Raw genomic sequence first — 70755 nt, 5'->3', positions numbered from 1 at the left:
GTTCTCCAGGAAATCGCTAAGTTCTCCAGTGAAACGCTAAGTGCTCCAGCGAAATACTAAGTTCTTCAGTGAAACGCTAAGTTCTCCAGTGAAACACTAAGTTCTCCAGCAAAACGCTAAGATCTCCAACGAAATGATAAGTTCTGCATTACCGAACTAATTTCTCAATTGAAACGCTAAGGTCTCCAGCAAAACACTAATTTTTAGAGCGAAATCCTAAGTTCTCCACCGAAACACTAAGTTGTCCAGCGAAACGTTAAGTTCTCCAACAAAATCGTAAGTTCTGCATTACCGAACTAATTTCCCAATTGAAACACAAAGTTCTCCAGCAAAACGCTAACTTCTCCAGCGAAACGCTAAGTTCACCAGCAAAACATTAAGTTCTCCAGCAAAACGCTAAGTTCTCCAGCAAAACGCTAAGTTCTCCAGCAAAACGCTAAGTTCTCCAGCAAAACGCTTAGTTCTCCAGTGAAACGCTATGTTCTCCAGCAAAACGCTAAGTTCTCCACCGAAACGCTAAGTTCACCAGCAAAACACTAAGTATTAAAGCAAAACGCTATGTTCTCCGGTGAAACGCTAAGTGCTCCACGGAAACACTAAGTTGTCCAGCGAAACATTAAGTTCTCCAGCGAAACGCTAAGTTCTCCAGCAAAACGCTTACTTCTCCAGCAAAACGGTAAGTTCTGCATTACCGAACCAATTTCTCAATTGAAACACAAAGTTCTCCAGCAAAACACTAAGTTCTCCAGCAAAACGCTAAGTTCTCCAGCAAAACGCTAAGTTCTCCAGCAAAACGCTAAGTTCTCCATTGAAACAGTAAGTTTTACAGCAAAACGCTAAGTTCTCCAGCGAAACGCTTAGTTCTCCAGTGAAACGCTATGTTCTCCAGCAAAACGCTAAGTTCTCCAGCAAAACGCTAAGTTCTACAGCAAAACGCTTTGTTATCCAGCGAAAGGCTAAGTTCTCCAGCAAAACGCTATGTTATCCAGCAAAACGCTAAGTTCTCCAGTGAAACGCTAAGTTCTGCATTACCGAACTAATTTCTCAATTGAAACGCAAAGTTCTCCAGCAAAACGCGAAGTTCTTCAGCAAATCGCTAAGTTCTCCAGTGAAACGCTAAGTGCTCCAGCGAAATACTAAGTTCTTCAGTGAAACGCTAAGTTCTCCAGCGAAACACTAAGTTGTCCAGCGAAACGTTAAGTTCTCCAGTGAAACGCTAAGTGCTGCATTACCGAACTAATTTCTCAATTGAAACGCTATGTTCTCCAGCAAAACGCTAAGTTTTACAGTGAAACGCGAAGTTCACCAGCAAAACGCTAAGTTCTCCAGCAAAACGCTATATTCTCCAGAGACACACTAAGTTGTCCAGCAAAACACTATGTTCTCCAGCGAAACGCTAAGTTTTCCACCAAAACGCTAAGTTCTCCAGTGAAACGCTAAATTCTCTATCAAAACACTAAGTTTTACAGCAAAACGCTAAGTTCTGCAGCGAAACGCTATGTTCTCCAGCAAAATGCTAAGTTGTCCATCGAAACACTATGTTATCCAGTGATAAGCTAAGTTCTCCAGCAAAACGCTATGTCCTCCAGCGAAACGCTAAGTTCTCCAGCGAAACGCTAAGTTCTCCAGCGAAACACTAAGTTCTCCAGCGAAACACTAAGTTCTCCAGCGAAACACTAAGTTCTCCAGTGGAACGATAAGTTCTGCATTACCAAACTAATTTCTCAATTGAAACGCTATGTTCTCCAGCAAAACGCTAAGTTCTACAGCGAAACGCTATGTTCTCCAGCAAAATGCTAAGTTCTCCTGCGAAACACTAAGTTCACCAGCAAAACGCTAAGTTCTCCACAGAAACGATAAGTTCTGCATTACTGAACTAATTTCTCAATTGAAACGCAAAGTTCTCCAGTAAAACGCTAAGTTCTCCAGCGAAACGCTAAGTGCTCCAGCAAAACCCTAAGTTCTCCAGTGAAACGCTAAGTTCTCCAGTGAAACGCTAAGTTCTGAAGCTAAACGCTAAGTTGTCCAGCGAAACATTAAGTTCTCCAGTGAAATGCTAAGTTCTCCAGCAAAACACTAAGTTTTCGTCCAGCGAAACAATATGTTCTGCATTATCGAACTTATTTCTCAATTGAAACACAAAGTTCTACAGCAAAACGCTAAGTTCTCCAGCAAAACACTATGTTCTCCAGCGAAACGCTAAGTTTTCCGCCAAAACGCTAAGTTCTCCAGTGAAATGCTAAATTCTCTATCGAAACACTAAGTTTTACAGCAAAACGCTATGTTCTGCAGCGAAACGCTAAGTTCTCCAGCAAAACGCTAAGTTCTCCAGCGAAACGCTAAGTTCTCCAGCAAAACGCTAACTTCTCCAGCAAAACGCTAACTTCTCCAGCAAAACGCTAACTTCTCCAGCAAAACGCTAACTTCTCCAGCAAAACGCTAACTTCTCCAGCAAAACGCTAACTTCTCCAGCAAAACGCTAACTTCTCCATTACAAAACTAATTTCTCACTTGAAATGCTAAGTTCTCCAGCGAAACTCTAAGTTCTGCATTATGAAAGTAAGTTCTCACTTGAAACGTTGGCTTTTCCAGCGAAACCCCAAGTTCTCCAGCAAAACAGTAAGTTCTGCATTACAAAACTAGCATCTCAATTGAAACCCTAAGATCTCGAGGAAAACACTGACTTCTCCAGCAAAACACTAAGTTCTCCAGGAAAATGCCAAGTTCTCCAGTGAAACGCTAAGTTCTGCATTACGAAAGTCTTTTCTCACTTGAAATGCTAACTTCTCCAGTGAAACGCTCACTTCTCCAGCGAAAACGCTATGTTTTGCATTACGAAACTAAATTCTCATTTGAAATGGGAAGTTCTCCCACAAAACACTAAGTACCGCAGTACGAAGCTAAGTTCTCCATGACAACGGTAAGTTCACCAGTGAAACACTAAGTTCTCCATCGAAACGCTATGTTCTGCATTACGGAACTACTTTCTCAACTGAAACGCTAAGTTCTCCAGGGAAACAAGAACTTCTGTTTTAGAAAGCAAAGTTCTCCAGGAAAACATTAGCATTTCTCCAGTGAAATGCTAAATTCTCCAGTGATAAGCTAAGTTCTGCATTACAAAAGTAATTTCTCTCCTGAAACGCTACGTTCTCCAGGATATCGCCAACTTCACCAGCAAAATGCTAAGTTCTCCAGCGAAACACTAAGTTCTGCATGACAAAACTTACATCTCGATTCAAACGCTACGTTCTCCAGGAAAATACAAAGTTCTGCATTACGAACCCAAGTTCGCCAGGAAAACGCTAAGTTCTCCAGCGAAACGCTAAGTTCTGCATTACGAAACTAGTAACTCAATTGAAACGCTAATTCTCCAGGAAAACGCCGACTTCTCCAGTGAAACGCTATGTTCTCCTGCGAAACACCAAGTTCTGCATTACGGAACTACTTTCTGAATTGAAACGCTAACCTCCCCAGCGAAACGCTAAGTTCTCCAGCAAAACGCTAAGTTCTGGATTACGGAATTAATTTCTCACTTGAAACACTAAGTTCTACAGGGATACAAGAAGTTCTGCATTATGAAGCTAAGTTCTGCAGCAAAATGCCAAGTTCTCCAGCGAAACGCTAAGTTCCGCATTACGAAACTAATATCTCAATTGAAACGTTATGTTCTCTAGAAAAACGCTGACTTCTCCAGCGACACAATAAGTTCTCCAGCAAAACGCTAAGTTCTGCATTACGAAACTAATTTCTCCCTTGAAATGCTAAGTTCTTCAGTGAAACGCCAAGTTCTCCAGCGGAACACTAAATTCCCCAGCGAAACGCTAAGTTCTCCAGCAAAAGGCTAATTTCTATATTCAGAAATTAAGTTCTGCATTATGAAATGCTAAGTTCTGCATTACGAAACTAATTTCTCACTTGAAATGCCAAGTTCTTCAGCGAAACGCTAAGTTCTGTATTACGAAACGCTAAGGTCTGCATTACAAAACGTTAAGTTCTGCATTACGAAACGCTAAGCTCTCCATTACAAAAGGCTGAGTTCTCCAGCAAAACTCTTAAGTTCTCCAGTGAAACACTAAGTTCTTCAGCAAAATGCTAAGTTCTCCAGGAAAAAGCTATGTTTTATATTATGAAACGCTACGTTCTGCATTATGAAATGCTACGTTCTGCATTATGAAATGCTACGCTCTGCATTACGAAACGCTACGTTCTGTATTACGAAAGTCTGAGTTCGGCATTATGAAACTAATTTCTCACTTCAAATGCTGAGTTCTCCAGGAAAACACAAAGTTCTGCATTAGGAAACTAAGTTCTTGTCGTGGTTTAAACCTATTCACACAGTTCGTCCACTCACCCCGTCCACCCCCCACCCCGGACCCAACCTTCTCCCGGAGGGATTGGGAGGAGAATCGAGAGAAAGTAACTCCCATGGGTTGAGATCAAAAGTCCAGTAAGTAAGGTATAATACACATCACCACTGCTACCACCAATCATAATATTGATACGAGAAAGTAACAAGAGAATACGATACCACCTCCGAACGAGTTTAACCCCCCCCCAAGAGAGAGTGTGCCGTTCCGGGTAATTCCCAGTTACCTCCCTGGGCATGACATGCTGTGGTATGGAATACGTCTTTGGTCAGTTTGGGTCAGGTGTCCTGTCTCTGCTTCCTCCCGGCCTCCTCTCGTCCCCAGCAGAGCATGAGACTCACAAAGTCCTTGGCCAGAATAAACATTACTTAACAACAATTACTAACAACTGGTGTTATCACCTCTCTGCCCAGGCTGGAAGTCAAAACACAGAGCTTACACCACTTACTAAGAAGGAGAAAAAAAAATGAACTGTTACTGCTGAACCCAGGACAGTATCCACCCCTTAGTCCATGCCATTCACGTCATGCTCAGATCCCACATTTTTGCACCTCGTGGTGCGTAAATGTTTTTTTCCTTTGGGTACCTCTGGGACATGCCTGCTGATTGTGATGGGGATCAGCATGTTGGCACACACACACAGAGTGTGTTCTGCCCGCAACCATTTTGTCTGATCTCAGAAGTTAAGCAGAGTCAAGTTTGCTTCTTGTCTGGGGTTAGACGACAATATGGGAGGACCAAGAGATCTTCCTCAAGGCTGGACAGTCATGAGTGGCAGTGTATGTGGGACAGCATGAGCAAGTATCTGGTCCACTGGACCCCTCCAGTGCTTTGGAAGCGTCGGAGATGGAAGGCAGCTGTATGGAGTCCCCAGCAACAAGCTGTAGAAACTGCTGAAGGGAACGGTGAATTATTTTGAGCCTCGTGGTCCCATGACACTTCAGGCCATCAGGGTAGAGATGCAACATAGAGATGGACTCATGATCCAGGAGTGGACTTAGCGATGGACGCTATTGCTTACGTTATTCACTAGTGTGAACAGTGCATGCAGCCTCTCCTGCTCTGAGATACTGTTACAAGAGATGGAACTTGATATCATGGACTTGATGGACTCAACAGCTTTATAGGGACTGGGCCATGCACTAAGATAAGAGTGCACTGAGATAAGAGTGATGGTATATTGAAAATGTGGGATCTGAGCATGACTTGAATGGCATAGGATACTGTCCTGGGTTCAGCAGTAGCAGTTATTTTTTCTCCTTCTTAGTAACTACTGTAGTGCTGTGTTTTGATTTTTTGGCCTGGGAACAGTGTTGGTAAGGCTGATGTTTTCAGTTGGTGCTCAAAAGTTTGGTCTGGCCAAGGACTTTCTGAGCCACATGCTCTGCCAGGAAGGAGGGAAAGCTGGGAGGAAGCAGAGACAGGACACCTGACCCAAACTGACAAAAGAGGTATTCCATACCACAGCACATCATGCCTGGGATGTAACAGAGTTACCCGGAAGAGCTGGGGGACTGCAGGGTTGGAAGAGGTATCCGTTGGTGCTCGGCTGGGGGGAGTGGGGCGAATTATTGGTCAGCTAGTGTTGAGGTGTAGTTTTCTTTCCTCTTGTTATTTCCTTTATTATTATTGGTGGTAGCGGTAGTGATTTGTGTTATACCTTAGTTACTAAACTGTTCTTATCTCAACCGGTGGCAGTTGTATTCCTTTTGATTCTTCTCTCCGTCCCTCCAGGAGCAGGGGGGGGCAAGAAGGGGGGGAGTGAGCAAACGAGGTTTATGGCTGGGTTTGAACCACGACAGTTCTCCAGCAAAACGCAGAGTTCTCTAGCAAAACGCAGAGTTCTCCAGCAAAATGCAGAGTTCTGCAATCCTAAACGTCGAGTTCTGCATTCCAAAACGTCGAGTTCTGCATTCCAAAACGCCGAGTTCGACATTATGAAAATAAGGTATGCATTACGAAATGCTCAGTTCTCCAGCAAAACTGTATGTTTTCCAGCGAAACCGTAAGTTCTGCATGACGAAAGTAAATTCTCACTTTAAACGCTAAGTTCTCCGGGGAAACACTAAGTTCTGCATTAGGAAAGGCTGAGTTCTGCATTAGGAAAGGCTGAGTTCTGCATTAGGAAAGGCTGACTACTCCAGCGAAACACTGAGTTCTCCAGCAACAAGCTGAGTTCTTCAGAAAAACACCAAGTTCTCTAGCAAAACACAAATTTCTGCATTACAAAGCTAAGTTCTCCAGGAAAACGCTAAGTTCTCCAGCAGAGCACTAAGTTCTTCAGCGAAGCACTAAGTTCTGCATTACAAAAGTAATTTCTCAATTGAAATGCTATGTTCTCCAGGGAAACGTTAAGTTCTCCAGCAAAACGCTAAGTTCTGCATTACAAAACAAATTTCTCAACTGAAACACTAAGTTCTCCTGGAAAACACTAAGTTCTGCATTATGGAACTTGTTTCTCAATTGAAGTGCTAAGTACTCCAGCAAAACACTCAGTTCTGCATGACGAAAGTAATTTCTCAATTGAAACGCAAAGTTCTTCAGGAAAACGCTAAGTTTTCCAGCAAAACGCTAGAGTTCTCCAGTGAAATGTTAAGATCTGCATTACGAAACTAATTTCTCAATTGAAATGCTAAGTTCTCCAGGAAAACACTAAGTTCTGCATTATGAAACTAACTTCTCACTTGAAACACTAATTTTCCAGGAAAACGTTACTTTCTCCAGTGAAACGCTAAAGTTCTCCAGCAAAACGCTAAGTTCTGCATTACGAAACTATGTTCTCAATTGAAGTGTTAAGTTCTGCATTACGCAACGCTCAGGTCTGCATTACGCAACGCTCAGGTCTGCATTACAAAAGGCTGAGTTCTCCAGCGAAACAATGAGTTCTCCAGCAGAACGCTGAGTTCTACATCACGAAACAGTAAGTTCTGCATTACGAAAGGCTGAGTTCTGCATTATGCATCTTATTTCTCAATTGAAACGCTGAGTTTTGCATTGTGAAAGGCTGAGTTGTACATTCCGAAACTAAGTTCCCCAGGGAGACGCCACGTTCTGCACTACGAAACACCACCGTCTGCATTATGAAACACCACGGTCTGTGGCGAAACACCACCGTCTTCGGCGAAATGCTACGTCCTGCATTACCAAACTAAGTTACCTATCGAAACGCTATGCTCTTCATCGAAACGCTATGCTCTCCTAACAGCAGCATTCTAAGCCTAACACCTGCATTCTAAGCCTAACACCAATAACTTTTACCTTACATAAACTTAGGAAATTAGTAACATCACACATTTCTTTTAAATACATTTACATACATAAATGACATTGTTCACATTTTAAAATTCAATCCTTAGAAATTCAACAACACTTTAGTACTTACACAAGACGCTCAACACGTAGCATGCTTTGTCACATAACGATCATCAGACGTCCCTTTACAAACGGCAATGCAGCCTTCCATTTGTCATGGAAAACTTTCATACCTTTAACTGAAATCTTCTATATGCTGCGAATCTCCATCCAAGAACAAACAGAGCTGCTTTTAAATCTATAGGTTCTCAACGTGCTTACCTGCAGACAAAAATACATTTCTATCAATATTATTACAATATGTCCTCTAAAAATTCTCCCCTCACTTTACTTTTCTCTATTTCTGCAAAGATAACTATTTGCATGCAACAGACAATACTCACTGCACCTAAACATGCTTAACAACCACCTACACCCACATAGGAGACAGCAACTTAAGGGCTGCCACACCAACTCTCACATGTTCTTTCCCAATACAAAACAACACCCCCACAGAGTGGCTTCATGAATTCTCAGCAACTGAATTTGCTGAAGCCTCAAAATTACCCTGCCTGAATAACCCATAACTGCACCAACCACAACTCAAACATAGGCAGAGATGCACATCAAATCATGGACTGGCTGGAAACAATAAAAAAAAACTCACCTGAGGGAGGGAAAAAAAAGTCCTCTGTCAGTGACTGTTGTTTCTAAACATCCAAAGACCTGAAAAAAAAAATTCAATCTAAAACCCACGTCCCACGCATAGAGACAACCCTTAAGCCTAGAACCGCCCACACATGATTCCACACATCTATACATGCTCTCAGGCATTCCAAATAGATCACCCTGCTGCATGCCACGCAGGTACAAACTCCGCCTCCACTTGTCGCTGCCATGCCTACCCCTGCCTCGTCATAATCAATCTGTGGGAACCGGGTTCTTGGGAACATCCTAAACACCCTTTTGCCAAAACTATATCCCTGCACCTACCGCTGCTCAAACATAGGCTATGACAAATGTTAACTGTCACAGAGATCATTACGGATAAACAGCTACAGTGTGATTATAAAAACCCACCACCTATGTTCCAGAGCTCAAGAACTTCAGGTCAGAGAAAACTAGAGATAAGCATGTAACTGCCAATAGGCTTATTAATATCGGAAAATACAGACATAGGAAGAATACAGTAAAGGGTATGGTTTCATGGTTGCTTAGCTCACCAACCCCAAAGACCCTGTGAAGACCATCAGCAAACCAGGTCCAAGAACTGTCACAGTGGTGCGAGGTGGCAGGCTCAGCGTTAGCGGGTGTCCCCATGTAGGCAACGGTCACCTGGGCAGGATGACCTTCTCCCTCCCTCACATAGCATGAGGCTTGGGCTTTCATACTCACAAAAAAGAATACTCATTGCGACGCAAGGGGCCATCCTACATCAGATGAAGTGGCCAACAATATCTAGGAAGGTCTGCAAGGGTTACACTTCATGCAGTTCTAAAGCAGAACTCTACAGGGAGGAAACAAAGCTGGACTTGTCATGAAACAGCCAAAGCAGCTATCTCTGCTAAGAGCCAAAGACAACAAACAGTACTTTCCCACCCTTGTGTGTTTCACCACAGACCATTGCCTGTTGTCCCTGACACAACAGCACAGACTTAAGCAGCACAAATAGCACCTTTATATCCTTGCTTTTGATTCCAAAGTACTAGCTTCACTACAGCTGTCCATTCCTCTCAAAGGCCCCTCCAAGTGTGTTCTGAGACTTCCAGACATTCTGACTCAGATAGTACATCGGAACACTATATTTCAAAGCCCTTCCTGCCATTCTGACATTGTCCCCCACCCCTGCCCCAAAAAAACAGTACCTTCACTTAGCATGCATTGTACCATGGGTCTTCAGGCAGCCTCCCTGCTCAGAACTCCTGCAGCAGACTTCACCAATGCCACACCCGTTACCAAGTTCCTCTTCATCATCTGCCAGAAGCAAACAAAGAAAGGGGAACACACTATCCTGGCCGTCATCACCACCACACCAGCCGACCAGAGCGACCTGACCTATCATAACCTTCTGCCTCCTCCAAATATTCTCAACATTGTGCTCGCCTTGCCTGTCCCAAACGGACTAGGACTAGGACTCTTATGGATTCCGCAACCTAGGAGTGCAATAGAGAAAAATGACCAGAGTGTTTGCAAAAACGGACTAACCCCACTATCCTCCTGCTTACCTCCCTGACTCACCTCAAGCACTCATCTGACTCCCAAGCTATAGGACAGGCCCTGCAATACCAAATGCAAATACTCAATCCCTTTGCCATGTTCTCCTCATTGCCCAGACATCATACACACACACAAAAACCCCTTAACTCTTTACAACTATCCACGCTTTGTGCCTTCACATCTCCCAAGCTGGCGGCAGCACGTGAAAAAGAAACAAAAGCAGGCATGCTGAGAGAGGACTCAAAGATGCACCTTTAACTTACCAAGTGCCATCTCCTTCTATTGTCATTTTACTGCTCGCACAGTGGACTTTGCAGATCTTTGGTTCCCTGTATGAGACAATGTATTGCTTACAAAGTACAACACAAGAGAAGCTTCAAATTCCTCGTTGTTCTCAACTCTAAGCTCACACACACACACACAAACACACAAACCCCTTAACTCCTCACAGCCCTCCTCAGCTGCCACCTTCACCTCCCCCAGGTTACCTGCAGCACCTGAAACACAAAGGGAAACAGACAAATGCTGAGAGAGGGTTTAAAGATGCACCCTTACCTCAGCAAGTCCCTTCTCGCTCTGCTGTCACTCTGCTGCTCATCTGCTGGCCTTTGCACGTCTTACCTGCTCTTCATTGAGCCCGGGCTCTCCCTGCAGAACACAGCCTTAAGAGATGCTTTTAATTTCACAAAAACTGAAAGACACTATCAGTTGCTGCTTCACCCAGCTAAGCATAGCTCACCCAGTCCAAGTAAGCTGCGGGACACAGAGCCCTACTGCGCTCCTCCATCTGCACCTCCTAATTTAAAACACGCAGCAAATCAAAAGCCCGCCAGGATAATCAACTGGAACTTGCTTCCAAGGAATCTTGGAATTCTTAGGATCTTGCCACAGTTGCCAAGTTCCTTTCCATCATCTGCAACAACAAACAAACGGGAGCACACTGTGCTGGCTGTCACTACCCCCACCCAACCAGCAATGCCAGCCTGTTCCGTAACAAACCCCTGCCTCCTCCAATGCTCCTCAACACGGTGCTCGCAGGCTCCACATTGATTCCGGAGCATGATGACGGGCTGTCTCCTGCAATCCAGAACCTAGGAGTACAAGGGAGACAAATTACCACCGTGCTTGCAAGAAGGGACCAAGCCACAACCCCTATTGTTACCTCCCTGCCTCACCACACACACTCACCTGACTCCAGATGTAAAACACAGGACCTGCAACACCAAACACAAATACTGCACCCCCTTGCCGTGATATTTTCAAATCTGAGCCCATACACACAACCCACTTATCTTCTCACGGCCCTCCTCCATTTGCCTCTTCACCTCTCCTGAGTTGGCCGCAGCACCTGAAAAACAACTAATTGGAAACACACAGAGAAGGTTCAAAGCAGCAACCATGCCTCCGGAAGTCCCGCCTCCCTCTCCCGTCACTTTACTGCTCATCCACTGGCCTTCGCAGGCCTGCGGTTCTATTCTACAAGCCCGTGCACTGTCTACAGAACACAAATACAAGGAATGTTTCCAAGTTCATGACAATTGCAAGACATTCCATCAGTTGAGCTATGTTTAGCGGGCTGAAGCAGCAGGTTGCCCAAGGCAGCTCTGGGTCAGAGGTCTTGCTCAGCTCCTTCTTCTGCACCTCCTAATTGAAAATAAACAGCAAAGCATAAGCCAGACAGGAGATTAAGCTGGAACTTCTTCCTTCTGACATAGCAAGTTCACCCCCCTGGTACCTTCAACTCTGCTCAACCCACCCACAGCAGCCTCTCACACGTGCCTATCCACCTCGCCATCTGCAAGAACAACCTGGTATTAGTCACTGCAACGCCAAGCAAAAGCTTAGTCTGCCTAAAAGCCTCAGGCCACACTCACACCGACACTTAGGTTGACATGCAGTCACACACTGGCATTCAGACACTCTCAGAACAGGCCCTCACACCCTCCGGCTCACACACTAACTCCAGATATATACTATCACACCCACTCCCAAGCAGACTCTCTGCCCCCGACTCATTCATTACAAGCTTATTCCCAGAGCTCTTCTGTCCATTCACACAGATCATCAAGAGTAGACAGCTACACTGTGATTATAAAAACCCACCACCTCCCTTCCAGAGCTCAAGAACTCCAGGTCAGAAAAACCAGAGACAAACAGAACTGCCAACTACTTTATTAACATGGGAAACTACAGAGATACTCAAGGATACTTCTCATGCCTGCCTATCTTCCCAACCCCAAGGACCCTGCCAAGACCACCAGCAAACCAGCTCCGAGAATCATCACGGCCGTGCGAGGTGGCAGGCTCAACCTTAGCGGGCGTCCCCGCGCAGGCAACGGTCGCCTGGGTGGGATGAGCTTCTGCCTCCCTCACACGGCATGAGGCTCGGGCTTCCATACTCACAAACGGGCACGCTCATTGCGACGCAGGGGGCCAGCCCACATCGCAAGAAGTGGCCAACAATATCTGGGAAGGTCTGCAAGGCTCAGGACTTTTCCAGGCAGTTCTAAAGCACAACTTCCTGGGTAGGAAACAAAGCTGGACTCGTCTTGAAACAGCCAAAGCACCACTCTCTGCGAGGAGCCAAAGGCGACAAACAGCACTTGCCCACCCTTGTGTGTTTCACCACGGACCATTACCTATTGTCCCGGACGCAACACCCCAGACTTAAGCCCCACAAATGGCACCTTTTCATCCTGGCATTTAAATCTGAGGCACCACCTGCGCTATAGCTGACCATTTACCTCCCAGCCACCTCCGACTGTGTCCTCAGACATTCTGGCTCAAATACTACATTGGAATGCTACATCTCAAACCCCTTCCTGCCATTCTGACGTTGTCCCCCACGCCCTCGCCTCCTACAGGAGGCCCTCTACTTAGCGTGCGTAGTGCCGTGCGTCTCGAGGCGGCCTCACTGCTCAGAACTCCCACAGCAGACGCCAGCCATCTTGCTGCCGTTACCAAGTTCCTCTTCATCATCTGCCAGAAACAAACAAAGAAAGGGGAACACGTTGTGCTGGCCATCATCTCCAGCATCCCAGCCATCCAGCCCGGCCTCTTCCTTACCAACCGTCTGCCTCCTCCCAAGCTCCTCAACACTGTGCTCACCTGTGCCAAAGCCATTCCAGACTCTGACGCCGGGCCTCTCCTCCCCTGCGTGCCCTAGGAGTGCAACAGAAGCCAGTGACCATGGTTCTTGCCAAAGTGACCCACTCCACAATCCTTCCGCTTACCTCCCTGACTCACCTCAAGCACTCATCCGACTCCCAACCTAGAGGGCAACACCTGCAATACCAAACACAAATACTGAACCCCTTTACCACGTTCTTCTCAACTCTAAGCTCACACACACACACACACACACACACACAAACCCCTGAACTCCTCACAGCCCTCCTCCGTTGGCACCTTCACCTCTCCCGAGTTACCTGCGGCACCTGAAACACAAAGGGAAACAGACAAACGCTGAGAGAGGGTTCCAAGATGCACCCTGCCCTCAGCAAGTCCCATCTCCCTCTCCCGTCACTCTGCTGCTCGTCCGCTGGCCTTTGCACGTCTTCCGTTCTCTTCTTTGAGCCCGTGCACCCCCTGCAGAACACAACATTAAGAGCTGGTTTTAATTTCACAAAAACTACAAGGCACTCCATCAGGTGCTGCTTCACTCTGCTAAGCATAGCTCACCTAGTCCAAGTCAGCTCTGGGGCACAGACCTCGCTGCGCTCCTCGCTCCGCACCTCCAAATTCAAAACGCACAGCAAGCCAGAAGACAGCCAGGAGAGTAAGCTGGAACTTCCTTCTGACACCACAATTTTACCCACCTGGTACCATCGCTCCACTCAACCCTCCTCCATCAGCCTCTCACACGCGGCTATCCATCTCGCCATCTGCAAGAACAACCTGGCATTAGTCACCGCAACGCCAAGCAAACCTTAGTCTGCCTCTAAGTCTCAGGCCAGACTCACACCGGCGCTCAGGTTGACATGCATACACAGACTGACATTCACACACTCTCAACACAGACCCTCACACCCTCTGGCTCACACACTAACTCCACATAATACTACCACTCCCACTCCCAAGCAGACTCTCTCGCCCTCACTCATTCATTACAAGCTTATTCCCAGAGCTCTTCTGTCCATTCACACAGATCATCAAGAGTAGACAGCTACACTGTGATTATAAAAACCCACCACCTCCCTTCCAGAGCTCAAGAACTCCAGGTCAGAAAAACCAGAGACAAACAGAACTGCCAACTACTTTATTAACATGGGAAACTACAGAGATACTCAAGGATACTTCTCATGCCTGCCTATCTTCCCAACCCCAAGGACCCTGCCAAGACCACCAGCAAACCAGCTCCGAGAATCATCACGGCCGTGCGAGGTGGCAGGCTCAACCTTAGCGGGCGTCCCCGCGCAGGCAACGGTCGCCTGGGTGGGATGAGCTTCTGCCTCCCTCACACGGCATGAGGCTCGGGCTTCCATACTCACAAACGGGCACGCTCATTGCGACGCAGGGGGCCAGCCCACATCGCAAGAAGTGGCCAACAATATCTGGGAAGGTCTGCAAGGCTCAGGACTTTTCCAGGCAGTTCTAAAGCACAACTTCCTGGGTAGGAAACAAAGCTGGACTCGTCTTGAAACAGCCAAAGCACCACTCTCTGCGAGGAGCCAAAGGCGACAAACAGCACTTGCCCACCCTTGTGTGTTTCACCACGGACCATTACCTATTGTCCCGGACGCAACACCCCAGACTTAAGCCCCACAAATGGCACCTTTTCATCCTGGCATTTAAATCTGAGGCACCACCTGCGCTATAGCTGACCATTTACCTCCCAGCCACCTCCGACTGTGTCCTCAGACATTCTGGCTCAAATACTACATTGGAATGCTACATCTCAAACCCCTTCCTGCCATTCTGACGTTGTCCCCCACGCCCTCGCCTCCTACAGGAGGCCCTCTACTTAGCGTGCGTAGTGCCGTGCGTCTCGAGGCGGCCTCACTGCTCAGAACTCCCACAGCAGACGCCAGCCATCTTGCTGCCGTTACCAAGTTCCTCTTCATCATCTGCCAGAAACAAACAAAGAAAGGGGAACACGTTGTGCTGGCCATCATCTCCAGCATCCCAGCCATCCAGCCCGGCCTCTTCCTTACCAACCGTCTGCCTCCTCCCAAGCTCCTCAACACTGTGCTCACCTGTGCCAAAGCCATTCCAGACTCTGACGCCGGGCCTCTCCTCCCCTGCGTGCCCTAGGAGTGCAACAGAAGCCAGTGACCATGGTTCTTGCCAAAGTGACCCACTCCACAATCCTTCCGCTTACCTCCCTGACTCACCTCAAGCACTCATCCGACTCCCAACCTAGAGGGCAACACCTGCAATACCAAACACAAATACTGAACCCCTTTACCACGTTCTTCTCAACTCTAAGCTCACACACACACACACACACACACACACAAACCCCTGAACTCCTCACAGCCCTCCTCCGTTGGCACCTTCACCTCTCCCGAGTTACCTGCGGCACCTGAAACACAAAGGGAAACAGACAAACGCTGAGAGAGGGTTCCAAGATGCACCCTGCCCTCAGCAAGTCCCATCTCCCTCTCCCGTCACTCTGCTGCTCGTCCGCTGGCCTTTGCACGTCTTCCGTTCTCTTCTTTGAGCCCGTGCACCCCCTGCAGAACACAACATTAAGAGCTGGTTTTAATTTCACAAAAACTACAAGGCACTCCATCAGGTGCTGCTTCACTCTGCTAAGCATAGCTCACCTAGTCCAAGTCAGCTCTGGGGCACAGACCTCGCTGCGCTCCTCGCTCCGCACCTCCAAATTCAAAACGCACAGCAAGCCAGAAGACAGCCAGGAGAGTAAGCTGGAACTTCCTTCTGACACCACAATTTTACCCACCTGGTACCATCGCTCCACTCAACCCTCCTCCATCAGCCTCTCACACGCGGCTATCCATCTCGCCATCTGCAAGAACAACCTGGCATTAGTCACCGCAACGCCAAGCAAACCTTAGTCTGCCTCTAAGTCTCAGGCCAGACTCACACCGGCGCTCAGGTTGACATGCATACACAGACTGACATTCACACACTCTCAACACAGACCCTCACACCCTCTGGCTCACACACTAACTCCACATAATACTACCACTCCCACTCCCAAGCAGACTCTCTCGCCCTCACTCATTCATTACAAGCTTATTCCCAGAGCTCTTCTGTCCATTCACACAGATCATCAAGAGTAGACAGCTACACTGTGATTATAAAAACCCACCACCTACGCTCCAGAGCTCAAGAACTCCAGGTCAGAAAAACCAGAGACAAACAGAACTGCCAACTACTTTATTAACATGGGAAACTACAGAGATACTCAAGGATACTTCTCATGCCTGCCTATCTTCCCAACCCCAAGGACCCTGCCAAGACCACCAGCAAACCAGCTCCGAGAATCATCACGGCCGTGCGAGGTGGCAGGCTCAACCTTAGCGGGCGTCCCCGCGCAGGCAACGGTCGCCTGGGTGGGATGAGCTTCTGCCTCCCTCACACGGCATGAGGCTCGGGCTTCCATACTCACAAACGGGCACGCTCATTGCGACGCAGGGGGCCAGCCCACATCGCAAGAAGTGGCCAACAATATCTGGGAAGGTCTGCAAGGCTCAGGACTTTTCCAGGCAGTTCTAAAGCACAACTTCCTGGGTAGGAAACAAAGCTGGACTCGTCTTGAAACAGCCAAAGCACCACTCTCTGCGAGGAGCCAAAGGCGACAAACAGCACTTGCCCACCCTTGTGTGTTTCACCACGGACCATTACCTATTGTCCCGGACGCAACACCCCAGACTTAAGCCCCACAAATGGCACCTTTTCATCCTGGCATTTAAATCTGAGGCACCACCTGCGCTATAGCTGACCATTTACCTCCCAGCCACCTCCGACTGTGTCCTCAGACATTCTGGCTCAAATACTACATTGGAATGCTACATCTCAAACCCCTTCCTGCCATTCTGACGTTGTCCCCCACGCCCTCGCCTCCTACAGGAGGCCCTCTACTTAGCGTGCGTAGTGCCGTGCGTCTCGAGGCGGCCTCACTGCTCAGAACTCCCACAGCAGACGCCAGCCATCTTGCTGCCGTTACCAAGTTCCTCTTCATCATCTGCCAGAAACAAACAAAGAAAGGGGAACACGTTGTGCTGGCCATCATCTCCAGCATCCCAGCCATCCAGCCCGGCCTCTTCCTTACCAACCGTCTGCCTCCTCCCAAGCTCCTCAACACTGTGCTCACCTGTGCCAAAGCCATTCCAGACTCTGACGCCGGGCCTCTCCTCCCCTGCGTGCCCTAGGAGTGCAACAGAAGCCAGTGACCATGGTTCTTGCCAAAGTGACCCACTCCACAATCCTTCCGCTTACCTCCCTGACTCACCTCAAGCACTCATCCGACTCCCAACCTAGAGGGCAACACCTGCAATACCAAACACAAATACTGAACCCCTTTACCACGTTCTTCTCAACTCTAAGCTCACACACACACACACACACACACACACAAACCCCTGAACTCCTCACAGCCCTCCTCCGTTGGCACCTTCACCTCTCCCGAGTTACCTGCGGCACCTGAAACACAAAGGGAAACAGACAAACGCTGAGAGAGGGTTCCAAGATGCACCCTGCCCTCAGCAAGTCCCATCTCCCTCTCCCGTCACTCTGCTGCTCGTCCGCTGGCCTTTGCACGTCTTCCGTTCTCTTCTTTGAGCCCGTGCACCCCCTGCAGAACACAACATTAAGAGCTGGTTTTAATTTCACAAAAACTACAAGGCACTCCATCAGGTGCTGCTTCACTCTGCTAAGCATAGCTCACCTAGTCCAAGTCAGCTCTGGGGCACAGACCTCGCTGCGCTCCTCGCTCCGCACCTCCAAATTCAAAACGCACAGCAAGCCAGAAGACAGCCAGGAGAGTAAGCTGGAACTTCCTTCTGACACCACAATTTTACCCACCTGGTACCATCGCTCCACTCAACCCTCCTCCATCAGCCTCTCACACGTGGCTATCCATCTCGCCATCTGCAAGAACAACCTGGCATTAGTCACCGCAACGCCAAGCAAACCTTAGTCTGCCTCTAAGTCTCAGGCCAGACTCACACCGGCGCTCAGGTTGACATGCATACACAGACTGACATTCACACACTCTCAACACAGACCCTCACACCCTCTGGCTCACACACTAACTCCACATAATACTACCACTCCCACTCCCAAGCAGACTCTCTCGCCCTCACTCATTCATTACAAGCTTATTCCCAGAGCTCTTCTGTCCATTCACACAGATCATCAAGAGTAGACAGCTACACTGTGATTATAAAAACCCACCACCTCCCTTCCAGAGCTCAAGAACTCCAGGTCAGAAAAACCAGAGACAAACAGAACTGCCAACTACTTTATTAACATGGGAAACTACAGAGATACTCAAGGATACTTCTCATGCCTGCCTATCTTCCCAACCCCAAGGACCCTGCCAAGACCACCAGCAAACCAGCTCCGAGAATCATCACGGCCGTGCGAGGTGGCAGGCTCAACCTTAGCGGGCGTCCCCGCGCAGGCAACGGTCGCCTGGGTGGGATGAGCTTCTGCCTCCCTCACACGGCATGAGGCTCGGGCTTCCATACTCACAAACGGGCACGCTCATTGCGACGCAGGGGGCCAGCCCACATCGCAAGAAGTGGCCAACAATATCTGGGAAGGTCTGCAAGGCTCAGGACTTTTCCAGGCAGTTCTAAAGCACAACTTCCTGGGTAGGAAACAAAGCTGGACTCGTCTTGAAACAGCCAAAGCACCACTCTCTGCGAGGAGCCAAAGGCGACAAACAGCACTTGCCCACCCTTGTGTGTTTCACCACGGACCATTACCTATTGTCCCGGACGCAACACCCCAGACTTAAGCCCCACAAATGGCACCTTTTCATCCTGGCATTTAAATCTGAGGCACCACCTGCGCTATAGCTGACCATTTACCTCCCAGCCACCTCCGACTGTGTCCTCAGACATTCTGGCTCAAATACTACATTGGAATGCTACATCTCAAACCCCTTCCTGCCATTCTGACGTTGTCCCCCACGCCCTCGCCTCCTACAGGAGGCCCTCTACTTAGCGTGCGTAGTGCCGTGCGTCTCGAGGCGGCCTCACTGCTCAGAACTCCCACAGCAGACGCCAGCCATCTTGCTGCCGTTACCAAGTTCCTCTTCATCATCTGCCAGAAACAAACAAAGAAAGGGGAACACGTTGTGCTGGCCATCATCTCCAGCATCCCAGCCATCCAGCCCGGCCTCTTCCTTACCAACCGTCTGCCTCCTCCCAAGCTCCTCAACACTGTGCTCACCTGTGCCAAAGCCATTCCAGACTCTGACGCCGGGCCTCTCCTCCCCTGCGTGCCCTAGGAGTGCAACAGAAGCCAGTGACCATGGTTCTTGCCAAAGTGACCCACTCCACAATCCTTCCGCTTACCTCCCTGACTCACCTCAAGCACTCATCCGACTCCCAACCTAGAGGGCAACACCTGCAATACCAAACACAAATACTGAACCCCTTTACCACGTTCTTCTCAACTCTAAGCTCACACACACACACACACACACACACACAAACCCCTGAACTCCTCACAGCCCTCCTCCGTTGGCACCTTCACCTCTCCCGAGTTACCTGCGGCACCTGAAACACAAAGGGAAACAGACAAACGCTGAGAGAGGGTTCCAAGATGCACCCTGCCCTCAGCAAGTCCCATCTCCCTCTCCCGTCACTCTGCTGCTCGTCCGCTGGCCTTTGCACGTCTTCCGTTCTCTTCTTTGAGCCCGTGCACCCCCTGCAGAACACAACATTAAGAGCTGGTTTTAATTTCACAAAAACTACAAGGCACTCCATCAGGTGCTGCTTCACTCTGCTAAGCATAGCTCACCTAGTCCAAGTCAGCTCTGGGGCACAGACCTCGCTGCGCTCCTCGCTCCGCACCTCCAAATTCAAAACGCACAGCAAGCCAGAAGACAGCCAGGAGAGTAAGCTGGAACTTCCTTCTGACACCACAATTTTACCCACCTGGTACCATCGCTCCACTCAACCCTCCTCCATCAGCCTCTCACACGCGGCTATCCATCTCGCCATCTGCAAGAACAACCTGGCATTAGTCACCGCAACGCCAAGCAAACCTTAGTCTGCCTCTAAGTCTCAGGCCAGACTCACACCGGCGCTCAGGTTGACATGCATACACAGACTGACATTCACACACTCTCAACACAGACCCTCACACCCTCTGGCTCACACACTAACTCCACATAATACTACCACTCCCACTCCCAAGCAGACTCTCTCGCCCTCACTCATTCATTACAAGCTTATTCCCAGAGCTCTTCTGTCCATTCACACAGATCATCAAGAGTAGACAGCTACACTGTGATTATAAAAACCCACCACCTCCCTTCCAGAGCTCAAGAACTCCAGGTCAGAAAAACCAGAGACAAACAGAACTGCCAACTACTTTATTAACATGGGAAACTACAGAGATACTCAAGGATACTTCTCATGCCTGCCTATCTTCCCAACCCCAAGGACCCTGCCAAGACCACCAGCAAACCAGCTCCGAGAATCATCACGGCCGTGCGAGGTGGCAGGCTCAACCTTAGCGGGCGTCCCCGCGCAGGCAACGGTCGCCTGGGTGGGATGAGCTTCTGCCTCCCTCACACGGCATGAGGCTCGGGCTTCCATACTCACAAACGGGCACGCTCATTGCGACGCAGGGGGCCAGCCCACATCGCAAGAAGTGGCCAACAATATCTGGGAAGGTCTGCAAGGCTCAGGACTTTTCCAGGCAGTTCTAAAGCACAACTTCCTGGGTAGGAAACAAAGCTGGACTCGTCTTGAAACAGCCAAAGCACCACTCTCTGCGAGGAGCCAAAGGCGACAAACAGCACTTGCCCACCCTTGTGTGTTTCACCACGGACCATTACCTATTGTCCCGGACGCAACACCCCAGACTTAAGCCCCACAAATGGCACCTTTTCATCCTGGCATTTAAATCTGAGGCACCACCTGCGCTATAGCTGACCATTTACCTCCCAGCCACCTCCGACTGTGTCCTCAGACATTCTGGCTCAAATACTACATTGGAATGCTACATCTCAAACCCCTTCCTGCCATTCTGACGTTGTCCCCCACGCCCTCGCCTCCTACAGGAGGCCCTCTACTTAGCGTGCGTAGTGCCGTGCGTCTCGAGGCGGCCTCACTGCTCAGAACTCCCACAGCAGACGCCAGCCATCTTGCTGCCGTTACCAAGTTCCTCTTCATCATCTGCCAGAAACAAACAAAGAAAGGGGAACACGTTGTGCTGGCCATCATCTCCAGCATCCCAGCCATCCAGCCCGGCCTCTTCCTTACCAACCGTCTGCCTCCTCCCAAGCTCCTCAACACTGTGCTCACCTGTGCCAAAGCCATTCCAGACTCTGACGCCGGGCCTCTCCTCCCCTGCGTGCCCTAGGAGTGCAACAGAAGCCAGTGACCATGGTTCTTGCCAAAGTGACCCACTCCACAATCCTTCCGCTTACCTCCCTGACTCACCTCAAGCACTCATCCGACTCCCAACCTAGAGGGCAACACCTGCAATACCAAACACAAATACTGAACCCCTTTACCACGTTCTTCTCAACTCTAAGCTCACACACACACACACACACACACACAAACCCCTGAACTCCTCACAGCCCTCCTCCGTTGGCACCTTCACCTCTCCCGAGTTACCTGCGGCACCTGAAACACAAAGGGAAACAGACAAACGCTGAGAGAGGGTTCCAAGATGCACCCTGCCCTCAGCAAGTCCCATCTCCCTCTCCCGTCACTCTGCTGCTCGTCCGCTGGCCTTTGCACGTCTTCCGTTCTCTTCTTTGAGCCCGTGCACCCCCTGCAGAACACAACATTAAGAGCTGGTTTTAATTTCACAAAAACTACAAGGCACTCCATCAGGTGCTGCTTCACTCTGCTAAGCATAGCTCACCTAGTCCAAGTCAGCTCTGGGGCACAGACCTCGCTGCGCTCCTCGCTCCGCACCTCCAAATTCAAAACGCACAGCAAGCCAGAAGACAGCCAGGAGAGTAAGCTGGAACTTCCTTCTGACACCACAATTTTACCCACCTGGTACCATCGCTCCACTCAACCCTCCTCCATCAGCCTCTCACACGCGGCTATCCATCTCGCCATCTGCAAGAACAACCTGGCATTAGTCACCGCAACGCCAAGCAAACCTTAGTCTGCCTCTAAGTCTCAGGCCAGACTCACACCGGCGCTCAGGTTGACATGCATACACAGACTGACATTCACACACTCTCAACACAGACCCTCACACCCTCTGGCTCACACACTAACTCCACATAATACTACCACTCCCACTCCCAAGCAGACTCTCTCGCCCTCACTCATTCATTACAAGCTTATTCCCAGAGCTCTTCTGTCCATTCACACAGATCATCAAGAGTAGACAGCTACACTGTGATTATAAAAACCCACCACCTACGCTCCAGAGCTCAAGAACTCCAGGTCAGAGAAAACCAGAGACAAACAGAACTGCCAACTACTTTATTAACATGGGAAACTACAGAGATACTCAAGGATACTTCTCATGCCTGCCTATCTTCCCAACCCCAAGGACCCTGCCAAGACCACCAGCAAACCAGCTCCGAGAATCATCACGGCCGTGCGAGGTGGCAGGCTCAACCTTAGCGGGCGTCCCCGCGCAGGCAACGGTCGCCTGGGTGGGATGAGCTTCTGCCTCCCTCACACGGCATGAGGCTCGGGCTTCCATACTCACAAACGGGCACGCTCATTGCGACGCAGGGGGCCAGCCCACATCGCAAGAAGTGGCCAACAATATCTGGGAAGGTCTGCAAGGCTCAGGACTTTTCCAGGCAGTTCTAAAGCACAACTTCCTGGGTAGGAAACAAAGCTGGACTCGTCTTGAAACAGCCAAAGCACCACTCTCTGCGAGGAGCCAAAGGCGACAAACAGCACTTGCCCACCCTTGTGTGTTTCACCACGGACCATTACCTATTGTCCCGGACGCAACACCCCAGACTTAAGCCCCACAAATGGCACCTTTTCATCCTGGCATTTAAATCTGAGGCACCACCTGCGCTATAGCTGACCATTTACCTCCCAGCCACCTCCGACTGTGTCCTCAGACATTCTGGCTCAAATACTACATTGGAATGCTACATCTCAAACCCCTTCCTGCCATTCTGACGTTGTCCCCCACGCCCTCGCCTCCTACAGGAGGCCCTCTACTTAGCGTGCGTAGTGCCGTGCGTCTCGAGGCGGCCTCACTGCTCAGAACTCCCACAGCAGACGCCAGCCATCTTGCTGCCGTTACCAAGTTCCTCTTCATCATCTGCCAGAAACAAACAAAGAAAGGGGAACACGTTGTGCTGGCCATCATCTCCAGCATCCCAGCCATCCAGCCCGGCCTCTTCCTTACCAACCGTCTGCCTCCTCCCAAGCTCCTCAACACTGTGCTCACCTGTGCCAAAGCCATTCCAGACTCTGACGCCGGGCCTCTCCTCCCCTGCGTGCCCTAGGAGTGCAACAGAAGCCAGTGACCATGGTTCTTGCCAAAGTGACCCACTCCACAATCCTTCCGCTTACCTCCCTGACTCACCTCAAGCACTCATCCGACTCCCAACCTAGAGGGCAACACCTGCAATACCAAACACAAATACTGAACCCCTTTACCACGTTCTTCTCAACTCTAAGCTCACACACACACACACACACACACACACAAACCCCTGAACTCCTCACAGCCCTCCTCCGTTGGCACCTTCACCTCTCCCGAGTTACCTGCGGCACCTGAAACACAAAGGGAAACAGACAAACGCTGAGAGAGGGTTCCAAGATGCACCCTGCCCTCAGCAAGTCCCATCTCCCTCTCCCGTCACTCTGCTGCTCGTCCGCTGGCCTTTGCACGTCTTCCGTTCTCTTCTTTGAGCCCGTGCACCCCCTGCAGAACACAACATTAAGAGCTGGTTTTAATTTCACAAAAACTACAAGGCACTCCATCAGGTGCTGCTTCACTCTGCTAAGCATAGCTCACCTAGTCCAAGTCAGCTCTGGGGCACAGACCTCGCTGCGCTCCTCGCTCCGCACCTCCAAATTCAAAACGCACAGCAAGCCAGAAGACAGCCAGGAGAGTAAGCTGGAACTTCCTTCTGACACCACAATTTTACCCACCTGGTACCATCGCTCCACTCAACCCTCCTCCATCAGCCTCTCACACGCGGCTATCCATCTCGCCATCTGCAAGAACAACCTGGCATTAGTCACCGCAACGCCAAGCAAACCTTAGTCTGCCTCTAAGTCTCAGGCCAGACTCACACCGGCGCTCAGGTTGACATGCATACACAGACTGACATTCACACACTCTCAACACAGACCCTCACACCCTCTGGCTCACACACTAACTCCACATAATACTACCACTCCCACTCCCAAGCAGACTCTCTCGCCCTCACTCATTCATTACAAGCTTATTCCCAGAGCTCTTCTGTCCATTCACACAGATCATCAAGAGTAGACAGCTACACTGTGATTATAAAAACCCACCACCTACGCTCCAGAGCTCAAGAACTCCAGGTCAGAAAAACCAGAGACAAACAGAACTGCCAACTACTTTATTAACATGGGAAACTACAGAGATACTCAAGGATACTTCTCATGCCTGCCTATCTTCCCAACCCCAAGGACCCTGCCAAGACCACCAGCAAACCAGCTCCGAGAATCATCACGGCCGTGCGAGGTGGCAGGCTCAACCTTAGCGGGCGTCCCCGCGCAGGCAACGGTCGCCTGGGTGGGATGAGCTTCTGCCTCCCTCACACGGCATGAGGCTCGGGCTTCCATACTCACAAACGGGCACGCTCATTGCGACGCAGGGGGCCAGCCCACATCGCAAGAAGTGGCCAACAATATCTGGGAAGGTCTGCAAGGCTCAGGACTTTTCCAGGCAGTTCTAAAGCACAACTTCCTGGGTAGGAAACAAAGCTGGACTCGTCTTGAAACAGCCAAAGCACCACTCTCTGCGAGGAGCCAAAGGCGACAAACAGCACTTGCCCACCCTTGTGTGTTTCACCACGGACCATTACCTATTGTCCCGGACGCAACACCCCAGACTTAAGCCCCACAAATGGCACCTTTTCATCCTGGCATTTAAATCTGAGGCACCACCTGCGCTATAGCTGACCATTTACCTCCCAGCCACCTCCGACTGTGTCCTCAGACATTCTGGCTCAAATACTACATTGGAATGCTACATCTCAAACCCCTTCCTGCCATTCTGACGTTGTCCCCCACGCCCTCGCCTCCTACAGGAGGCCCTCTACTTAGCGTGCGTAGTGCCGTGCGTCTCGAGGCGGCCTCACTGCTCAGAACTCCCACAGCAGACGCCAGCCATCTTGCTGCCGTTACCAAGTTCCTCTTCATCATCTGCCAGAAACAAACAAAGAAAGGGGAACACGTTGTGCTGGCCATCATCTCCAGCATCCCAGCCATCCAGCCCGGCCTCTTCCTTACCAACCGTCTGCCTCCTCCCAAGCTCCTCAACACTGTGCTCACCTGTGCCAAAGCCATTCCAGACTCTGACGCCGGGCCTCTCCTCCCCTGCGTGCCCTAGGAGTGCAACAGAAGCCAGTGACCATGGTTCTTGCCAAAGTGACCCACTCCACAATCCTTCCGCTTACCTCCCTGACTCACCTCAAGCACTCATCCGACTCCCAACCTAGAGGGCAACACCTGCAATACCAAACACAAATACTGAACCCCTTTACCACGTTCTTCTCAACTCTAAGCTCACACACACACACACACACACACACAAACCCCTGAACTCCTCACAGCCCTCCTCCGTTGGCACCTTCACCTCTCCCGAGTTACCTGCGGCACCTGAAACACAAAGGGAAACAGACAAACGCTGAGAGAGGGTTCCAAGATGCACCCTGCCCTCAGCAAGTCCCATCTCCCTCTCCCGTCACTCTGCTGCTCGTCCGCTGGCCTTTGCACGTCTTCCGTTCTCTTCTTTGAGCCCGTGCACCCCCTGCAGAACACAACATTAAGAGCTGGTTTTAATTTCACAAAAACTACAAGGCACTCCATCAGGTGCTGCTTCACTCTGCTAAGCATAGCTCACCTAGTCCAAGTCAGCTCTGGGGCACAGACCTCGCTGCGCTCCTCGCTCCGCACCTCCAAATTCAAAACGCACAGCAAGCCAGAAGACAGCCAGGAGAGTAAGCTGGAACTTCCTTCTGACACCACAATTTTACCCACCTGGTACCATCGCTCCACTCAACCCTCCTCCATCAGCCTCTCACACGTGGCTATCCATCTCGCCATCTGCAAGAACAACCTGGCATTAGTCACCGCAACGCCAAGCAAACCTTAGTCTGCCTCTAAGTCTCAGGCCAGACTCACACCGGCGCTCAGGTTGACATGCATACACAGACTGACATTCACACACTCTCAACACAGACCCTCACACCCTCTGGCTCACACACTAACTCCACATAATACTACCACTCCCACTCCCAAGCAGACTCTCTCGCCCTCACTCATTCATTACAAGCTTATTCCCAGAGCTCTTCTGTCCATTCACACAGATCATCAAGAGTAGACAGCTACACTGTGATTATAAAAACCCACCACCTACGCTCCAGAGCTCAAGAACTCCAGGTCAGAGAAAACCAGAGACAAACAGAACTGCCAACTACTTTATTAACATGGGAAACTACAGAGATACTCAAGGATACTTCTCATGCCTGCCTATCTTCCCAACCCCAAGGACCCTGCCAAGACCACCAGCAAACCAGCTCCGAGAATCATCACGGCCGTGCGAGGTGGCAGGCTCAACCTTAGCGGGCGTCCCCGCACAGGCAACGGTCGCCTGGGTGGGATGAGCTTCTGCCTCCCTCACACGGCATGAGGCTCGGGCTTCCATACTCACAAACGGGCACGCTCATTGCGACGCAGGGGGCCAGCCCACATCGCAAGAAGTGGCCAACAATATCTGGGAAGGTCTGCAAGGCTCAGGACTTTTCCAGGCAGTTCTAAAGCACAACTTCCTGGGTAGGAAACAAAGCTGGACTCGTCTTGAAACAGCCAAAGCACCACTCTCTGCGAGGAGCCAAAGGCGACAAACAGCACTTGCCCACCCTTGTGTGTTTCACCACGGACCATTACCTACTGTCCCGGACGCAACACCCCAGACTTAAGCCCCACAAATGGCACCTTTTCATCCTGGCATTTAAATCTGAGGCACCACCTGCGCTATAGCTGACCATTTACCTCCCAGCCACCTCCGACTGTGTCCTCAGACATTCTGGCTCAAATACTACATTGGAATGCTACATCTCAAACCCCTTCCTGCCATTCTGACGTTGTCCCCCACGCCCTCGCCTCCTACAGGAGGCCCTCTACTTAGCGTGCGTAGTGCCGTGCGTCTCGAGGCGGCCTCACTGCTCAGAACTCCCACAGCAGACGCCAGCCATCTTGCTGCCGTTACCAAGTTCCTCTTCATCATCTGCCAGAAACAAACAAAGAAAGGGGAACACGTTGTGCTGGCCATCATCTCCAGCATCCCAGCTATCTATGCCAGCCTTTTCTGTAACTCTACTTCGCCTTTACATTATGCTCACCTACTCCCAATCTATTGCAGAATACAATGCTGGGCTTCTCCTGCACTCTAGGACCTAGGAGTACAATAGAAAGAAATGACCATGGTGCTTGTAAAAAGTGACCAACCCCCACAACCCTTATTGTTACCTCTCCGACTCACCTCAAATACTCATCTGACTGCAGAAGTAGAACGCAAGACCTGCAATAACCAACACTACTACTGAACCCTTTGCCATGTTATTCTCAGCTCTTACTCACCACTCACGCAGACAACCTTCTGACAACCCTCCTCAGCTGGCAGCTTCACCTCTCTTGATTTAAGTGTGGCACCTAAAAAAGAAATGGAAACAGGCACTCATGGAGAGAAAAACAGAAGCTTTGGCCGACCCTGAAATAAGTTGCTACTGGGGTGTTCCAAGCATGGCTCACCTTGACTGAGTCATCTGAATGTTATTTTTCAGCTCGAGTGTGAGGATGAGTTTGAGCCAGGGAGTCTTAGCCAGGTAGTCAGAACCAGGAATTCTGTGTTAGAATCAACTTGAGATTTGTGTGGATGCATGAGCCAGTCAGTGTCAGACTAAGCCTAAGTGAGTGTGAGGAGAAGTCAGCGCCAGAGAACGTCTGTGCAGCTTAAACATGAACATGAGTCTGAGCCAGTCTGTGTGAGAAGGAGCCTGCACTGTCTGCCAGTCTTGAATATGAGTCTAAGCCAATGAAAGCCAGAAAATTAAAGCTGGGGAGCAGGCAATGAACCAGAACCAGACGAAACAAGACCCAGCTGTGGATCGTCAGGGTGCTTTTATCCCAGCTGGGAGTTTGCCCCACCCCTGACCCAGGGCACTGGGGGAAGGGCTGTGGGTGACACCCTCCCTCCCTAACACAGTCAAGCTGTAGCTGCCCTACCCATGTAAGCTCATGCTACAGAGTAACCCCCTGCCTTTCCCTCAGCCCCATGCTACATTTCAAACCCCGGACCTTGTCCCCCACCCTCCAGCCCCAAGCAGCAGTCCCTCTACTTAGCTTCCATAGTGCCATGGGTTTCAAGCTGGCCTTGATGCTCAGAACACCCACATCAGAGTCCTGTGATCTTGCCACAGCTGCCAAGTTTCTCTTTATCACCTGCAGCAAACAAACGAGCAAACAGGAACACACTGTGCTGGCCACCATCATCACCAGCACCCCACCCACCAGTGCTGGCCTGCTCTGTAACAGCCCTCTTTCTCCTTCAAAGCTCATCATGTGCTTGCCTGTTCCAAACCCACAGTGGAGTCCGACATTGAGCCTCTCCTCACCTCCAGGTCCTAGGAGTACAATAGAGACAAATGATCACCCTGCTTGCAAAAAGGGACCGACCCCACTATCCTTCTCCTTACCTGTCTGACTCACTTCAAGCACTCATCCGACTCCAAAGGTAGAGGGCAGCCCTGCAACACCGAGCACAAATACTGAACCCCTTTGCCATGCTCTCCTCAACAATTAAGCACCCCCAACACACACAACCCCCGATCTTCTCACAGCCCTCCTGAGTTTGCAGCTTCACCTCCCTCGAGTTATCTGCAGCACCTAGAAAAGTAAAGGGAACATGCACACACTGACAGAGATACAGAAGCTGCACCCTTCCCTCAGGAAGTCCCATCTCTCTCTCCTGTCACTTTACTACTCATCCACTAGCCCTCAGAGCTTTTCCATCCCTTTATTCTAACGTGTACACCCCCTGGAATACACCACCAACAAAAAGTAATTGCAGCTTTATGAAAATGACAAGACCCTAAAATAAATAGCTGCTTGGGTGGTCTAAGCTTTGCTCACCTTGGCTAAATCACCTGAATGTCTTTGTTTAGTTAGAATGTGAGAGCTAGTCTGAACCAGGAAGCCTATGTTAGTCTCGATGTGAGACTCGTGTGGTTGGGCGAGCCAGTCAATGCCAAATTGAGCCTAAATCTGAACTAGAGTGTCTGTGCTGTTTATGTATATGAGCCTGAGCCAGTCTGTGTGGAAGAAAACCTCTTTGAGACTAAGCCCTAGAATGTGAGACAGAAAACCCCCACCCAGTCTGAAACCAAGTATAGTTTTGAGCCTAACTTCATAAAAGTGAAGCTATGGAATCTGAGAATTTTGAAGAGAAATCTAAGCCCCAAAAAGAAACTTCCTGCCATTCTGACGTTGTCCCCCACGCCCTCGCCTCCTACAGGAGGCCCTCTACTTAGCGTGCGTAGTGCTGTGCGTCTCGAGGCGGCCTCACTGCTCAGAACTCCCACAGCAGACGCCAGCCATGCTGCTGCCGTTACCAAGTTCCTCTTCATCATCTGCCAGAAACAAACAAAGAAAGGGGAACACGTTGTGCTGGCCATCATCTCCAGCATCCCAGCCATCCAGCCCGGCCTCTTCCTTACCAACCGTCTGCCTCCTCCCAAGCTCCTCAACACCGTGCTCACCTGTGCCAAAGCCATTCCAGACTCTGACGCCGGGCCTCTCCTCCCCTGCGTGCCCTAGGAGTGCAACAGAAGCCAGTGACCATGGTTCTTGCCAAAGTGACCCACTCCACAATCCTTCCGCTTACCTCCCTGACTCACCTCAAGCACTCATCCGACTCCCAACCTAGAGGGCAACACCTGCAATACCAAACACAAATACTGAATCTTTTTTCCATGTTTTTCTAAACATGAGGGCATCACACTCAAAATGAAACCCTTTACCTTTTTATAGCTGGAACTGGAAGCTGGATGAAACCCTTAGAAGGCTCCTGCTGATGTGACTGAAAAAAAAGCTGTCCTCTGCTTTATGTTTGTAAGTAATGAACACGAATGCCTGACCAGCTTTTAACCAGCCAACACAAGCACTCAGTACATAAAGGACTAAGTTCCAAGAACAAGCTTAACACTTTCAGTTCTAGCAGTGAGTTGGAAGCACCAAAACAGCTCACAAGCTAATGCACTCATTAAAACAGTCAAGCTGTACTACCCTGCCCACTATAAGATGGTGCTAAAAAAAGTCCCACTTAATTTTTCTCATCCCCATGGTGTATTTCAAATCTCTTTCTGCTATCCTGATGCTGTTTCCCCCATCTGTTCTGTGGAAAACTAATCTTTCTGCTTAGTTTTTATAGTGTCATAAGTCTCAAACTAAAATTGTTGCTCAGATCTCCCACACTGGACACATGGGTGTTTACTGCACCCACCCAATTTATTTTTATCATTTGCAGTAACAGGAGTAAAAGGAAAAAATAAAAGAACTGCCACACAACATTCTGCAGACTAAGACAAGGAAATTCCCTGAAATATTTATTATATGCAGACTGTAATGAACAAGCACTCTGTAATTTACAGTTTTAAAATGAGAAATATACAAGGTGAAAAGCATTCTTTTATCTTTCCCTGCCAAAAGTCATCAGTTATTTAACAGTCACTACATCCCAAAAGAACATTAATATTATGTTTTGGTATTCTTTAGACCCAAGTGTCCAACTTAGTTTTTGAAAGAGCACAAACCCAAAGGCACTCTTGAAGAAACTCTTAAACATATAAATGGAATGTTTGCTCAGTAACCACTGTTATAAATATTTTATGAGAAATAAAAGACAAATAATAAGAACATAAACTGTAAACAAATTTTTCTTTAAGTTCTGTGTCTGAGAGCAATTAAAAAAAACGCTTACCTGAACACCACCACTAAGAACAGCACCTCAAGTAAAACCACAGCACAAAGAAATTCATTTATACAAGAAGATGCAAACCAAAGATAGCTTAAAAAAATAGCTCAGAAAAAATCATTTCAAAAAACTCAAAAAACAAAGCAATACACACATCATTAAAACCACAAAACACCCCAAAGACCTTACCTTAAACAGCATCAAATCCTAAAGAAGACCCTTACCCTGAAGCTGTGCCTTATATACCCCAGGCCCTACCCACAACCCCCCCCCTCCCCAGTGCCCAGGCTCAGGGGTGGGGCAAACCAGCTGCTGGGATAAAAACAGCCTGACAAGGTGCACCTGGTTTTTGTTGTTTTGGGTTTGGTTTCTTGGCTGCTCTCTGATTTTAACTTCTTGGGTTTCTTTTTGGGGCTTAGATTTCTCTTCAAAATTCTCAGATTCCATAGCTTCACTTTTATGAAGTTAGGCTCAAAACTATACTTGGTTTCAGACTGGGTGGGGGTTTTCTGTCTCACATTCTAGGGCTTAGTCTCAAAGAGGTTTTCTTCCACACAGACTGGCTCAGGCTCATATACTTAAACAGCACAGACACTCTAGTTCAGATTTAGGCTCAATTTGGCATTGACTGGCTCGCCCAACCACACGAGTCTCACATCGAGACTAACATAGGCTTCCTGGTTCAGACTAGCTCTCACATTCTAACTAAACAAAGACATTCAGGTGATTTAGCCAAGGTGAGCAAAGCTTAGACCACCCAAGCAGCAATTTATTTTAGGGTCTTGTCATTTTCATAAAGCTGCAATTACTTTTTGTTGGTGGTGTATTCCAGGGGGTGTACACGTTAGAATAAAGGGATGGAAAAGCTCTGAGGGCTAGTGGATGAGTAGTAAAGTGACAGGAGAGAGAGATGGGACTTCCTGAGGGAAGGGTGCAGCTTCTGTATCTCTGTCAGTGTGTGCATGTTCCCTTTACTTTTCTAGGTGCTGCAGATAACTCGAGGGAGGTGAAGCTGCAAACTCAGGAGGGCTGTGAGAAGATCGGGGGTTGTGTGTGTTAGGGGTGCTTAATTGTTGAGGAGAGCATGGCAAAGGGGTTCAGTATTTGTGCTCGGTGTTGCAGGGCTGCCCTCTACCTTTGGAGTCGGATGAGTGCTTGAAGTGAGTCAGACAGGTAAGGAGAAGGATAGTGGGGTCGGTCCCTTTTTGCAAGCAGGGTGATCATTTGTCTCTATTGTACTCCTAGGACCTGGAGGTGAGGAGAGGCTCAATGTCGGACTCCACTGTGGGTTTGGAACAGGCAAGCACATGATGAGCTTTGAAGGAGAAAGAGGGCTGTTACAGAGCAGGCCAGCACTGGTGGGTGGGGTGCTGGTGATGATGGTGGCCAGCACAGTGTGTTCCTGTTTGCTCGTTTGTTTGCTGCAGGTGATAAAGAGAAACTTGGCAGCTGTGGCAAGATCACAGGACTCTGATGTGGGTGTTCTGAGCATCAAGGCCAGCTTGAAACCCATGGCACTATGGAAGCTAAGTAGAGGGACTGCTGCTTGGGGCTGGAGGGTGGGGGACAAGGTCCGGGGTTTGAAATGTAGCATGGGGCTGAGGGAAAGGCAGGGGGTTACTCTGTAGCATGAGCTTACATGGGTAGGGCAGCTACAGCTTGACTGTGTTAGGGAGGGAGGGTGTCACCCACAGCCCTTCCCCCAGTGCCCTGGGTCAGGGGTGGGGCAAACTCCCAGCTGGGATAAAAGCACCCTGACGATCCACAGCTGGGTCTTGTTTCGTCTGGTTCTGGTTCATTGCCTGCTCCCCAGCTTTAATTTTCTGGCTTTCATTGGCTTAGACTCATATTCAAGACTGGCAGACAGTGCAGGCTCCTTCTCACACAGACTGGCTCAGACTCATGTTCATGTTTAAGCTGCACAGACGTTCTCTGGCGCTGACTTCTCCTCACACTCACTTAGGCTTAGTCTGACACTGACTGGCTCATGCATCCACACAAATCTCAAGTTGATTCTAACACAGAATTCCTGGTTCTGACTACCTGGCTAAGACTCCCTGGCTCAAACTCATCCTCACACTCGAGCTGAAAAATAACATTCAGATGACTCAGTCAAGGTGAGCCATGCTTGGAACACCCCAGTAGCAACTTATTTCAGGGTCGGCCAAAGCTTCTGTTTTTCTCTCCATGAGTGCCTGTTTCCATTTCTTTTTTAGGTGCCACACTTAAATCAAGAGAGGTGAAGCTGCCAGCTGAGGAGGGTTGTCAGAAGGTTGTCTGCGTGAGTGGTGAGTAAGAGCTGAGAATAACATGGCAAAGGGTTCAGTAGTAGTGTTGGTTATTGCAGGTCTTGCGTTCTACTTCTGCAGTCAGATGAGTATTTGAGGTGAGTCGGAGAGGTAACAATAAGGGTTGTGGGGGTTGGTCACTTTTTACAAGCACCATGGTCATTTCTTTCTATTGTACTCCTAGGTCCTAGAGTGCAGGAGAAGCCCAGCATTGTATTCTGCAATAGATTGGGAGTAGGTGAGCATAATGTAAAGGCGAAGTAGAGTTACAGAAAAGGCTGGCATAGATAGCTGGGATGCTGGAGATGATGGCCAGCACAACGTGTTCCCCTTTCTTTGTTTGTTTCTGGCAGATGATGAAGAGGAACTTGGTAACGGCAGCAAGATGGCTGGCGTCTGCTGTGGGAGTTCTGAGCAGTGAGGCCGCCTCGAGACGCACGGCACTACGCACGCTAAGTAGAGGGCCTCCTGTAGGAGGCGAGGGCGTGGGGGACAACGTCAGAATGGCAGGAAGGGGTTTGAGATGTAGCATTCCAATGTAGTATTTGAGCCAGAATGTCTGAGGACACAGTCGGAGGTGGCTGGGAGGTAAATGGTCAGCTATAGCGCAGGTGGTGCCTCAGATTTAAATGCCAGGATGAAAAGGTGCCATTTGTGGGGCTTAAGTCTGGGGTGTTGCGTCCGGGACAGTAGGTAATGGTCCGTGGTGAAACACACAAGGGTGGGCAAGTGCTGTTTGTCGCCTTTGGCTCCTCGCAGAGAGTGGTGCTTTGGCTGTTTCAAGACGAGTCCAGCTTTGTTTCCTACCCAGGAAGTTGTGCTTTAGAACTGCCTGGAAAAGTCCTGAGCCTTGCAGACCTTCCCAGATATTGTTGGCCACTTCTTGCGATGTGGGCTGGCCCCCTGCGTCGCAATGAGCGTGCCCATTTGTGAGTATGGAAGCCCGAGCCTCATGCCGTGTGAGGGAGGCAGAAGCTCATCCCACCCAGGCGACCGTTGCCTGCGCGGGGACGCCCGCTAAGGTTGAGCCTGCCACCTCGCACGGCCGTGATGATTCTCGGAGCTGGTTTGCTGGTGGTCTTGGCAGGGTCCTTGGGGTTGGGAAGATAGGCAGGCATGAGAAGTATCCTTGAGTATCTCTGTAGTTTCCCATGTTAATAAAGTAGTTGGCAGTTCTGTTTGTCTCTGGTTTTCTCTGACCTGGAGTTCTTGAGCTCTGGAGCGTAGGTGGTGGGTTTTTATAATCACAGTGTAGCTGTCTACTCTTGATGATCTGTGTGAATGGACAGAAGAGCTCTGGGAATAAGCTTGTAATGAATGAGTGAGGGCGAGAGAGTCTGCTTGGGAGTGGGAGTGGTAGTATTATGTGGAGTTAGTGTGTGAGCCAGAGGGTGTGAGGGTCTGTGTTGAGAGTGTGTGAATGTCAGTCTGTGTATGCATGTCAACCTGAGCGCCGGTGTGAGTCTGGCCTGAGACTTAGAGGCAGACTAAGGTTTGCTTGGCGTTGCGGTGACTAATGCCAGGTTGTTCTTGCAGATGGCGAGATGGATAGCCGCGTGTGAGAGGCTGATGGAGGAGGGTTGAGTGGAGCGATGGTACCAGGTGGGTAAAATTGTGGTGTCAGAAGGAAGTTCCAGCTTACTCTCCTGGCTGTCTTCTGGCTTGCTGTGCGTTTTGAATTTGGAGGTGCGGAGCGAGGAGCGCAGCGAGGTCTGTGCCCCAGAGCTGACTTGGACTAGGTGAGCTATGCTTAGCAGAGTGAAGCAGCACCTGATGGAGTGCCTTGTAGTTTTTGTGAAATTAAAACCAGCTCTTAATGTTGTGTTCTGCAGGGGGTGCACGGGCTCAAAGAAGAGAACGGAAGACGTGCAAAGGCCAGCGGACGAGCAGCAGAGTGACGGGTGAGGGAGATGGGACTTGCTGAGGGCAGGGTGCATCTTGGAACCCTCTCTCAGCGTTTGTCTGTTTCCCTTTGTGTTTCAGGTGCCGCAGGTAACTCGGGAGAGGTGAAGGTGCCAACGGAGGAGGGCTGTGAGGAGTTCAGGGGTTTGTGTGTGTGTGTGTGTGTGTGTGTGAGCTTAGAGTTGAGAAGAACGTGGTAAAGGGGTTCAGTATTTGTGTTTGGTATTGCAGGTGTTGCCCTCTAGGTTGGGAGTCGGATGAGTGCTTGAGGTGAGTCAGGGAGGTAAGCGGAAGGATTGTGGAGTGGGTCACTTTGGCAAGAACCATGGTCACTGGCTTCTGTTGCACTCCTAGGGCACGCAGGGGAGGAGAGGCCCGGCGTCAGAGTCTGGAATGGCTTTGGCACAGGTGAGCACAGTGTTGAGGAGCTTGGGAGGAGGCAGACGGTTGGTAAGGAAGAGGCCGGGCTGGATGGCTGGGATGCTGGAGATGATGGCCAGCACAACGTGTTCCCCTTTCTTTGTTTGTTTCTGGCAGATGATGAAGAGGAACTTGGTAACGGCAGCAAGATGGCTGGCGTCTGCTGTGGGAGTTCTGAGCAGTGAGGCCGCCTCGAGACGCACGGCACTACGCACGCTAAGTAGAGGGCCTCCTGTAGGAGGCGAGGGCGTGGGGGACAACGTCAGAATGGCAGGAAGGGGTTTGAGATGTAGCATTCCAATGTAGTATTTGAGCCAGAATGTCTGAGGACACAGTCGGAGGTGGCTGGGAGGTAAATGGTCAGCTATAGCGCAGGTGGTGCCTCAGATTTAAATGCCAGGATGAAAAGGTGCCATTTGTGGGGCTTAAGTCTGGGGTGTTGCGTCCGGGACAATAGGTAATGGTCCGTGGTGAAACACACAAGGGTGGGCAAGTGCTGTTTGTCGCCTTTGGCTCCTCGCAGAGAGTGGTGCTTTGGCTGTTTCAAGACGAGTCCAGCTTTGTTTCCTACCCAGGAAGTTGTGCTTTAGAACTGCCTGGAAAAGTCCTGAGCCTTGCAGACCTTCCCAGATATTGTTGGCCACTTCTTGCGATGTGGGCTGGCCCCCTGCGTCGCAATGAGCGTGCCCGTTTGTGAGTATGGAAGCCCGAGCCTCATGCCGTGTGAGGGAGGCAGAAGCTCATCCCACCCAGGCGACCGTTGCCTGCGCGGGGACGCCCGCTAAGGTTGAGCCTGCCACCTCGCACGGCCGTGATGATTCTCGGAGCTGGTTTGCTGGTGGTCTTGGCAGGGTCCTTGGGGTTGGGAAGATAGGCAGGCATGAGAAGTATCCTTGAGTATCTCTGTAGTTTCCCATGTTAATAAAGTAGTTGGCAGTTCTGTTTGTCTCTGGTTTTCTCTGACCTGGAGTTCTTGAGCTCTGGAGCGTAGGTGGTGGGTTTTTATAATCACAGTGTAGCTGTCTACTCTTGATGATCTGTGTGAATGGACAGAAGAGCTCTGGGAATAAGCTTGTAATGAATGAGTGAGGGCGAGAGAGTCTGCTTGGGAGTGGGAGTGGTAGTATTATGTGGAGTTAGTGTGTGAGCCAGAGGGTGTGAGGGTCTGTGTTGAGAGTGTGTGAATGTCAGTCTGTGTATGCATGTCAACCTGAGCGCCGGTGTGAGTCTGGCCTGAGACTTAGAGGCAGACTAAGGTTTGCTTGGCGTTGCGGTGACTAATGCCAGGTTGTTCTTGCAGATGGCGAGATGGATAGCCGCGTGTGAGAGGCTGATGGAGGAGGGTTGAGTGGAGCGATGGTACCAGGTGGGTAAAATTGTGGTGTCAGAAGGAAGTTCCAGCTTACTCTCCTGGCTGTCTTCTGGCTTGCTGTGCGTTTTGAATTTGGAGGTGCGGAGCGAGGAGCGCAGCGAGGTCTGTGCCCCAGAGCTGACTTGGACTAGGTGAGCTATGCTTAGCAGAGTGAAGCAGCACCTGATGGAGTGCCTTGTAGTTTTTGTGAAATTAAAACCAGCTCTTAATGTTGTGTTCTGCAGGGGGTGCACGGGCTCAAAGAAGAGAACGGAAGACGTGCAAAGGCCAGCGGACGAGCAGCAGAGTGACGGGTGAGGGAGATGGGACTTGCTGAGGGCAGGGTGCATCTTGGAACCCTCTCTCAGCGTTTGTCTGTTTCCCTTTGTGTTTCAGGTGCCGCAGGTAACTCGGGAGAGGTGAAGGTGCCAACGGAGGAGGGCTGTGAGGAGTTCAGGGGTTTGTGTGTGTGTGTGTGTGTGTGTGTGAGCTTAGAGTTGAGAAGAACGTGGTAAAGGGGTTCAGTATTTGTGTTTGGTATTGCAGGTGTTGCCCTCTAGGTTGGGAGTCGGATGAGTGCTTGAGGTGAGTCAGGGAGGTAAGCGGAAGGATTGTGGAGTGGGTCACTTTGGCAAGAACCATGGTCACTGGCTTCTGTTGCACTCCTAGGGCACGCAGGGGAGGAGAGGCCCGGCGTCAGAGTCTGGAATGGCTTTGGCACAGGTGAGCACAGTGTTGAGGAGCTTGGGAGGAGGCAGACGGTTGGTAAGGAAGAGGCCGGGCTGGATGGCTGGGATGCTGGAGATGATGGCCAGCACAACGTGTTCCCCTTTCTTTGTTTGTTTCTGGCAGATGATGAAGAGGAACTTGGTAACGGCAGCAAGATGGCTGGCGTCTGCTGTGGGAGTTCTGAGCAGTGAGGCCGCCTCGAGACGCACGGCACTACGCACGCTAAGTAGAGGGCCTCCTGTAGGAGGCGAGGGCGTGGGGGACAACGTCAGAATGGCAGGAAGGGGTTTGAGATGTAGCATTCCAATGTAGTATTTGAGCCAGAATGTCTGAGGACACAGTCGGAGGTGGCTGGGAGGTAAATGGTCAGCTATAGCGCAGGTGGTGCCTCAGATTTAAATGCCAGGATGAAAAGGTGCCATTTGTGGGGCTTAAGTCTGGGGTGTTGCGTCCGGGACAATAGGTAATGGTCCGTGGTGAAACACACAAGGGTGGGCAAGTGCTGTTTGTCGCCTTTGGCTCCTCGCAGAGAGTGGTGCTTTGGCTGTTTCAAGACGAGTCCAGCTTTGTTTCCTACCCAGGAAGTTGTGCTTTAGAACTGCCTGGAAAAGTCCTGAGCCTTGCAGACCTTCCCAGATATTGTTGGCCACTTCTTGCGATGTGGGCTGGCCCCCTGCGTCGCAATGAGCGTGCCCGTTTGTGAGTATGGAAGCCCGAGCCTCATGCCGTGTGAGGGAGGCAGAAGCTCATCCCACCCAGGCGACCGTTGCCTGCGCGGGGACGCCCGCTAAGGTTGAGCCTGCCACCTCGCACGGCCGTGATGATTCTCGGAGCTGGTTTGCTGGTGGTCTTGGCAGGGTCCTTGGGGTTGGGAAGATAGGCAGGCATGAGAAGTATCCTTGAGTATCTCTGTAGTTTCCCATGTTAATAAAGTAGTTGGCAGTTCTGTTTGTCTCTGGTTTTTCTGACCTGGAGTTCTTGAGCTCTGGAGCGTAGGTGGTGGGTTTTTATAATCACAGTGTAGCTGTCTACTCTTGATGATCTGTGTGAATGGACAGAAGAGCTCTGGGAATAAGCTTGTAATGAATGAGTGAGGGCGAGAGAGTCTGCTTGGGAGTGGGAGTGGTAGTATTATGTGGAGTTAGTGTGTGAGCCAGAGGGTGTGAGGGTCTGTGTTGAGAGTGTGTGAATGTCAGTCTGTGTATGCATGTCAACCTGAGCGCCGGTGTGAGTCTGGCCTGAGACTTAGAGGCAGACTAAGGTTTGCTTGGCGTTGCGGTGACTAATGCCAGGTTGTTCTTGCAGATGGCGAGATGGATAGCCACGTGTGAGAGGCTGATGGAGGAGGGTTGAGTGGAGCGATGGTACCAGGTGGGTAAAATTGTGGTGTCAGAAGGAAGTTCCAGCTTACTCTCCTGGCTGTCTTCTGGCTTGCTGTGCGTTTTGAATTTGGAGGTGCGGAGCGAGGAGCGCAGCGAGGTCTGTGCCCCAGAGCTGACTTGGACTAGGTGAGCTATGCTTAGCAGAGTGAAGCAGCACCTGATGGAGTGCCTTGTAGTTTTTGTGAAATTAAAACCAGCTCTTAATGTTGTGTTCTGCAGGGGGTGCACGGGCTCAAAGAAGAGAACGGAAGACGTGCAAAGGCCAGCGGACGAGCAGCAGAGTGACGGGAGAGGGAGATGGGACTTGCTGAGGGCAGGGTGCATCTTGGAACCCTCTCTCAGCGTTTGTCTGTTTCCCTTTGTGTTTCAGGTGCCGCAGGTAACTCGGGAGAGGTGAAGGTGCCAACGGAGGAGGGCTGTGAGGAGTTCAGGGGTTTGTGTGTGTGTGTGTGTGTGTGTGTGTGAGCTTAGAGTTGAGAAGAACGTGGTAAAGGGGTTCAGTATTTGTGTTTGGTATTGCAGGTGTTGCCCTCTAGGTTGGGAGTCGGATGAGTGCTTGAGGTGAGTCAGGGAGGTAAGCGGAAGGATTGTGGAGTGGGTCACTTTGGCAAGAACCATGGTCACTGGCTTCTGTTGCACTCCTAGGGCACGCAGGGGAGGAGAGGCCCGGCGTCAGAGTCTGGAATGGCTTTGGCACAGGTGAGCACAGTGTTGAGGAGCTTGGGAGGAGGCAGACGGTTGGTAAGGAAGAGGCCGGGCTGGATGGCTGGGATGCTGGAGATGATGGCCAGCACAACGTGTTCCCCTTTCTTTGTTTGTTTCTGGCAGATGATGAAGAGGAACTTGGTAACGGCAGCAAGATGGCTGGCGTCTGCTGTGGGAGTTCTGAGCAGTGAGGCCGCCTCGAGACGCACGGCACTACGCACGCTAAGTAGAGGGCCTCCTGTAGGAGGCGAGGGCGTGGGGGACAACGTCAGAATGGCAGGAAGGGGTTTGAGATGTAGCATTCCAATGTAGTATTTGAGCCAGAATGTCTGAGGACACAGTCGGAGGTGGCTGGGAGGTAAATGGTCAGCTATAGCGCAGGTGGTGCCTCAGATTTAAATGCCAGGATGAAAAGGTGCCATTTGTGGGGCTTAAGTCTGGGGTGTTGCGTCCGGGACAATAGGTAATGGTCCGTGGTGAAACACACAAGGGTGGGCAAGTGCTGTTTGTCGCCTTTGGCTCCTCGCAGAGAGTGGTGCTTTGGCTGTTTCAAGACGAGTCCAGCTTTGTTTCCTACCCAGGAAGTTGTGCTTTAGAACTGCCTGGAAAAGTCCTGAGCCTTGCAGACCTTCCCAGATATTGTTGGCCACTTCTTGCGATGTGGGCTGGCCCCCTGCGTCGCAATGAGCGTGCCCGTTTGTGAGTATGGAAGCCCGAGCCTCATGCCGTGTGAGGGAGGCAGAAGCTCATCCCACCCAGGCGACCGTTGCCTGCGCGGGGACGCCCGCTAAGGTTGAGCCTGCCACCTCGCACGGCCGTGATGATTCTCGGAGCTGGTTTGCTGGTGGTCTTGGCAGGGTCCTTGGGGTTGGGAAGATAGGCAGGCATGAGAAGTATCCTTGAGTATCTCTGTAGTTTCCCATGTTAATAAAGTAGTTGGCAGTTCTGTTTGTCTCTGGTTTTCTCTGACCTGGAGTTCTTGAGCTCTGGAGCGTAGGTGGTGGGTTTTTATAATCACAGTGTAGCTGTCTACTCTTGATGATCTGTGTGAATGGACAGAAGAGCTCTGGGAATAAGCTTGTAATGAATGAGTGAGGGCGAGAGAGTCTGCTTGGGAGTGGGAGTGGTAGTATTATGTGGAGTTAGTGTGTGAGCCAGAGGGTGTGAGGGTCTGTGTTGAGAGTGTGTGAATGTCAGTCTGTGTATGCATGTCAACCTGAGCGCCGGTGTGAGTCTGGCCTGAGACTTAGAGGCAGACTAAGGTTTGCTTGGCGTTGCGGTGACTAATGCCAGGTTGTTCTTGCAGATGGCGAGATGGATAGCCACGTGTGAGAGGCTGATGGAGGAGGGTTGAGTGGAGCGATGGTACCAGGTGGGTAAAATTGTGGTGTCAGAAGGAAGTTCCAGCTTACTCTCCTGGCTGTCTTCTGGCTTGCTGTGCGTTTTGAATTTGGAGGTGCGGAGCGAGGAGCGCAGCGAGGTCTGTGCCCCAGAGCTGACTTGGACTAGGTGAGCTATGCTTAGCAGAGTGAAGCAGCACCTGATGGAGTGCCTTGTAGTTTTTGTGAAATTAAAACCAGCTCTTAATGTTGTGTTCTGCAGGGGGTGCACGGGCTCAAAGAAGAGAACGGAAGACGTGCAAAGGCCAGCGGACGAGCAGCAGAGTGACGGGTGAGGGAGATGGGACTTGCTGAGGGCAGGGTGCATCTTGGAACCCTCTCTCAGCGTTTGTCTGTTTCCCTTTGTGTTTCAGGTGCCGCAGGTAACTCGGGAGAGGTGAAGGTGCCAACGGAGGAGGGCTGTGAGGAGTTCAGGGGTTTGTGTGTGTGTGTGTGTGTGTGTGTGAGCTTAGAGTTGAGAAGAACGTGGTAAAGGGGTTCAGTATTTGTGTTTGGTATTGCAGGTGTTGCCCTCTAGGTTGGGAGTCGGATGAGTGCTTGAGGTGAGTCAGGGAGGTAAGCGGAAGGATTGTGGAGTGGGTCACTTTGGCAAGAACCATGGTCACTGGCTTCTGTTGCACTCCTAGGGCACGCAGGGGAGGAGAGGCCCGGCGTCAGAGTCTGGAATGGCTTTGGCACAGGTGAGCACAGTGTTGAGGAGCTTGGGAGGAGGCAGACGGTTGGTAAGGAAGAGGCCGGGCTGGATGGCTGGGATGCTGGAGATGATGGCCAGCACAACGTGTTCCCCTTTCTTTGTTTGTTTCTGGCAGATGATGAAGAGGAACTTGGTAACGGCAGCAAGATGGCTGGCGTCTGCTGTGGGAGTTCTGAGCAGTGAGGCCGCCTCGAGACGCACGGCACTACGCACGCTAAGTAGAGGGCCTCCTGTAGGAGGCGAGGGCGTGGGGGACAACGTCAGAATGGCAGGAAGGGGTTTGAGATGTAGCATTCCAATGTAGTATTTGAGCCAGAATGTCTGAGGACACAGTCGGAGGTGGCTGGGAGGTAAATGGTCAGCTATAGCGCAGGTGGTGCCTCAGATTTAAATGCCAGGATGAAAAGGTGCCATTTGTGGGGCTTAAGTCTGGGGTGTTGCGTCCGGGACAATAGGTAATGGTCCGTGGTGAAACACACAAGGGTGGGCAAGTGCTGTTTGTCGCCTTTGGCTCCTCGCAGAGAGTGGTGCTTTGGCTGTTTCAAGACGAGTCCAGCTTTGTTTCCTACCCAGGAAGTTGTGCTTTAGAACTGCCTGGAAAAGTCCTGAGCCTTGCAGACCTTCCCAGATATTGTTGGCCACTTCTTGCGATGTGGGCTGGCCCCCTGCGTCGCAATGAGCGTGCCCGTTTGTGAGTATGGAAGCCCGAGCCTCATGCCGTGTGAGGGAGGCAGAAGCTCATCCCACCCAGGCGACCGTTGCCTGCGCGGGGACGCCCGCTAAGGTTGAGCCTGCCACCTCGCACGGCCGTGATGATTCTCGGAGCTGGTTTGCTGGTGGTCTTGGCAGGGTCCTTGGGGTTGGGAAGATAGGCAGGCATGAGAAGTATCCTTGAGTATCTCTGTAGTTTCCCATGTTAATAAAGTAGTTGGCAGTTCTGTTTGTCTCTGGTTTTCTCTGACCTGGAGTTCTTGAGCTCTGGAGCGTAGGTGGTGGGTTTTTATAATCACAGTGTAGCTGTCTACTCTTGATGATCTGTGTGAATGGACAGAAGAGCTCTGGGAATAAGCTTGTAATGAATGAGTGAGGGCGAGAGAGTCTGCTTGGGAGTGGGAGTGGTAGTATTATGTGGAGTTAGTGTGTGAGCCAGAGGGTGTGAGGGTCTGTGTTGAGAGTGTGTGAATGTCAGTCTGTGTATGCATGTCAACCTGAGCGCCGGTGTGAGTCTGGCCTGAGACTTAGAGGCAGACTAAGGTTTGCTTGGCGTTGCGGTGACTAATGCCAGGTTGTTCTTGCAGATGGCGAGATGGATAGCCACGTGTGAGAGGCTGATGGAGGAGGGTTGAGTGGAGCGATGGTACCAGGTGGGTAAAATTGTGGTGTCAGAAGGAAGTTCCAGCTTACTCTCCTGGCTGTCTTCTGGCTTGCTGTGCGTTTTGAATTTGGAGGTGCGGAGCGAGGAGCGCAGCGAGGTCTGTGCCCCAGAGCTGACTTGGACTAGGTGAGCTATGCTTAGCAGAGTGAAGCAGCACCTGATGGAGTGCCTTGTAGTTTTTGTGAAATTAAAACCAGCTCTTAATGTTGTGTTCTGCAGGGGGTGCACGGGCTCAAAGAAGAGAACGGAAGACGTGCAAAGGCCAGCGGACGAGCAGCAGAGTGACGGGAGAGGGAGATGGGACTTGCTGAGGGCAGGGTGCATCTTGGAACCCTCTCTCAGCGTTTGTCTGTTTCCCTTTGTGTTTCAGGTGCCGCAGGTAACTCGGGAGAGGTGAAGGTGCCAACGGAGGAGGGCTGTGAGGAGTTCAGGGGTTTGTGTGTGTGTGTGTGTGTGTGTGTGAGCTTAGAGTTGAGAAGAACGTGGTAAAGGGGTTCAGTATTTGTGTTTGGTATTGCAGGTGTTGCCCTCTAGGTTGGGAGTCGGATGAGTGCTTGAGGTGAGTCAGGGAGGTAAGCGGAAGGATTGTGGAGTGGGTCACTTTGGCAAGAACCATGGTCACTGGCTTCTGTTGCACTCCTAGGGCACGCAGGGGAGGAGAGGCCCGGCGTCAGAGTCTGGAATGGCTTTGGCACAGGTGAGCACAGTGTTGAGGAGCTTGGGAGGAGGCAGACGGTTGGTAAGGAAGAGGCCGGGCTGGATGGCTGGGATGCTGGAGATGATGGCCAGCACAACGTGTTCCCCTTTCTTTGTTTGTTTCTGGCAGATGATGAAGAGGAACTTGGTAACGGCAGCAAGATGGCTGGCGTCTGCTGTGGGAGTTCTGAGCAGTGAGGCCGCCTCGAGACGCACGGCACTACGCACGCTAAGTAGAGGGCCTCCTGTAGGAGGCGAGGGCGTGGGGGACAACGTCAGAATGGCAGGAAGGGGTTTGAGATGTAGCATTCCAATGTAGTATTTGAGCCAGAATGTCTGAGGACACAGTCGGAGGTGGCTGGGAGGTAAATGGTCAGCTATAGCGCAGGTGGTGCCTCAGATTTAAATGCCAGGATGAAAAGGTGCCATTTGTGGGGCTTAAGTCTGGGGTGTTGCGTCCGGGACAATAGGTAATGGTCCGTGGTGAAACACACAAGGGTGGGCAAGTGCTGTTTGTCGCCTTTGGCTCCTCGCAGAGAGTGGTGCTTTGGCTGTTTCAAGACGAGTCCAGCTTTGTTTCCTACCCAGGAAGTTGTGCTTTAGAACTGCCTGGAAAAGTCCTGAGCCTTGCAGACCTTCCCAGATATTGTTGGCCACTTCTTGCGATGTGGGCTGGCCCCCTGCGTCGCAATGAGCGTGCCCGTTTGTGAGTATGGAAGCCCGAGCCTCATGCCGTGTGAGGGAGGCAGAAGCTCATCCCACCCAGGCGACCGTTGCCTGCGCGGGGACGCCCGCTAAGGTTGAGCCTGCCACCTCGCACGGCCGTGATGATTCTCGGAGCTGGTTTGCTGGTGGTCTTGGCAGGGTCCTTGGGGTTGGGAAGATAGGCAGGCATGAGAAGTATCCTTGAGTATCTCTGTAGTTTCCCATGTTAATAAAGTAGTTGGCAGTTCTGTTTGTGTCTGGTTTTCTCTGACCTGGAGTTCTTGAGCTCCGGAGCATAGGTGGTGGGTTTTTATAATCACAGTGTAGCTGTCTACTCTTGATGATCTGTGCGAATGGACAGAAGAGCTCTGGGAATAAGCTTGTAATGAATGAGTCGGGGGCAGAGAGTCTGCTTGGGAGTGGGTGTGATAGTATATATTTTGTGAAATTAAAACCAGCTCTTAATGTTGTGTTCTGCAGGGGGTGCACGGGCTCAAAGAAGAGAACGGAAGACGTGCAAAGGCCAGCGGACGAGCAGCAGAGTGACGGGAGAGGGAGATGGGACTTGCTGAGTGCAGGGTGCATCTTGGAACCCTCTCTCAGCGTTTGTCTGTTTCCCTTTGTGTTTCAGGTGCCGCAGGTAACTCGGGAGAGGTGAAGGTGCCAACGGAGGAGGGCTGTGAGGAGTTAAGGGGTTTGTGTGTGTGTGTGTGTGTGTGTGTGAGCTTAGAATTGAGAAGAACCTGGTAAAGGGGTTCAGTATTTGTGTTTGGTATTGCAGGTGTTGCCCTCTAGGTATGAATTGGGCCAAAGTAGTGCCAAGCCATGCTGTGTAGCAAACGAGCCGTTCTGCCTGTAGCAAACGAGGGTGGGCTGGGCTCTGCTGGGCTGGACAAGGCTAAACTGTGTTGAAGTGGGCTAAACTGGGCTGGGCTGGTCTGAAGTGGGCCAAAGTGGTCTAAACTCTCCTGAAGTGGGCCAAACTGGGCTGAACTGTGCTGGAGTGGCTGAACTGGGCCGAAGGGGGCTTCACTGGGTTAGCCAGATCTGAGCTTGTCTGAAAGTGACTGGACTGGGCCGAATTGGAGTAAATTTTGCTGGGCTGGGCTGAACTGGGCTGAACTGAGGTAATGTGGCTTGAAGAGGCTGATCATGTCTTGGCTGGGCTGGGCTGTGCTAAACCGGGCTGAACTGTGCTAAAGTGGGCCTAATTGGGCTCAGCTTGTCTGCGCTGAGCTGCAGTGGGCTGGGCTGTAAAGTGGGCTGAACTGGGTTAAACTGGGCAGGGATAAGATGGATTGATCTAAAGTGGGCTGGACTGAGCTGGCCTAAAGTACGCTACATTGGTCTGGGAAGGGCTAAAGTGGGCTAAACTGTAGTGGGCTGGGCTGCGTTGGGCTAAAGTGGGCTGGACTGGTCTGAATTGGGCTTAACTGTGACAAAGTGTTCTGGATAGATGTGAATTGGGATAAACTAGGCTGAACTGGTCTAAAGTGTGCTGGGCTGGTCTGAAGTGTGGCTGAAGTGGGCTCAAGAGGGCTAAGGCGTGCTGGATGGTCTGAATTGGGCTAAACCCTGCTGAACTGTGCTAAATTGGTTGGGACAGGTCTGAACTGGGCTGGGCTGAGCTAACTTGGTCTGGCCAGGGCAAAACTGGTCTGAAGTGGGCTAAAGTGGGCTGGGCTGGGCTGAAGTGGAACGGACTTTGCTAAAGCTGGCTGCGCTGGGCTGAAGTGGGCTGAAGGGGCTGGGGGGAGCTGGAAAGGGCTGGACAGGGCTAATGGGGCCTGGACTGAAGTGGGGTAAAGTGTCTGAAGTGAGATAAGCTGGGCTGGACTGGTGTGCACTGGGCTAAACTGGGCTGTGCTGGGCTAAAGTGGTCTGGAGAGGTCTGAAGTGGGCCAAAATGTGCTGGACTGGGCTAAACTGTCCTTGGGTGGGCTTAATTGCAGTGGACTGAGCTAAAGTGGTCTGGACTGGTCTGAATTGGGCCAAAGTAGTGCCAAGCCATGCTGTGTAGCAAACGAGCCGTTCTGCCTGTAGCAAACGAGGGTGGGCTGGGCTCTGCTGGGCTGGACAAGGCTAAACTGTGTTGAAGTGGGCTAAACTGGGCTGGGCTGGTCTGAAGTGGGCCAAAGTGGTCTAAACTCTCCTGAAGTGGGCCAAACTGGGCTGAACTGTGCTGGAGTGGCTGAACTGGGCCGAAGGGGCCTTCACTGGGTTAGACAGATCTGAGCTTGTCTGAAAGTGACTGGACTGGGCCGAATTGGAGTAAGTTTTGCTGGGCTGGGCTGAACTGGGCTGAACTGAGGTAAAGTGGCTTGAAGTGGCTGATCATGTCTTGGCTGGGCTGGGCTGTGCTAAACCGGGCTGAATTGTGCTAAAGTGGGCCTAATTGGGCTCAGCTTGTCTGCGCTGAGCTGCAGTGGGCTGGGCTGTAAAGTGGGCTGAACTGGGTTAAATTGGGCAAAACGCTAAGTTCTCCAGCAAAACGCTCTGTTATCCAGCAAAACGCTAAGTTCTCCAGCAAAACACTATGTTCTCCAGCAAAACATTAAGTTCTCCAGCGAAACGCTAGGTTTTCCACAGAAACGATAAGTTCTACATTACAGAACCAATTTCTCAATTGAAACGCAAAGTTCTCCAGCAAAACGCTAAGTTCTCCAGTGAAACGCTAAGTTCTCCACAGAAAAGATAAGTTCTACATTACCGAACTAATTTCTCAATTGAAACGCAAAGTTCTCCAGCAAAACGCTAAGTTCTCCAGCGAAACGCTAAGTTCTGCATTACCGTACTAATTTCTCAATTGAAACACAAAGTTCTACAGCAAAACGCTTAGTTCTCCAGCAAAACGCTAAGTTCTCAAATGAAACGCTAAGATCTCCAGCGAAACAATAATTTCTGCATTACCGAACCAATTTCTCAATTGAAACACAATATTCTCCATCGAAAAGCTAAGTTCTCCAGCAAAACGCTAATTTCTTCAGCGAAACAATAAGTTCTGCATTACCGAACTAATTTCTCAATTGAAACGCCATGTTCTCCATCGAAAAGCTAAGTTCTCCATCAAAACGCTAAGTTCACCAGCGAAACAATAATTTCTGCATTACCGAACCAATTTCTCAATTGAAATGCTATGCTCTCCTGCGAAACGCTAAGTTCTCCTGCGAAACGCAATGTCCTCCAGTGAAACTCTAAGTTATCCAGCGAAACGCTAAGTTCTCCAGCAAAACGCTAAGTTCTCCAGCGAAATGATAAGTTCTCCACAAAAAGGCTAAGTTCTCCAGCAAAACGCTATGTTCTCCAGCAAAACGCTAAGTGCTCCAGCGAAACACTAAGTTGTCCAGCGAAACGTTAACGTCTCCAGTGAAACGATAAGTTCTGCATTACCGAACTAATTTAAAAAATGAAACACAAAGTTCTCCAGCAAAACGCTAAGTTCTCCAGCAAAACGCTAAGTTCTCCAGCGAAACAATAAGTTCCGCATTACCGAACCAATTTCTCAATTGAAACTCAATGTTCTCCATCGAAAAGCTAAGTTCTCCAGCAAAACGCTATGTTCTCCAGCAAAACGCTAAGTGCTCCAGCGAAACACTATGTGCTCCAGTGAAACGCTAAGTTCTCCAGCGAAACACTAAGTTGTCCAGCGAAACGTTAACTTCTCCACTGAAACGCTAAGTTCTGCATTACCGAACTAATTTCTCAATTGAAACACAAAGTTCTCCAGCAAAATGCTAAGTTCTGCAGCAAAATGCTAAGTTCTCCAGCGAAACAAGAAGTTCTGCATTACCGAACTAATTTCTCAATTGAAACGCCATGTTCTCTATCAAAAAGCTAAGTTCTAAAGAAAAACGCTAAGTTCACAAGCGAAACAATAAGTTCTGCATTACCGAACCAATTTCTCAAGTGAAATGCAATGTTCTCCAGCAAAACGCTAAGTTTTACAGCAAAACGCTATGTTCTCCTGCGAAACGCTAAGTTCTCCTGCGAAACGCAATGTTCTCCAGCGAAACGCTAAGTTCTCCAGCAAAACGCTATGTTCTCCAGCAAAACGCTAAGTTCTCCACAGAAAAGATAAGTTCTACATTCCCGAACCAATTTCTCAATTGAAACGCAAAGTTCTCCAGCAAAACGCTAAGTTCTCCACAGAAACGCTAAGTTCTCCAGTGAAACGCTAACTTCTGCATTACCGAACTAATTTCTCAATTGAAACACAAAGTTCTCCAGCAAAACGCTAAGTTCTCCAGCAAAACGCTATGTTCTCCAGCGAAACAATAAGTTCTGCATTACCAAGCCAATTTCTCAATTGAAACACAATGTTCTCCATCGAAAAGCTAAGTTCTCCAGCGAAACGCTATGTTCTCCAGCGAAACATTAAATTCTCCAGCAAAACCCTATGTTCTCCAGCGAAACACTAAGTTGTCCAGCGAAACGTTAAGTTCTTCTCAGAAAAGATAAGTTCTACATTACCGAACCAATTTCTCAATTGAAACACAAAGTTCTCCAGCAAAACGCTAAGTTCTCCAGTGAAACGCTAAGTTCTGCATTACCGAACTAATTTCTCAATTGAAACACAAAGTTCTCCAGAAAAACGCTAAGTTCTCCTGCAAAACGTTAAGTTCTCCAGCGAAACAAGAAGTTCTGCATTACAGAACTAATTTCCCAATTGAAACACAAAGTTCTCCAGCAAAACGCTTAGTTCTCCAGCAAAACGCTAAGTTCTCCAGTGAAACGCTAGGTTCTCCAGCGAAACACTAAGTTGTCCAGCGAAACGTTAACGTCTCCAGTGAAACGCTAAGTTCTGCATTACCGAACTAATTTCTCAATTGAAACACAAAGTTCTCTAGCAAAATGCTAAGTTCTCCAGCAAAATGCTAAGTTCTCCAGCGAAACAAGAAGTTCTGCATTACCGAACTAATTTCTCAATTGAAACGCCATGTTCTCTATCAAAAAGCTAAGTTCTAAAGAAAAACGCTAAGTTCACAAGCGAAACAATAAGTTCTGCATTACCGAACCAATTTCTCAAGTGAAATGCAATGCTCTCCAGCAAAACGCTAAGTTTTACAGCAAAAAGCTATGTTCTCCTGCGAAACGCTAAGTTCTCCTGCGAAACGCAATGTTCTCCAGTGAAACTCTAAGTTATCCAGCGAAACGCTAAGTTCTCCAGCAAAACGCTAAGTTCTCCAGCGAAACGCTAAGTTCTCCAGCGAAACGCTAAGTTCTCCAGCAAAACGCTATGTTCTCCAGCAAAACGCTAAGTTCTCCACAGAAAAGATAAGTTCTCCATTACCGAACTAATTTCTCAATTGAAACACAAAGTTCTCCAGCAAAATGCTAAGTTCTCCAGCAAAACGCTAAGTTCTCCAGCAAAACAATAAGTTCTGCATTACCAAACCAATTTCTCAATTGAAACACAATGTTCTCCATCGAAAAGCTAAGTTCTCCAGCAAAACGCTATGTTCTCCAGCGAAACATTAAATTCTCCAGCAAAACCCTATGTTCTCCAGCGAAACACTAAGTTGTCCAGCGAAACGTTAAGTTCTTCTCAGAAAAGATAAGTTCTACATTACCGAACCAATTTCTCAATTGAAACACAAAGTTCTCCAGCAAAACGCTAAGTTCTCCAGTGAAACGCTAAGTTCTGCATTACCGAACTAATTTCTCAATTGAAACACAAAGTTCTCCAGCAAAACGCTAAGTTCTCCAGTGAAACACTAAGTTCTGCATTACCGAACTAATTTCTCAATTGAAACACAAAGTTCTCCAGCAAAACGCTTAGTTCTCCAGCAAAACGCTACGTTCTCCAGTGAAACGCTAAGTTCTCCAGCGAAACACTAAGTTGTCCAGCGAAACGTTAACGTCTCCAGTGAAACGCTAAGTTCTGCATTACCGAACTAATTTCTCAATTGAAACACAAAGTTCTCCAGCAAAATGCTAAGTTCTCCAGCAAAATGCTAAGTTCTCCAGCAAAATGCTAAGTTCTCCAGCGAAACAAGAAGTTCTGCATTACCGAACTAATTTCTTAATTGAAACGCCATGTACTCTATCTAAAAGCTAAGTTCTAAAGAAAAACGCTAAGTTCACAAGCGAAACAATAAGTTCTGCATTACCGAACCAATTTCTCAAGTGAAATGCAATGTTCTCCAGCAAAACGCTAAGTTTTACAGCAAAACGCTATGTTCTCCTGCGAAACGCTAAGTTCTCCAGCGAAACACAATGTTCTCCAGTGAAACTCTAAGTTATCCAGCGAAACGCTAAGTTCTCCAGCAAAACGCTAAGTTCTCCAGCGAAACGCTAAGTTCTACAGCGAAACGCTACGTTCTCCAGCAAAACGCTATGTTCTCCAGCAAAACGCTAAGTTCTCCATTACCGAACTAATTTCTCAATTGAAACACAAAGTTCTCCAGCAAAACGCTAAGTTCTCCAGCGAAACAATAAGTTCAGCATTACCGAACCAATTTCTCAAGTGAAATGCAATGTTCTCCACCAAAACGCTAAGTTTTACAGCAAAACGCTATGTTCTCCTGCAAAACGCTAAGTTCTCCTGCGAAACGCAATGTTCTCCAGTGAAACGCTAAGTTATCCAGCGAAACGCTAAGTTCTCCAGCAAAACGCTAAGTTCTCCACAGAAACGCTAAGTTCTCCAGCAAAACGCTAAGTTCTCCAGCAAAACGCTATGTTCTCCAGCAAAACGCTAAGTTCTCCACAGAAAAGATAAGTTCTACATTACCGAACCAATTTCTCAATTGAAATGCAAAGTTCTCCAGCAAAACGCTAAGTTCTGCAGCGAAACGCTAAGTTCTCCAGTGAAACGCTAACTTCTGCATTACCGAACTAATTTCTCAATTGAAACACAAAGTTCTCCAGCAAAATGCTAAGTTCTCCAGCAAAATGCTAAGTTCTCCAGCGAAACAATAAGTTCTGCATTACCGAACTAATTTCTCAATTGAAACGCCATGTTCTCTATCAAAAAGCTAAGTTCTAAAGAAAAACGCTAAGTTCACAAGCGAAACAATAAGTTCTGCATTACCGAACCAATTTCTCAAGTGAAATGCAATGTTCTCCAGCAAAACGTTAAGTTTTACAGCAAAACGCTATGTTCTCCTGCGAAACGCTAAGTTCTCCAGCGAAACGCTAAGTTCTCCAGCGAAACGCTAAGTTCTCCAGCAAAATGCTATGTTCTCCAGCAAAACGCTAAGTTCTCCACAGAAAAGATAAGTTCTACATTACCGAACTAATTTCTCAATTGAAACGCAAAGTTCTCCAGCAAAACGCTAAGTTCTCCACAGAAACGCTAAGTTCTCCAGTGAAACGCTAACTTCTGCATTACCGAACTAATTTCTCAATTGAAACACAAAGTTCTCCAGCAAAACGCTAAGTTCTGCAGCGAAACGCTAAGTTCTCCAGTGAAACGCTAACTTCTGCATTACCGAACTAATTTCTCAATTGAAACACAAAGTTCTCCAGCAAAATGCTAAGTTCTCCAGCAAAATGCTAAGTTCTCCAGCGAAACAATAAGTTCTGCATTACCGAACTAATTTCTCAATTGAAACGCCATGTTCTCTATCAAAAAGCTAAGTTCTAAAGAAAAACGCTAAGTTCACAAGCGAAACAATAAGTTCTGCATTACCGAACCAATTTCTCAAGTGAAATGCAATGTTCTCCAGCAAAACGTTAAGTTTTACAGCAAAACGCTATGTTCTCCTGCGAAACGCTAAGTTCTCCAGCGAAACGCTAAGTTCTCCAGCGAAACGCTAAGTTCTCCAGCAAAATGCTATGTTCTCCAGCAAAACGCTAAGTTCTCCACAGAAAAGATAAGTTCTACATTACCGAACTAATTTCTCAATTGAAACGCAAAGTTCTCCAGCAAAACGCTAAGTTCTCCACAGAAACGCTAAGTTCTCCAGTGAAACGCTAACTTCTGCATTACCGAACTAATTTCTCAATTGAAACACAAAGTTCTCCAGCAAAACGCTAAGTTCTCCAGCAAAACGCTATGTTCTCCAGCGAAACAATAAGTTCTGCATTACCAAGCCAATTTCTCAATTGAAACACAATGTTCTCCATCGAAAAGCTAAGTTCTCCAGCGAAACGCTATGTTCTCCAGCGAAACATTAAATTCTCCAGCAAAACCCTATGTTCTCCAGCGAAACACTAAGTTGTCCAGCGAAACGTTAAGTTCTTCTCAGAAAAGATAAGTTCTGCATTACCGAACCAATTTCTCAATTGAAACACAAAGTTCTCCAGCAAAACGCTAAGTTCTCCAGTGAAACGCTAAGTTCTGCATTACCGAACTAATTTCTCAATTGAAACACAAAGTTCTCCAGAAAAACGCTAAGTTCTCCAGCAAAACGTTAAGTTCTCCAGCGAAACAAGAAGTTCTGCATTACCAAACTAATTTCTCAATTGAAACGCCATGTTCTCTATCAAAAAGCTAAGTTCTAAAGAAAAACGCTAAGTTCACAAGCGAAACAATAAGTTCTGCATTACCGAACCAATTTCTCAAGTGAAATGCAATGCTCTCCAGCAAAACGCTAAGTTTTACAGCAAAAAGCTATGTTCTCCTGCGAAACGCTAAGTTCTCCTGCGAAACGCAATGTTCTCCAGTGAAATTCTAAGTTATCCAGCGAAACGCTAAATTCTCCAGCAAAACGCTAAGTTCTCCAGCGAAACGCTAAGTTCTCCAGCAAAACGCTATGTTCTCCAGCAAAACGCTCCGTTCTCCACAGAAAAGATAAGTTCTACATTACCGAACTAATTTCTCAATTGAAACACAAAGTTCTCCAGCAAAATGCTAAGTTCTCCAGCAAAACGCTAAGTTCTCCAGCAAAACAATAAGTTCTGCATTACCAAACCAATTTCTCAATTGAAACACAATGTTCTCCATCGAAAAGCTAAGTTCTCCAGCGAAACGCTATGTTCTCCAGCGAAACATTAAATTCTCCAGCAAAACCCTATGTTCTCCAGCGAAACACTAAGTTGTCCAGCGAAACGTTAAGTTCTTCTCAGAAAAGATAAGTTCTACATTACCGAACCAATTTCTCAATTGAAACACAAAGTTCTCCAGCAAAATGCTAAGTTCTCCAGCAAAACGTTAAGTTCTCCAGCGAAACAATAAGTTCAGCATTACCGAACCAATTTCTCAAGTGAAATGCAATGTTCTCCAGCAAAACGCTAAGTTTTACAGCAAAACGCTATGTTCTCCTGCGAAACGCTAATTTCTCCTGCGAAACGCAATGTTCTCCAGTGAAACTCTAAGTTATCCAGCGAAACGCTAAGTTCTCCAGCAAAACGCTAAGTTCTCCACAGAAACGCTAAGTTCTCCAGCAAAACGCTAAGTTCTCCAGCAAAACGCTATGTTCTCCAGCAAAACGCTAAGTTCTCCACAGAAAAGATAAGTTCTACATTACCGAACCAATTTCTCAATTGAAACGCAAAGTTCTCCAGCAAAACGCTAAGTTCTGCAGCGAAACGCTAAGTTCTCCAGTGAAACGCTAGCTTCTGCATTACCGAACTAATTTCTCAATTGAAACACAAAGTTCTCCAGCAAACCGCTAAGTTCTCCAGTGAAACGCTAAGTTCTGCATTACCGAACTAATTTCTCAATTGAAACGCCATGTTCTCTATCAAAAAGCTAAGTTCTAAAGAAAAACGCTAAGTTCACAAGCGAAACAATAAGTTCTGCATTACCGAACCAATTTCTCAAGTGAAATGCAATGTTCTCCAGCAAAACGCTAAGTTTTACAGCAAAACGCTATGTTCTCCTGCGAAACGCTAAGTTCTCCTGCGAAACGCTAAGTTCTCCAGCGAAACGCTAAGTTCTCCAGCAAAACGCTATGTTCTCCAGCAAAACGCTAAGTTCTCCACAGAAAAGATAAGTTCTACATTACCGAACCAATTTCTCAATTGAAACACAAAGTTCTCCAGCAAAACGCTAAGTTCTCCAGCAAAACGCTATGTTCTCCAGCGAAACAATAAGTTCTGCATTACCAAGCCAATTTCTCAATTGAAACACAATGTTCTCCATCGAAAAGCTAAGTTCTCCAGCGAAACGCTATGTTCTCCAGCGAAACATTAAATTCTCCAGCAAAACCCTATGTTCTCCAGCGAAACACTAAGTTGTCCAGCGAAACGTTAAGTTCTTCTCAGAAAAGATAAGTTCTACATTACCGAACCAATTTCTCAATTGAAACACAAAGTTCTCCAGCAAAACGCTAAGTTCTCCAGTGAAACGCTAAGTTCTGCATTACCGAACTAATTTCTTAATTGAAACGCCATGTTGTCTATCAAAAAGCTAAGTTCTAAAGAAAAACGCTAAGTTCACAAGCGAAACAATAAGTTCTGCATTACCGAACCGATTTCTCAAGTGAAATGCAAAGTTCTCCAGCAAAACGCTAAGTTCTCCAGCAAAACGCTAAGTTCTCCTGCGAAACGCTAAGTTCTCCAGCGAAACGCTACGTTCTCCAGCAAAACGCTATGTTCTCCAGCAAAACGCTAAGTTCTCCATTACCGAACTAATTTCTCAATTGAAACACAAAGTTCTCCAGCAAAATGCTAAGTTCTCCAGCAAAACGCTAAGTTCTCCAGCGAAACAATAAGTTCAGCATTACCGAACCAATTTCTCAAGTGAAATGCAATGTTCTCCAGCAAAACGCTAAGTTTTACAGCAAAACGCTATGTTCTCCTGCGAAACGCTAAGTTCTCCTGCGAAACGCAATGTTCTCCAGTGAAACTCTAAGTTATCCAGCGAAACGCTAAGTTCTCCAGCAAAACGCTAAGTTCTCCACAGAAAAGATAAGTTCTACATTACCGAACCAATTTCTCAATTGAAACGCAAAGTTCTCCAGCAAAACGCTAAGTTCTGCAGCGAAACGCTAAGTTCTCCAGTGAAACGCTAACTTCTGCATTACCGAACTAATTTCTCAATTGAAACACAAAGTTCTCCAGCAAAACGCTAAGTTCTCCAGCAAAACGCTATGTTCTCCAGCGAAACAATAAGTTCTGCATTACCAAGCCAATTTCTCAATTGAAGCACAATGTTCTCCATCGAAAAGCTAAGTTCTCCAGCGAAACGCTATGTTCTCCAGCGAAACATTAAATTCTCCAGCAAAACCCTATGTTCTCCAGCGAAACACTAAGTTGTCCAGCGAAACGTTAAGTTCTTCTCAGAAAAGATAAGTTCTACATTACCGAACCAATTTCTCAATTGAAACACAAAGTTCTCCAGCAAAACGCTAAGTTCTACAGTGAAACGCTAAGTTCTGCATTACCGAACCAATTTCTCAATTGAAACACAAAGTTCTCCAGCAAAACGCTAAGTTCTCCAGTGAAACGTTAAGTTCTCCAGCGAAACAAGAAGTTCTGCATTACCGAACTAATTTCCCAATTGAAACACAAAGTTCTCCAGCAAAACGCTTAGTTCTCCAGCAAAACGCTAAGTTCTCCAGTGAAACGCTAGGTTCTCCAGCGAAACACTAAGTTGTCCAGCGAAACGTTAACGTCTCCAGTGAAACGCTAAGTTCTGCATTACCGAACTAATTTCTCAATTGAAACACAAAGTTCTCTAGCAAAATGCTAAGTTCTCCAGCAAAATGCTAAGTTCTCCAGCGGAACAAGAAGTTCTGCATTACCGAACTAATTTCTCAATTGAAACGCCATGTTCTCTATCAAAAAGCTAAGTTCTAAAGAAAAACGCTAAGTTCACAAGCGAAACAATAAGTTCTGCATTACCGAACCAATTTCTCAAGTGAAATGCAATGTTCTCCAGCAAAACGCTAAGTTTTACAGCAAAACGCTATGTTCTCCTGCGAAACGCTAAGTTCTCCAGCGAAACACAATGTTCTCCAGTGAAACTCTAAGTTATCCAGCGAAACGCTAAGTTCTCCAGCAAAACGCAAAGTTCTCCAGCGAAACGCTATGTTCTCCAGCGAAACGCTACGTTCTCCAGCAAAACGCTATGTCCTCCAGCAAAACGCTAAGTTCTCCATTACCGAACTAATTTCTCAATTGAAACACAAAGTTCTCCAGCAAAATGCTAAGTTCTCCAGCAAAACGCTAAGTTCTCCAGCGAAACAATAAGTTCAGCATTACCGAACCAATTTCTCAAGTGAAATGCAATGTTCTCCAGCAAAACGCTAAGTTATACAGCAAAACGCTATGTTCTCCTGCGAAACGCTAAGTTCTCCTGCGAAACGCAATGTTCTCCAGTGAAACTCTAAGTTATCCAGCGAAACGCTAAGTTCTCCAGCAAAACGCTAAGTTCTCCACAGAAACGCTAAGTTCTCCAGCAAAACGCTAAGTTCTCCAGCAAAACGCTATGTTCTCCAGCAAAACGCTAAGTTCTCCACAGAAAAGATAAGTTCTACATTACCGAACCAATTTCTCAATTGAAACGCAAAGTTCTCCAGCAAAACGCTAAGTTCTGCAGCGAAACGCTAAGTTCTCCAGTGAAACGCTAACTTCTGCATTACCGAACTAATTTCTCAATTGAAACACAAAGTTCTCCAGCAAAAAGCTAAGTTCTCCAGCAAAACGCTATGTTCTCCAGCGAAACAATAAGTTCTGCATTACCAAACCAATTTCTCAATTGAAACACAATGTTCTCCATCGAAAAGCTAAGTTCTCCAGCGAAACGCTATGTTCTCCAGCGAAACATTAAATACTCCAGCAAAACCCTATGTTCTCCAGCGAAACACTAAGTTGTCCAGCGAAACGTTAAGTTCTTCTCAGAAAAGATAAGTTCTACATTACCGAACCAATTTCTCAATTGAAACACAAAGTTCTCCAGCAAAACGCTAAGTTCTACAGTGAAACGCTAAGTTCTGCATTACCGAACTAATTTCTCAATTGAAACACAAAGTTCTCCAGCAAAACGCTAAGTTCTCCAGTGAAACACTAAGTTCTGCATTACCGAACCAATTTCTCAAGTGAAATGCAATGTTCTCCAGCAAAACGTTAAGTTTTACAGCAAAACGCTATGTTCTCCTGCGAAACGCTAAGTTCTCCAGCGAAACACAATGTTCTCCAGTGAAACTCTAAGTTATCCAGCGAAACGCTAAGTTCTCCAGCAAAACGCTAAGTTTTCCAGCGAAACGCTAAGTTCTCCAGCGAAACGCTAAGTTCTCCAGCAAAACGCTATGTTCTCCAGCAAAACGCTAAGTTCTCCACAGAAAAGATAAGTTCTACATTACCGAACTAATTTCTCAATTGAAACACAAAGTTCTCCAGCAAAATGCTAAGTTCTCCAGCAAAACGCTAAGTTCTCCAGCAAAACAATAAGTTCTGCATTACCAAACCAATTTCTCAATTGAAACACAATGTTCTCCATCGAAAAGCTAAGTTCTCCAGCGAAACGCTATGTTCTCCAGCGAAACATTAAATTCTCCAGCAAAACCCTATGTTCTCCAGCAAAACACTAAGTTGTCCAGCGAAACGTTAAGTTCTTTTCAGAAAAGATAAGTTCTACATTACCGAACCAATTTCTCAATTGAAACACAAAGTTCTCCAGCAAAACGCTAAGTTCTCCAGTGAAACGCTAAGTTCTGCATTACCGAACTAATTTCTCAATTGAAACACAAAGTTCTCCAGCAAAACGCTAAGTTCTCCAGTGAAACACTAAGTTCTGCATTACCGAACTAATTTCTCAATTGAAACACAAAGTTCTCCAGCAAAACACTTAGTTCTCCAGCAAAACGCTAAGTTCTCCAGTGAAACGCTAAGTTCTCCAGCGAAACACTAAGCTGTCCAGCGAAACGTTAACGTCTCCAGTGAAACGCTAAGTTCTGCATTACCGAAATAATTTCTCAATTGAAACACAAAGTTCTCCAGCAAAATGCTAAGTTCTCCAGCAAAATGCTAAGTTCTCCAGCGAAACAAGAAGTTCTGCATTACCGAACTAATTTCTTAATTGAAACGCCATGTTCTCTATCAAAAAGCTAAGTTCTAAAGAAAAACGCTAAGTTCACAAGCGAAACAATAAGTTCTGCATTACCGAACCAATTTCTCAAGTGAAATGCAATGTTCTTTAGCAAAACGCTAAGTTTTACAGCAAAACGCTAAGTTCTCCACAGAAACGCTAAGTTCTCCAGCGAAACGTTACGTTCTCCAGCAAAACGCTATGTTCTCCAGCAAAACGCTAAGTTCTCCACAGAAAAGATAAGTTCTACATTACCGAACTAATTTCTCAAATGAAACACAAAGTTCTCCAGCAAAATGCTAAGTTCTCCAGCAAAACGCTAAGTTCTCCAGCGAAACAAAAAGTTCAGCATTACCGAACCAATTTCTCAAGTAAAATGCAATGTTCTCCATCAAAACGCTAAGTTTTAAAGCAAAACGCTATGTTCTCCTGCGAAACGCTAAGTTCTCCTGCGAAACGCAATGTTCTCCAGTGAAACTCTAAGTTATCCAGCGAAACGCTAAGTTCTCCACAGAAACGCTAAGTTCTCCAGCGAAACGCTAAGTTCTCCAGCGAAACACTATGTTCTTCAGCAAAACGCTAAGTTCTCCACGGAAAAGATAAGTTCTACATTACCGAACCAATTTCTCAATTGAAACGCAGAGTTCTCCAGCAAAACGCTAAGTTCTACAGCAAAACGCTAAGTTCTACAGCAAAACGCTAAGTTCTCCAGCGAAACAATAAGTTCTGCATTACCGAACCAATTTCTCAAGTGAAATGCAATGTTCTCCATCAAAACGCTAAGTTTTAAAGCAAAACGCTATGTTCTCCTGTGAAACGCTAAGTTCTCCTGCGAAACGCAATGTTCTCCAGTGAAACTCTAAGTTATCCAGCGAAACGCTAAGTTCTCCGGCAAAACGCTAAGTTCTCCACAGAAACGCTAAGTTCTCCAGCGAAACGCTATGTTCTCCAGCAAAACGCTAAGTTCTCCACGGAAAAGATAAGTTCTACATTACCGAACCAATTTCTCAATTGAAACGCAAAGTTCTCCAGCAAAACGCTAAGTTCTGCAGCGAAACGCTAAGTTCTCCAGTGAAACGCTAAGTTCTGCATTACCGAACTAATTTCTCAATTGAAACACAATGTTCTCCAGCAAAATGCTAAGTTCTACAGCAAAACGCTAAGTTCTACAGCAAAACGCGAAGTTCTCCAGCGAAACAATAAGTTCTGCATTACCGAACCAATTTCTCAAGTGAAATGCAATGTTCTCCAGCAAAACGCTAAGTTTTACAGCAAAACGCTATGATCTCCTGCGAAACGCTAAGTTCTCCTGCGAAACGCAATGTTCTCCAGTGAAACTCTAAGTTATCCAGCGAAACGCTAAGTTCTCCGGCAAAACGCTAAGTTCTCCACAGAAACGCTAAGTTCTCCAGCAAAACGCTAAGTTCTCCAGCAAAACGCTATGTTCTCCAGCAAAACGCTAAGTTCTCCACAGAAAAGATAAGTTCTACATTACCGAACCAATTTCTCAATTGAAACGCAAAGTTCTCCAGCAAAACGCTAAGTTCTGCAGCGAAACGCTAAGTTCTCCAGTGAAACGCTAGCTTCTGCATTACCGAACTAATTTCTCAATTGAAACACAAAGTTCTCCAGCAAAATGCTAAGTTCTCCAGCAAAACGCTATGTTCTCCAGCGAAACAATAAGTTCTGCATTACCAAACCAATTTCTCAATTGAAACACAATGTTCTCCATCGAAAAGCTAAGTTCTCCAGCGAAACGCTATGTTCTCCAGCGAAACATTAAATTCTCCAGCAAAACCCTATGTTCTCCAGCGAAACACTAAGTTGGCCAGCGAAACGTTAAGTTCTTCTCAGAAAAGATAAGTTCTACATTACCGAACCAATTTCTCAATTGAAACACAAAGTTCTCCAGCAAAACGCTAAGTTCTCCACAGAAAAGATAAGTTCTACATTACCGAACTAATTTCTCAATTGAAACACAAAGTTCTCCAGCAAAATGCTAAGTTCTCCAGCAAAACGCTAAGTTCTCCAGCAAAACAATAAGTTCTACATTACCAAACCAATTTCTCAATTGAAACACAATGTTCTCCATCGAAAAGCTAAGTTCTCCAGCGAAACGCTATGTTCTCCAGCGAAACATTAAATTCTCCAGCAAAACCCTATGTTCTCCAGCGAAACACTAAGTTGTCCAGCGAAACGTTAAGTTCTTCTCAGAAAAGATAAGTTCTACATTACCGAACCAATTTCTCAATTGAAACACAAAGTTCTCCAGCAAAACGCTAAGTTCTCCAGTGAAACGCTAAGTTCTGCATTACCGAACTAATTTCTCAATTGAAACACAAAGTTCTCCAGCAAAACGCTAAGTTCTCCAGTGAAACACTAAGTTCTGCATTACCGAACTAATTTCTCAATTGAAACACAAAGTTCTCCAGCAAAACGCTTAGTTCTCCAGCAAAACGCTAAGTTCTCCAGTGAAACGCTAAGTTCTCCAGTGAAACGCTAAGTTCTCCAGCGAAACACTAAGTTGTCCAGCGAAACGTTAACGTCTCCAGTGAAACGCTAAGTTCTGCATTACCGAACTAATTTCTCAATTGAAACACAAAGTTCTCCAGCAAAATGCTAAGTTCTCCAGCAAAATGCTAAGTTCTCCAGCGAAACAAGAAGTTCTGCATTACCGAACTAATTTCTCAATTGAAACGCCATGTTCTCTATCAAAAAGCTAAGTTCTAAAGAAAAACGCTAAGTTCACAAGCGAAACAATAAGTTCTGCATTACCGAACCGATTTCTCAAGTGAAATGCAAAGTTCTCCAGCAAAACGCTAAGTTTTACAGCAAAACGCTATGTTCTCCTGCGAAACGCTAAGTTCTCCAGCGAAACACAATGTTCTCCAGTGAAACTCTAAGTTATCCAGCGAAACGCTAAGTTCTCCAGCAAAACGCTAAGTTCTCCAGCGAAACGCTAAGTTCTCCAGCGAAACGCTACGTTCTCCAGCAAAACGCTATGTTCTCCAGCAAAACGCTAAGTTCTCCATTACCGAACTAATTTCTCAATTGAAACACAAGGTTCTCCAGCAAAATGCTAAGTTCTCCAGCAAAACGCTAAGTTCTCCAGCGAAACAATAAGTTCAGCATTACCGAACCAATTTCTCAAGTGAAATGCAATGTTCTCCAGCAAAACGCTAAGTTTTACAGCAAAACGCTATGTTCTCCTGCGAAACGCTAAGTTCTCCTGCGAAACGCAATGTTCTCCAGTGAAACTCTAAGTTATCCAGCGAAACGCTAAGTTCTCCAGCAAAACGCTAAGTTCTCCAGCGAAACGCTAAGTTCTCCAGCAAAACGCTAAGTTCTCCAGCAAAACGCTAAGTTCTCCAGCAAAACGCTATGTTCTCCAGCAAAACGCTAAGTTCTCCACAGAAAAGATAAGTTCTACATTACCGAACCAATTTCTCAATTGAAACGCAAAGTTCTCCAGCAAAACGCTAAGTTCTGCAGCGAAACGCTAAGTTCTCCAGTGAAACGCTAACTTCTGCATTACCGAACTAATTTCTCAATTGAAACACAAAGTTCTCCAGCAAAACGCTAAGTTCTCCAGCAAAACGCTATGTTCTCCAGCGAAACAATAAGTTCTGCATTACCAAACCAATTTCTCAATTGAAACACAATGTTCTCCATCGAAAAGCTAAGTTCTCCAGCAAAACGCTATTTTCTCCAGCGAAACAATAAGTTCTGCATTACCAAACCAATTTCTCAATTGAAACACAATGTTCTCCATCGAAAAGCTAAGTTCTCCAGCGAAACGCTATGTTCTCCAGCGAAACATTAAATTCTCCAGCAAAACCCTATGTTCTCCAGCGAAACACTAAGTTGGCCAGCGAAACGTTAAGTTCTTCTCAGAAAAGATAAGTTCAACATTACCGAACCAATTTCTCAATTGAAACACAAAGTTCTCCAGCAAAACGCTAAGTTCTCCAGTGAAACGCTAAGTTCTGCATTACCGAACTAATTTCTCAATTGAAACACACAGTTCTCCAGAAAAACGCTAAGTTCTCCAGCAAAACGTTAAGTTCTCCAGCGAAACAAGAAGTTCTGCATTACCGAACTAATTTCTCAATTGAAACACACAGTTCTCCAGAAAAACGCTAAGTTCTCCAGCAAAACGTTAAGTTCTCCAGCGAAACAAGAAGTTCTGCATTACCGAACTAATTTCTCAATTGAAACACACAGTTCTCCAGAAAAACGCTAAGTTCTCCAGCAAAACAATAAGTTCTCCAGTGAAACGCTAAGTTCTCCAGCGAAACACTAAGTTGTCCAGCGAAACGTTAACATCTCCAGTGAAACGCTAAGTTCTGCATTACCGAACCAATTTCTCAATTGAAACACAAAGTTCTCCAGCAAAACGCTAAGTTCTCCAGCAAAACGCTAAGTTCTCCACAGAAAAGATAAGTTCTACATTACCGAACTAATTTCTCAATTGAAACACAAAGTTCTCCAGCAAAATGCTAAGTTCTCCAGCAAAACGCTAAGTTCTCCAGCAAAACAATAAGTTCTGCATTACCAAACCAATTTCTCAATTGAAACACAATGTTCTCCATTGAAAACGCTAAGTTCTCCAGCGAAACGCTATGTTCTCCAGCGAAACATTAAATTCTCCAGCAAAACCCTATGTTCTCCAGCGAAACACTAAGTTGTCCAGCGAAACGTTAAGTTCTTCTCAGAAAAGATAAGTTCTACATTACCGAACCAATTTCTCAATTGAAACACAAAGTTCTCCAGCAAAACGCTAAGTTCTCCAGTGAAACGCTAAGTTCTCCAGCAAAACGCTAAGTTCTCCACAGAAACGCTAAGTTCTCCAGCAAAACGCTAAGTTCTCCAGCAAAACGCTAAGTTCTCCACAGAAAAGATAAGTTCTACATTACCGAACCAATTTCTCAATTGAAATGCAAAGTTCTCCAGCAAAACGCTAAGTTCTGCAGCGAAACGCTAAGTTCTCCAGTGAAACGCTAACTTCTGCATTACCGAACTAATTTCTCAATTGAAACACAAAGTTCTCCAGCAAAATGCTAAGTTCTCCAGCAAAATGCTAAGTTCTCCAGCGAAACAATAAGTTCTGCATTACCGAACTAATTTCTCAATTGAAACGCCATGTTCTCTATCAAAAAGCTAAGTTCTAAAGAAAAACGCTAAGTTCACAAACGAAACAATAAGTTCTGCATTACCGAACCAATTTCTCAAGTGAAATGCAATGTTCTCCAGCAAAACGTTAAGTTTTACAGCAAAACGCTATGTTCTCCTGCGAAACGCTAAGTTCTCCAGCGAAACACAATGTTCTCCAGTGAAACTCTAAGTTATCCAGCGAAACGCTAAGTTCTCCAGCAAAACGCTAAGTTCTCCAGCGAAACGCTAAGTTCTCCAGCGAAACGCTAAGTTCTCCAGCAAAACGCTATGTTCTCCAGCAAAACGCTAAGTTCTCCACAGAAAAGATAAGTTCTACATTGCCGAACTAATTTCTCAATTGAAACACAAAGTTCTCCAGCAAAATGCTAAGTTCTCCAGCAAAACGCTAAGTTCTCCAGCAAAACAATAAGTTCTGCATTACCAAACCAATTTCTCAATTGAAACACAATGTTCTCCATCGAAAAGCTAAGTTCTCCAGCGAAACGCTATGTTCTCCAGTGAAACATTAAATTCTCCAGCAAAACCCTATGTTCTCCAGCGAAACACTAAGTTGTCCAGCGAAACGTTAAGTTCTTCTCAGAAAAGATAAGTTCTACATTACCGAACCAATTTCTCAATTGAAACACAAAGTTCTCCAGCAAAACGCTAAGTTCTCCAGTGAAACGCTAAGTTCTGCATTACCGAACTAATTTCTCAATTGAAACACAAAGTTCTCCAGCAAAACGCTTAGTTCTCCAGCAAAACGCTAAGTTCTCCAGTGAAACGCTAAGTTCTCCAGCGAAACACTAAGTTGTCCAGCGAAACGTTAACGTCTCCAGTGAAACGCTAAGTTCTGCATTACCGAACTAATTTCTCAATTGAAACACAAAGTTCTCCAGCAAAATGCTAAGTTCTCCAGCAAAATGCTAAGTTCTCCAGCGAAACAAGAAGTTCTGCATTACCGAACTAATTTCTCAATTGAAACGCCATGTTCTCTATCAAAAAGCTAAGTTCTAAAGAAAAACGCTAAGTTCACAAGCGAAACAATAAGTTCTGCATTACCGAACCGATTTCTCAAGTGAAATGCAAAGTTCTCCAGCAAAACGCTAAGTTTTACAGCAAAACACTATGTTCTCCTGCGAAACGCTAAGTTCTCCAGCGAAACACAATGTTCTCCAGTGAAACTCTAAGTTATCCAGCGAAACGCTAAGTTCTCCAGCAAAACGCTAAGTTCTCCAGCGAAACGCTAAGTTCTCCAGCGAAACGCTACGTTCTCCAGCAAAATGCTATGTTCTCCAGCAAAACGCTAAGTTCTCCATTACCGACCTAATTTCTCAATTGAAACACAAAGTTCTCCAGCAAAATGCTAAGTTCTCCAGCAAAACGCTAAGTTCTCCAGCGAAACAATAAGTTCAGCATTACCGAACCAATTTCTCAAGTGAAATGCAATGTTCTCCAGCAAAACGCTAAGTTTTACAGCAAAACGCTATGTTCTCCTGCGAAACGCTAAGTTCTCCTGCGAAACGCAATGTTCTCCAGTGAAGCTCTAAGTTATCCAGCGAAACGCTAAGTTCTCCAGCAAAACGCTAAGTTCTCCACAGAAACGCTAAGTTCTCCAGCAAAACGCTAAGTTCTCCAGCAAAACGCTAAGTTCTCCAGCAAAACGCTATGTTCTCCAGCAAAACGCTAAGTTCTCCACAGAAAAGATAAGTTCTACATTACCGAACCAATTTCTCAATTGAAACGCAAAGTTCTCCAGCAAAACGCTAAGTTCTGCAGCGAAACGCTAAGTTCTCCAGTGAAACGCTAACTTCTGCATTACCGAACTAATTTCTCAATTGAAACACAAAGTTCTCCAGCAAAACGCTAAGTTCTCCAGCAAAACGCTATGTTCTCCAGCGAAACAATAAGTTCTGCATTACCAAACCAATTTCTCAATTGAAACACAATGTTCTCCATCGAAAAGCTAAGTTCTCCAGCAAAACGCTATTTTCTCCAGCGAAACAATAAGTTCTGCATTACCAAACCAATTTCTCAATTGAAACACGTTCTCCATCGAAAAGCTAAGTTCTCCAGCGAAACGCTATGTTCTCCAGCGAAACATTAAATTCTCCAGCAAAACCCTATGTTCTCCAGCGAAACACTAAGTTGGCCAGCGAAACGTTAAGTTCTTCTCAGAAAAGATAAGTTCTACATTACCGAACCAATTTCTCAATTGAAACACAAAGTTCTCCAGCAAAACGCTAAGTTCTCCAGTGAAACGCTAAGTTCTGCATTACCGAACTAATTTCTCAATTGAAACACACAGTTCTCCAGAAAAGCGCTAAGTTCTCCAGCAAAACGTTAAGTTCTCCAGCGAAACAAGAAGTTCTGCATTACCGAACTAATTTCTCAATTGAAACACACAGTTCTCCAGAAAAACGCTAAGTTCTCCAGCAAAACGTTAAGTTCTCCAGCGAAACAAGAAGTTCTGCATTACCGAACTAATTTCTCAATTGAAACACACAGTTCTCCAGAAAAACGCTAAGTTCTCCAGCAAAACGCTAAGTTCTCCAGTGAAACGCTAAGTTCTCCAGCGAAACACTAAGTTGTCCAGCGAAACGTTAACGTCTCCAGTGAAACGCTAAGTTCTGCATTACCGAACCAATTTCTCAATTGAAACACAAAGTTCTCCAGCAAAACGCTATGTTCTCCAGCAAAACGCTAAGTTCTCCACAGAAAAGATAAGTTCTACATTACCGAACTAATTTCTCAATTGAAACACAAAGTTCTCCAGCAAAATGCTAAGTTCTCCAGCAAAACGCTAAGTTCTCCAGCAAAACAATAAGTTCTGCATTACCAAACCAATTTCTCAATTGAAACACAATGTTCTCCATTGAAAAGCTAAGTTCTCCAGCGAAACGCTATGTTCTCCAGCGAAACATTAAATTCTCCAGCAAAACCCTATGTTCTCCAGCGAAACACTAAGTTGTGCAGCGAAACGTTAAGTTCTTCTCAGAAAAGATAAGTTCTACATTACCGAACCAATTTCTCAATTGAAACACAAAGTTCTCCAGCAAAACGCTAAGTTATCCAGCGAAACGCTAAGTTCTCCAGCAAAACGCTAAGTTCTCCACAGAAACGCTAAGTTCTCCAGCAAAACGCTAAGTTCTCCAGCAAAACGCTATGTTCTCCAGCAAAACGCTAAGTTCTCCACAGAAAAGATAAGTTCTACATTACCGAACCAATTTCTCAATTGAAATGCAAAGTTCTCCAGCAAAACGCTAAGTTCTGCAGCGAAACGCTAAGTTCTCCAGTGAAACGCTAACTTCTGCATTACCGAACTAATTTCTCAATTGAAACACAAAGTTCTCCAGCAAAATGCTAAGTTCTCCAGCAAAATGCTAAGTTCTCCAGCGAAACAATAAGTTCTGCATTACCGAACTAATTTCTCAATTGAAACGCCATGTTCTCTATCAAAAAGCTAAGTTCTAAAGAAAAACGCTAAGTTCACAAGCGAAACAATAAGTTCTGCATTACCGAACCAATTTCTCAAGTGAAATGCAATGTTCTCCAGCAAAACGTTAAGTTTTACAGCAAAACGCTATGTTCTCCTGCGAAACGCTAAGTTCTCCTGCGAAACGCTATGTTCTCCAGCGAAACAATAAGTTCTGCATTACCAAACCAATTTCTCAATTGAAACACAATGTTCTCCATCGAAAAGCTAAGTTCTCCAGCAAAACGCTATTTTCTCCAGCGAAACAATAAGTTCTGCATTACCAAACCAATTTCTCAATTGAAACACAATGTTCTCCATCGAAAAGCTAAGTTCTCCAGCGAAACGCTATGTTCTCCAGCGAAACATTAAATTCTCCAGCAAAACCCTATGTTCTCCAGCGAAACACTAAGTTGTCCAGCGAAACGTTAAGTTCTTCTCAGAAAAGATAAGTTCTACATTACCGAACCAATTTCTCAATTGAAACACAAAGTTCTCCAGCAAAACGCTAAGTTCTCCAGTGAAACGCTAAGTTCTGCATTACCGAACTAATTTCTCAATTGAAACACACAGTTCTCCAGAAAAACGCTAAGTTCTCCAGCGAAACAATAAGTTCAGCATTACCGAACCAATTTCTCAAGTGAAATGCAATGTTCTCCAGCAAAACGCTATGTTCTCCTGCAAAACGCTAAGTTCTCCTGCGAAACGCAATGTTCTCCAGTGAAACTCTAAGTTATCCAGCGAAACGCTAAGTTCTCCAGCAAAACGCTAAGTTCTCCACAGAAACGCTAAGTTCTCCACAGAAACGCTAAGTTCTCCAGCAAAACGCTAAGTTCTCCAGCAAAACGCTAAGTTCTCCAGCAAAACACTAAGTTCTCCACAGAAAAGATAAGTTCTACATTACCGAACCAATTTCTCAATTGAAATGCAAAGTTCTCCAGCAAAACGCTAAGTTCTGCAGCGAAACGCTAAGTTCTCCAGTGAAACGCTAACTTCTGCATTACCGAACTAATTTCTCAATTGAAACACAAAGTTCTCCAGCAAAATGCTAAGTTCTCCAGCAAAATGCTAAGTTCTCCAGCGAAACAATAAGTTCTGCATTACCGAACTAATTTCTCAATTGAAACGCCATGTTCTCTATCAAAAAGCTAAGTTCTAAAGAAAACCGCTAAGTTCACAAGCGAAACAATACGTTCTGCATTACCGAACCAATTTCTCAAGTGAAATGCAATGTTCTCCAGCAAAACGTTAAGTTTTACAGCAAAACGCTATGTTCTCCTGCGAAACGCTAAGTTCTCCAGCGAAACACAATGTTCTCCAGTGAAACTCTAAGTTATCCAGCGAAACGCTAAGTTCTCCAGCAAAACGCTAAGTTCTCCAGCGAAACGCTAAGTTCTCCAGCGAAACGCTAAGTTCTCCAGCAAAACGCTATGTTCTCCAGCAAAACGCTAAGTTCTCCACAGAAAAGATAAGTTCTACATTACCGAACTAATTTCTCAATTGAAACACAAAGTTCTCCAGCAAAATGCTAAGTTCTCCAGCAAAACGCTAAGTTCTCCAGCAAAACAATAAGTTCTGCATTACCAAACCAATTTCTCAATTGAAACACAATGTTCTCCATCGAAAAGCTAAGTTCTCCAGCGAAACGCTATGTTCTCCATCGAAACATTAAATTCTCCAGCAAAACCCTATGTTCTCCAGCGAAACACTAAGTTGGCCAGCGAAACGTTAAGTTCTTCTCAGAAAAGATAAGTTCTACATTACCGAACCAATTTCTCAATTGAAACACAAAGTTCTCCAGCAAAACGCTAAGTTCTCCAGTGAAACGCTAAGTTCTGCATTACCGAACTAATTTCTCAATTGAAACACAAAGTTCTCCAGCAAAACGCTAAGTTCTCCAGTGAAACACTAAGTTCTGCATTACCGTACTAATTTCTCAATTGAAACACAAAGTTCTCCAGCAAAACGCTTAGTTCTCCAGCAAAACGCTAAGTTCTCCAGTGAAACGCTAAGTTCTCCAGCGAAACACTAAGTTGTCCAGCGAAACGTTAACGTCTCCAGTGAAACGCTAAGTTCTGCATTACCGTACTAATTTCTCAATTGAAACACAAAGTTCTCCAGCAAAACGCTAAGTTCTCCAGCAAAACGCTATGTTCTCCAGCGAAACAATAAGTTCTGCATTACCAAACCAATTTCTCAATTGAAACACAATGTTCTCCATCGAAAAGCTAAGTTCTCCAGCAAAACGCTATTTTCTCTAGCGAAACAATAAGTTCTGCATTACCAAACCAATTTCTCAATTGAAACACAATGTTCTCCATCGAAAAGCTAAGTTCTCCAGCGAAACGCTATGTTCTCCAGCGAAACATTAAATTCTCCAGCAAAACCCTATGTTCTCCAGCGAAACACTAAGTTGGCCAGCGAAACGTTAAGTTCTTCTCAGAAAAGATAAGTTCTACATTACCGAACCAATTTCTCAATTGAAACACAAAGTTCTCCAGCAAAACGCTAAGTTCTCCAGTGAAACGCTAAGTTCTGCATTACCGAACTAATTTCTCAATTGAAACACACAGTTCTCTAGCAAAACGCTAAGTTCTCCAGTGAAACACTAACTTCTGCATTACCGAACTAATTTCTCAATTGAAACACAAAGTTCTCCAGCAAAACGCTAAGTTCTCCAGCAAAACGCTATGTTCTCCAGCGAAACAATAAGTTCTGCATTACCAAACCAATTTCTCAATTGAAACACAATGTTCTCCATCGAAAAGCTAAGTTCTCCAGCAAAACGCTATTTTCTCCAGCGAAACAATAAGTTCTGCATTACCAAACCAATTTCTCAATTGAAACACAATGTTCTCCATCGAAAAGCTAAGTTCTCCAGCGAAACGCTATGTTCTCCAGCGAAACATTAAATTCTCCAGCAAAACCCTATGTTCTCCAGCGAAACACTAAGTTGGCCAGCGAAACGTTAAGTTCTTCTCAGAAAAGATAAGTTCTACATTACCGAACCAATTTCTCAATTGAAACACAAAGTTCTCCAGCAAAACGCTAAGTTCTCCAGTGAAACGCTAAGTTCTGCATTACCGAACTAATTTCTCAATTGAAACACAAAGTTCTCCAGCAAAACGCTAAGTTCTCCAGTGAAACACTAAGTTCTGCATTACCGTACTAATTTCTCAATTGAAACACAAAGTTCTCCAGCAAAACGCTTAGTTCTCCAGCAAAACGCTAAGTTCTCCAGTGAAACGCTAAGTTCTCCAGCGAAACACTAAGTTGTCCAGCGAAACGTTAACGTCTCCAGTGAAACGCTAAGTTCTGCATTACCGAACTAATTTCTCAATTGAAACACAAAGTTCTCC

At 47.1% G+C, this 70755-nt stretch overlaps 5 long non-coding RNA genes across 6 annotated transcripts; 2 read left to right on the top strand and 3 right to left on the bottom strand.

Annotated features, from left to right (window-relative positions):
- Window positions 1-10159: 10159 nt before the first annotated feature.
- LOC136007030 (uncharacterized) lies at window positions 10160-10753 on the bottom strand. The gene is made up of 3 exons (XR_010609441.1): window positions 10615-10753; window positions 10431-10523; window positions 10160-10204 (listed from the first exon to the last, which is right to left on the bottom strand). It is a non-coding gene; the product is annotated as an uncharacterized LOC136007030 (long non-coding RNA).
- Window positions 10754-27580: 16827 nt separating this feature from the next.
- LOC136007026 (uncharacterized) lies at window positions 27581-28537 on the bottom strand. Its single transcript, XR_010609437.1, has 3 exons — window positions 27986-28537; window positions 27717-27886; window positions 27581-27630 (listed from the first exon to the last, which is right to left on the bottom strand). It is a non-coding gene; the product is annotated as an uncharacterized LOC136007026 (long non-coding RNA).
- Window positions 28538-28580: 43 nt separating this feature from the next.
- Window positions 28581-30179, bottom strand: LOC136007025 (uncharacterized). Of its 2 annotated transcripts, XR_010609435.1 has the most exons (6): window positions 30130-30179; window positions 29992-30045; window positions 29799-29862; window positions 28930-29119; window positions 28804-28857; window positions 28581-28675 (listed from the first exon to the last, which is right to left on the bottom strand). It is a non-coding gene; the product is annotated as an uncharacterized LOC136007025 (long non-coding RNA). The 2 variants fall into 2 exon arrangements; XR_010609436.1 differs by lacking the exons at window positions 29799-29862; window positions 29992-30045; window positions 30130-30179 and adding an exon at window positions 29366-29741.
- Window positions 30180-31572: 1393 nt separating this feature from the next.
- Window positions 31573-32730, top strand: LOC136007028 (uncharacterized). Its single transcript, XR_010609439.1, has 4 exons — window positions 31573-31942; window positions 32328-32378; window positions 32451-32504; window positions 32633-32730. It is a non-coding gene; the product is annotated as an uncharacterized LOC136007028 (long non-coding RNA).
- A 40-nt stretch (window positions 32731-32770) lies between these two features.
- LOC136007027 (uncharacterized) lies at window positions 32771-33727 on the top strand. The gene is made up of 3 exons (XR_010609438.1): window positions 32771-33322; window positions 33422-33591; window positions 33678-33727. It is a non-coding gene; the product is annotated as an uncharacterized LOC136007027 (long non-coding RNA).
- The last annotated feature ends 37028 nt before the right edge of the window (window positions 33728-70755 follow it).

The sequence above is a fragment of the Lathamus discolor genome, unplaced genomic scaffold (assembly GCF_037157495.1).
Source record: "Lathamus discolor isolate bLatDis1 unplaced genomic scaffold, bLatDis1.hap1 Scaffold_85, whole genome shotgun sequence".
Lineage (NCBI taxonomy): Eukaryota > Metazoa > Chordata > Aves > Psittaciformes > Psittacidae > Lathamus > Lathamus discolor.
The sequence above is the reverse complement of the archived record's forward strand: the minus strand, read 5'-3'. Positions and strand labels throughout refer to the sequence as shown.